The sequence below is a fragment of the Prosopis cineraria genome, unplaced genomic scaffold (genome assembly GCF_029017545.1).
Source record: "Prosopis cineraria cultivar Desert tree isolate PC_DT_omini unplaced genomic scaffold, ASM2901754v1 PC2, whole genome shotgun sequence".
Classification (NCBI taxonomy): Eukaryota; Viridiplantae; Streptophyta; class Magnoliopsida; order Fabales; family Fabaceae; genus Prosopis; species Prosopis cineraria.
The window spans coordinates 39558221-39630309 of NW_026555333.1; the positions used below are offsets into that span (position 1 = coordinate 39558221).

The 72089-nt window shown below is 31.2% G+C and overlaps 3 protein-coding genes and 1 long non-coding RNA gene across 10 annotated transcripts; 2 read left to right on the top strand and 2 right to left on the bottom strand.

Annotated features, from left to right (window-relative positions):
• The first annotated feature begins 9185 nt into the window (after positions 1-9185).
• Positions 9186-10559, top strand: LOC129301573 (cyclin-dependent protein kinase inhibitor SMR13-like). Of its 5 annotated transcripts, none has more exons than XM_054940141.1 (2): positions 9186-9839; positions 9915-10559. In XM_054940141.1, exon 2 carries the CDS (start codon positions 9945-9947, stop codon positions 10359-10361), a length of 417 nt encoding a protein of 138 aa, XP_054796116.1. In that variant the 5' UTR covers positions 9186-9839; positions 9915-9944; the 3' UTR covers positions 10362-10559. The 5 variants fall into 5 exon arrangements, with proteins under 5 accessions (XP_054796116.1, XP_054796129.1, XP_054796110.1 ...); XM_054940154.1 differs by having other exon boundaries at positions 9918-10559; XM_054940135.1 differs by having other exon boundaries at positions 9933-10559.
• A 2794-nt stretch (positions 10560-13353) lies between these two features.
• LOC129301658 (protein RETICULATA-RELATED 4, chloroplastic) lies at positions 13354-19152 on the bottom strand. Its single transcript, XM_054940243.1, has 8 exons — positions 18465-19152; positions 17720-17788; positions 16543-16674; positions 16386-16439; positions 16241-16285; positions 15072-15211; positions 14206-14331; positions 13354-13682 (listed from the first exon to the last, which is right to left on the bottom strand). The coding sequence occupies exons 1-8, from the start codon at positions 19014-19016 to the stop codon at positions 13646-13648; spliced, it is 1155 nt and encodes a 384-aa protein (XP_054796218.1). The 5' UTR covers positions 19017-19152; the 3' UTR covers positions 13354-13645.
• Positions 19153-24175: 5023 nt separating this feature from the next.
• On the bottom strand, positions 24176-26586 carry LOC129303854 (uncharacterized). Of its 3 annotated transcripts, none has more exons than XM_054943399.1 (4): positions 26356-26586; positions 25948-26106; positions 25119-25219; positions 24176-25009 (listed from the first exon to the last, which is right to left on the bottom strand). In XM_054943399.1, exons 2-4 carry the CDS (start codon positions 26043-26045, stop codon positions 24465-24467), a joined length of 744 nt encoding a protein of 247 aa, XP_054799374.1. In that variant the 5' UTR covers positions 26046-26106; positions 26356-26586; the 3' UTR covers positions 24176-24464. The 3 variants fall into 3 exon arrangements, with proteins under 3 accessions (XP_054799374.1, XP_054799373.1, XP_054799375.1); XM_054943398.1 differs by having other exon boundaries at positions 25948-26112; XM_054943400.1 differs by having other exon boundaries at positions 24654-24942; positions 25948-26112.
• Positions 26587-41342: 14756 nt separating this feature from the next.
• On the top strand, positions 41343-42967 carry LOC129301719 (uncharacterized). The gene is made up of 3 exons (XR_008591077.1): positions 41343-41450; positions 41786-41883; positions 42574-42967. It is a non-coding gene; the product is annotated as an uncharacterized LOC129301719 (long non-coding RNA).
• Positions 42968-72089: the final 29122 nt, after the last annotated feature.

The following is a 72089-nucleotide window of genomic DNA, read 5'->3' on the forward strand; positions in this document are numbered from 1 at the left end:
TTAATAATAATATAACAGAATTTGAAGAGCCGTCCGAGCTCGAGTCTTTTTTTACAAAGCTTAACAATACCAAGTTCTCAAGCTTGGTTATTTAAAAAAAATATTTTTAAAACTTAAACCTTTATTTAAACAGGACCTCCAAACCTAGCCCCTTTAGACCCAGCCTTTATACCTGGCCCTAAATTAAACCATATTTACTCCCTCCAATCCCTATTATCTAGAAAAATTATTTGGTTCTTAATATGAAGCATTGAGGATTGTATATTATTATTTTCTTAATTTTATTCCTATTGTAAATTTACCATCTATTGTATATATTCTCTCTCTTCCAATTTTTAATAATGATAAAGTCCAAAAATATTTTATTTTATGATATATTTAATGAATTTACTATCATTTCTTGATTTCAAAAAAATATTTAAGAATGCCTTATAATAAAGATACCCCCTTCTGAATTATAATATAAAGCATCTTTTATAAGCTTTATTTGGTCCAAAATATATGGTATCAAGTAACTTTTATAATTATTTTTTAACTATACCCATACTTCATTTATTACTCTTTTTTAAAATAAAAGAGGCATTAAAATTTCAATTATCATTATCAAAGCATTTATACATAGTATTTAATGAAGGTATAATTAGAAAGATACAATTTTTTTAAGAAATTAAGGTTTTAAGTTTTAATATTAAGAATTGTGAATTAGTTAATCTCCTATGCAATGTATATGTGAATTGTGGCAATTAAAAGGTGCAGAGTAGGATATTTTCAAGCAAGGAATCTTTTGGACAAAAAAATTTAAAAATCTTAGGGAAGTGCTAACATCTTGTAGGAGGATATGGCTAAAAAAATAAGGGAGGTTGTAAAAGTAGTTTTAGGAGAATCAAAAGGTTTTGATTCGAGAGATAAGGAGTTTTTGTGGTGGAATAATAGTGTATAAGACAAAATCAAATATAAGAAGAAATGTTTTAAAGCCATACATTTCTGTAACAATGAGAAAATTTGGAAAAGGTACTGTATAACTAAGAAGGAAACTAAGAGAGCTGTGAATGAAGCTTGTTCTAAAGCTTTTGAGAAATTTTATAAGATCCTTGAGACAAATAAAGGAGAATAAAAAATTTAAAAGATTGCTAAGAGTAGGGAAAGAAAATTAAGAGATCTAGAACAAATAAGGTGTATAAAAAATGAAGAGGGAAGAATTTTAGTTATAGATGATGAAATTAAAAACAGATAGGAGACTTACTTTTTCAAACTTTTCAATAATGGAGAGGGTTCATCTAATAACTTGGAGGATTTAGTAATTCGTGAAGGATAATAAAATTTGTCATTTTATCAGATAATACGTAATAAAGAGGTAAAGGAAGCTCTTAAGAAAATGACAAATGATAGAGCCAACGGACTTAATTGTATACCTATTGAAGTGTGGAAATCTTTAGGTGAAAAAAGGGTAAGATGATTAACTAAGTTATTTAATGTGATTTTATGATCCAAGAAAATGCCTGACAATTGGAGGAGAAGTACATTAATTCTTATTTATAAAAATAAAAGAGATATTCGAAATTGTACTAACTATAGAGGGATTAAATTCATGAGCCACACAATGAAATTGTCGAAGAGAGTAATTGAGCATAGGTTGAAATTGGAGACAAGTATTTTTAAGAATTAATTTGATTTTATGCTAGGTAGATCAACTACAAAGGTGATTTATCTACTACGGAGATTAATAAAAAAGTATCATTGCAAAGATAAAGATTTACAAATAATTTTTATTGATTTGGAAAAAGCTTATGATTGTATATCAAGAGAAGTGCTTTGAAAAACCTTAGAAAAAAAGAAAGTACGGATTGCTTATATTAAAGTTATACAAGATATGTATAAGAGAATAAAATTAGTATAAGAACATCCAGTGGTCAAACAAAAGACTTTCCTATAAAGATTAGACTACATCAGGGATGATCATCTTTGAGTCCTTATCTATTTAACTTGATCCTAAATATTTTGACAGAACATATTTAAGAGGAAATTCCTAAATATATACTTTTCATGGATGATATAGTTCTTATAGCAGAGACAAGAGAAGAGATTAATTGTAAATTTGAATTACGAAGGAGAACATTGGAGTCAAAATGTTTTCGTCTGAGTAGGAGATTAAATTATATTATAAATTTGATAAAAGATTAGTCAACAGTAATTTAGAAGTAAAATTAAGAGATTAAATTACACATCAAGTGAAAAAGTTTAGATATTTGAAAGCCGTTATTCAAAATAATAGAAAAATTAGTGAGGATATTTCACATAAGATGCAATTTGGATGGTTTAATTGGAGAAAAGCTAAAGGAGTTATTTGCGATGATAAGATGCCCAATAAATTTAAAAGAAAGTTTTACTGTACTGCTATTAGACCGATTATGTTATATGGTAGTGAATACTAGGCTCTAATGAGACAGCAAGAACATAAAGTTAGAGTAAGATAAATGACAATGTTAAGATAGATGTGCAGATATACACGTAAAAATAAAATTCGAAATGAGCACGTACGCAAAAAGGTGGAGGTAGCACCTATTGAGAAAATAATAGTAGAAAATTATTTGAAATGGTTTGAGCATGTACAAAGAAGACCGCGGGAGGCGTCAATGAAAAGAGTGGAACATATAACTTTGAACCATATTAAAAGGGGTAGAAAATAGCTTAATAGAACACTCTTAGAAGTTTTTAAACACGATTTTTTAATTAATAATATTTTTAAAAGCAAGATAAATGATAGAGTATAATGACATCTTGTAATTCATGTAGCTAACCTCACCTAATAGGATAAAAGTTTGTTATTGTTGTATAAAGAAACTGTTACTTTGCTACACCCAAACTTAAATGGATGTCTATATGTGTGTCTAGTCTAAGGTGACCTTTACTTTAATTTAATTTAATTTATTGTTTCAGGGCTCTTCAATTCCAATGAAGCGAATCTCTGCATCAAACACGAGGTTATGAGGCTTTAGCCAATTTTGTAATTTAAATGCTCACGCTTTTTTCTAGAATCCGAGGTTGCCCAACCATCGGATATCTAAGTATCCTAAACAACTCAATTTGACTAAAAAAAACAACTAAACATATCCATTCACTCTCAACTTTAATTTAAGTAGTTTTTGTAATGTAGATTAAGAGTAATTTTGCAAAATTACAAAGTTTTTAAAGCTTCACTAAATTTAACTAATATTCTTAGCTTAATCAATGTAAACTGTCTAATAGATCTTTATGATTAGAAGTGGAAGCAGTGAAAAATAAAATAATTACATTCATTTAAATAAGTTATCACAAAAAAAAATTAGACTTTGACAAAATTTGAATTCGAAATATAAGATCAGATAATAATCGCTCAAGTTAACGCATACATATATAGTAGAAATATTCATCATCACTTAATCAGTTGGTTGAGAATTTAATTTTAATTTTTATGTATCTAATAACTTGGTTGAGAAATATTTATCTTTTACTTTTAATTTTTTAAAAAAGATTAGATTGTATTATTGACGAAGTATATTCTTTGTACCTTGCTTAAATTAATAATAAATAGTAGTACTCATTTTGTCTTTTGAGCAAAGGCATTATTTGGCACATTCCCCATATATTATTCTAATCAATCAATTGATTATGCCAAGTAATCCTTTAAAGCTTCCTTTATATCATAAGCAAATGTGGTTATAATGTAAAACACCCAAAAAAAAAAAAAAACACACACACACACACGCATCTCTAACAACATATATGTACACCCCACGCATAGGTATAAATATAGATTAAGTAATATAATAATGAGTAAAGTATGATTCAGATAAAAACTATAAATAATATAAAAAAATTTATAAAATATATTATTTATGATTCATAAAAAATATTTTTATTTTTATTTTTAATTAATTATATTCCATCCATGAGACTTATAGTCATTTATTCTAAAGGTTTAAATAGTAAATTTACCCTAAAATTATAGGCCCAAGACCGTCTACAATCCAAAATTTGTTTTTAATGCAGTGTTCCCTTTTAAATTTGAAAACGGTTCAACATTACTCATATCATTAATAAATATTAATTTTAACTGTTAGTTAATTAAAAATTATAAAAATTGACTTCAAAAATTATAAAAAATGATCAAAAAAATTTCTAGATCATTTTATGTAATTTTGTGAGTCATTGTTTATAGTTTTTTAGATCATTTTCTATAATTTTTAAAGTCTTTTTTTATAATTTTTTAATCAACTAACAATAAAAACTAACTTTTATTAAGAGTAAAGCAACAAAGCACTGTTTTATAAAGGAGAGTGTTATTGCATTAAAAACTAATGTATGGTCCCAGTCCATGACCCATAGTTTAATGTGGAATTTCCCTTTAACCCTAACATATCCCTACAATTATCAATTCTCACTACTCTTGCTAATGGAACAACTCAGACAACAGTATATATTATGAACATGAAAGCAATTACAGCTTAATGTTAATTTTGGAATTAGTTGGACAATCTAGGAATGTTATATTGGATATCAAAAACATTTCTTAACATCTTGCCAACCTCTATTTCCATCAGTTGTATATATAACTGATATAGTTATTAGCTAGTAAGCATATTAATTAATACTCATAATTTTCTTTTGAAAGTAAATATTTTCCTTCATATATAATATCCTACAAACCCGAAATTGGTTAGTTAATGAGACAATCTCATCATGAAAAAAGCATATTAGGTATATATATTTTCCTATTTCCTACAAGCAAATTGATGTGCTGCTTATATTGAAATTTCAATCCCACACAACCCTTTTAAAGGTATTTTCTAATTTCCCAGTTTCTATTTCAATTGAAGCACTCTAATTAACTTCTAATAGAAAAATTCTTGCATGGATTCAATACACCAAATCATTTATTCTTTGTTTCATGAAAATATGTCATATTATATGGTTATAGATATAAATTGAGTCAGCCATTGATAATGATAAAGAGAGAAAAAGAGAAAATACAAGAAATTAATTAAAGAAGCACTCTATTTCAAAAATAAAATAATTAAAAATAATGACACATATAATTTTATTGGATTGAACAGAGCAATTTTATTAAACAGAGTGCGGATGATGTGATGCAATAGGATACCATCAATATTATAGAAAAGAATTATTAGTACCCACTAATTCATAATCAAGATATTTTGTATTTAATGTTTCATGGATTTATCAGGGAAATTTGACGCTTTGAATGTCTTCTGACTTGATTCCTCATATGTAAAACTCTCATAAAACATAAATATATTATGGTTAATAAATTGAGCTGAATAATTCTATATCCATTAGGAAATAATTGTTTTCCAATAATAGCCAAACTGTGTGCATATTTCCCTATACAATTAGTTATTTAATGATGTAGGTAGACCAAATAACACTCAATACGAAAAAAAAAAGTGCCCAAATAACTTGAGTTTAATTATGAAAGCTAATATGCGTATAAACATTAGATCTTGATCATCGATCAAACAAGAATATTCTAGAAAAAATTAATGAAGGATAACATTCAACTCGACAAAAAGAAATGTATGTCTCAATATATTCTGAACATCCCCAAACACGCACACAATAATGAAACATAGAAATTAATTATATTAATATATATAAACATTCTATTCTCCTAGTTTTTCTTTTCTATTCCTTTCATCCAAACGTGTTCAAAAAATACAAAGCTTTCATATATTCGTCGTCGTCGTCATCAAGATCATACCTTCAATTCCTTGAACGATTCTGTGTTCTTTTGAATGGGAAAAGATGGTATATATGGCGTAAAGGAATAGAATCAAAGTATTGAACTTGAATGCTGACCAGTGTGGAAACATTTGCTCTAATATCCAATTGCTTTGTGTTGTGTTTTCTGCTTTAATTCTTTAATCCCTTTCTCTCTTTTGATTCCACTAATTAAAATCCATGGCTTTATTATGTGCTTTCTTTCTCAAAAATTATGTTCACTACATGAAGAACTTGAAGACCCACACATAGTTTTGTTTTGTTTGTCTTCTCTCTAAAGAAAACGATAATCGATCCTTTCTCTTGTGTATGTTATTCTGTTGTTCTCTCATTTAGTAATAAAATTAACTTCAAAGTTGGTCAAGGTGGGGAACTCTCGTGCTTTGATCATATTCTCTGATCAAAGTTGGACTTTGAATGTTCTCATTTTGCAAATTGAAACCCTAGGATTCGCAGAAATGGATAACAGAAGAATCAACAACAAAAAAATGAGGGCAAACAAAAATATCAAACATTTTTTGATTAATCTTTCTGAAGATCTTGATGATTTAAAAGCATGCTTATCATCAATCTAATCGAAATGTATATATAAATTGATGTTAAAACTAGCTAGCTAGATGAACGTGCATTTTGAATTAAATTGTTAATTATTTTTCAACCTCACAAATGTAAAATCTCTGCATAATTATTACTAACTTACACAGACACATAGAGCACTTGTTAAAAATGCTAATTGGATATACACACACACACACACACACACATATTACATGAGTCCTTATTTAAACAAAATATTATGTTATTGATTGCTTTAATTTATATGCTAATCTAGTCAGTTAATTAAATTTTAGTCATTCGTACTTTTTTTTTTTAGAGGGACATGCACTGACCTACTAAAGTTACAGGTTGGATTGAACCTTCAACTTCTAAAGAATATCTGAGTTGTTATGCTACAAGGCTATTGGTATAATCCTGTAAGAGACAGTTATAATTTTTCTTCTTCTTCTTCTTTTAATTGTCCATTATTTGGATTAATAATTCTCCTCCTGAACTTTGACTCAAAATCCTGTTACCTAAATACATATTCAAAAAAATTATTGTATTATTAGTAAAGTAATTAATATTTGATAACATTCTTCTTTTTGACAAAATGTAGTTTTTTATTGCGTATAACTATAATTCTATTGAAGGTAATCTTATTCAAAACACAATCAAGTACTAAACATGGACACTTCTAGCAACAAGGATTTGAATATTGATTCATTATATTATGATAGATTAGTTTTTTCCCCTAGACCCAAGTCTGTTGATGAAATAAAACTTTTCTTCTTCTTCTTTTTCTTTTGTTTTTTTTAACCCCCTAGTAGGGAGAAAACAAATTTTCAGCAATTAATTGTTAATTATCGTCTTATTTAAGAGACATTAAACAATATTTTCAGGTTAATGATAACATACACACACAAAATGTTACAATTCAATAATACAAATTGCACACGTGGATAGGGACTGTGAATATGTATATTCCTAGGGTTCTTTCATCTCAGGAATACCTGTAAAGAGAGGATTTATGTAGCTTATGCTTTGCTTTAGGATTTTAAAGAGAAATAAAGGAATAAAACAGAAGACAAGAAGAATCAATCGTGCATATATTTAGAATTAAAGTATAACTCAAAAGACTGTGCCAACTTTTCTCTAAAAACTTTTCCCTGTGATATAATGCAACGCAAAAGCAAAGTTTGATGGACGTCACATAGCTGTCAACAAAAGTATTGATAAGCTTGGCACTTTAGACTAGAGCAGCATTAAATTTAGAGCTCAACTTTTGCTTGTTGACTAAATCATTCCAGAATCTTTCTAATAATATATACATCACACACACAGGTATATATATATAAACCCTACCTACATTCTATTGCCTCCCCTTTAGGAAGATATTAACTTTAAATGAAAGTGTTCATATTAATCTCAGTAATCTGCTATATATATATATATATATATTCACTCCTCTTCCATAACGCTTTTTGTTTTTTTCCCCTCCCACCTTCAACTATCAAATTTGAGGTTGAAGGTGAAATATTGTGCATAAAAATGGGACTGAACGAAACAAGTGTACTTGACAGATATCAATGTAGAAAAACACGAGAAAAAAACAAGAGGCGAATTTGAGTGTAAACTATGTTATGTTCATTTATTAAGAATAGAAGAGTGTGTGTGTGTGTATATATATAAAGGGGGAAGTATCCTAATAAACATGGGATTATTTTAGAATAATTACAATGAATGAAATAATAAACACGAGAATTCAGTCAACACTTATGCTAGAAAATTCTCTCAAGTAATACAAATCATATCATTTCATATAATTATAATTAACATGAACCAACTGCTAAAAAAATCTAATTAATTCCACTTTCTTAAAGGCTTGAATTTTCTTTCATTCAATTATGTATTGTCATCTAAATATGAAATATAATATATATATTTCTTGAGCTAAATTGGAAGCTACTCCCTCCTATTAAATACTCCCTCTAGTCTTATTTATAAGACATTTTCTAAAATTAATTTTTAATCCAAAATATAAGACACTTTGTAATAATTAAATCACTTTTTTTAATATTATCCCTTCTTGATTAGCATGAAGGTATTTAATATAGTTGTATTATTATTTAAAGTTAAGAGTAAAAATGAAAATATATCTCACTTTTTAATGATATTAAGAAAAAAAACTAACTTTTCTTAAGATGTATAAAATGATTGAAAGTATCATATAATAAGAACTTGAGAAGTGTGTGTGTGTGTATATGTAGTTACTCCATTCTTTATTAATTAATTACTTGCGGTTACCGTAGTTCCTTCATAGTAACGGATATAACTGCTTTAGATGTTGAAAGTTGGCATTTGGAAACGTCAGTCCAATGATGAGAACACAAGCTATAGGATATATCAAGTGATATCTTTTTTCTGCTTTTATGATTGAGGGTAAAAGAACAATGCACGAACTCACATGAATCAAAAGATCAAAGGCGTGCACCCATTAGCGTAGAAATAAGTGCCACCACCTGCTTTTCCTAATTTAACTGTATATATATGTTTTCATTTCAGTCTGATGTATATATTTGTATTTCTAAAGCAGATGCAAGTGGGATTCTCCTTCCCTACTTGTCACCATTTAATTTTATTTATATTTACTTGCTTTCTACGATATGTATTGGAGTGTCACCATTTATTTTTAAAAGACGACTTTAGTAACAGCAACCTGAAAAAGCACACGATCTCTTTGTCTGTTTCCTGACTTCCCCCCTCTTTATTTCTTTCTTATTTTTTTATTGGTTGCTATATATAAGTTTGAATTTTCTTTGAGTTATATGTGTGTTTCAAGGGTTTAAGATAGGTTTTAGTTCCACAAAACTGATCGATCTCTTCTTCATGAAGATTCTGTATTCATTTGTCTGCCTTGAATGGTTCTTCCTAATTAAAGCTTTGTGGTAGGGTTTATTTTAACTTGTGTCTTCTCTTATCAGTATCAGATGAATCTTTAGAATCCTAAGTCTGATTGATCTCCTTTTTCCCAGAAATCTTGCTTTCTGAATTATTCTCTCAAATTTTGGCTCCCACTGATAATGAATTGAAATCTTTTTCTTCTCTAAAGACAACTTCAGCACCACTGCGCCAAAAGAAAATCACTGTTTTGAAAATTCCTTATGGTGGATAGCTGAATCAAATAGGATTCTTTACACTCAAAGAGTCATGCATTTAAAAAGAGAGTGATAAAGAGGAACAAGTTCAAATATTAACTCTTTTCCCCCTCTTTACTCGTTGTCTTCTGTGTATATCCCTATCTCTTTTTAACGGCATTATTTGCAATCTACTGCAAAGAATCCAAATCCAAGCTAAACCATTACTCAAAAAAGCCCACTTTTAATTAACCTTAATTTTCATCAACAAGGGTGAAGTCTAATAGAAGGAGCTAATCCCTCACGTACAACTTGCCGAACTAAGAGAACAAGATTAACTCTGAAGACACCTGGATTTCATCTGTATTGGTTCTGAAAGATTTGTAAGTACGTACCTACAAGTTTTCTCTATATTTTCAGTTCTTTTATATATTGTTGTTTCCAAGTAATATTAAAATCCAGAAGAACCCTTTTGCTTAGTATCTGTTGAAAATGGCCCCTTCTGGAAGCTCATCAGCGACATGTTCAAGGGTGAAAACAAGGAGGAAACTAAAGCCCAGAAGATTCAATTCAGTGAAGAAAAAGAAGCAAAATCCACAAAAAAACAATACCAGAAGTAGTGATGTAGAAATGATGATGTCATCTTCTCCTGCTAGCCTCTGCTCCAACGATCAGTATTGCTCACAGACATTAGAAGAGCTTGATATTTCATCAGATCATGATGACGATGGCTGTTCTACCCCAAAAGCTCAGAGATTTCGTCTACCGCAAGTTTCATCATGTCCTCCTCCACCTAAGAAGCCAAAATCACTTTCCATTTGCTCCAATCTTCGATCATCAATCCCATTCTTTGCTTCTCCTGAGCTTGAGCTGTTCTTCCTTGGTGCACTTCGAGATATTTCAGTTTAATTTCTTTTAGTAGTTATACATATACATACATATATATATACACATGGACTTGTGTGTTTGTACCATCATTGAGTTCTTAAATTGTGTTCTTGGCTGTTTTGTTGTGGAAAGTTACACAAAGGGGGAAACAGTAATAATCCTTGCATGCCCACAATTTTAAGACCATGATATAGCTTCAGAAGATGTTGCAGATTTCAAGTTCTTTTTTTTTTTTTAGTGTACGACCTTCTTTTAATCTTTTTAACTCTAGAAATTGAGAGGTTGAATATGTTTTGAGAATTTTAGATTTTGGTGTGTGGATGATCACAGGGAACAAAGCTTTAATTTGGTTCCTCTTTCTGCTGATCATACTTAATTCATATCTGCTGGCTTAAGAACTAGTACAGGCTAGGATGAGCGTTCAATTTCATTTAGTTATGGATCCTTCGTTAGTTTCGACATTAATTAGAGCTTAAAAGATAAATAATGTTCCTCTATTTACAAAATGCACAATATACAACATTGTAATATTTTTTCAACGACAATATTATATATCCTGCAACTTTGTCTGAACATATCTGCATGTCTGGTAGCAAAATTAAACATATTTCCTCCGTTTCTAATCATAAGGCAAAAATTAACCAAATTCGATGATTCTTAAATAACAATAGTTAATATCCTTAAACTTTAAAAAAAATTGACTTTCCAATTTTTCCCTTCTTAATGACCACAATAAAGTGTGTCTAGGAATTACACCGTTACACAATTAAGGAGTGGTAATATTGGAAAAAAATAACTACCACATCTTTGCCCTATATTTAAGATCAAATAGGACTTCAAAACTTTGCCTTGGAATTAGGGTTGGAGGGAGTGCGTGTTAAAGAGGCTGATGTTTAAGAGTATATCATATTGGGTATAACTAGTAATTAATTGGGGCTTTATCATTTGCTTTTGTGGCTGTGCTGGGACCTTGAGAGTTTTTGCTTGCATTTGCATATTTAATATTGCATATGCCTGTTAATTAATTAATAAGCTCAATCATGGCAATATATTTGTGAATGGTGTGTCTTAATGTGCCTCTTGTCCTCGTATGTTAGAATTGGTGTGTGTGGAGGTTGGTGGAGGATATGTAATCCAATTTCTGCAATTATATTGTTTGCTTCTGTTGTAACAATCCCTTTCTTCTAATTAACAAATGCCAACTTCATTCACTTGGGCGTAGATCCTCACTGTATGGCTCCTTGTAAATCGCACTAATAATGGTTCTAATTTGTATAACTTTTGGTTCTTAAACTTGCTCTCAATTATAAATTCAATTCATGAACTTTGATTCAAAATAATTTAATCCTTTGACTCAAAACTTAATTTTTTAAAGTTCCTTGACTTAATCGATACAACTTAATCGTTATAATTTCTTAATTCAATAAACTAAAAAAATTGAGTAGTACTAAGTCAAAATTAAAAAACTAAATAAGTGAGAAAAGGTTTGGAGATTAAAAGTTATATTATCCTTCTGTCAAATTTTTTAGGAAAACATTATTGTTAAGTTTAATTTAAATAATTTTAAAATTTATAGTAATATTATTAGAAAATTAATCGTAATTTTAATTATTTTTAAAATAATTATAATTTTCAAGATGTTTTAACCTCATGTTTATTTTTTTAATGAGACGGTGTGTCTACATTTCAATCCTCATTAGCATCCTCTTACATCCTTGTTTGGTTAAAACAGAATGGAGGGAATAAATTCTCCGTCCCCTCCCTCCCTATCCTTTTATAAATATCTCACTTTCATTTTATTAAAATCTCAACCCTTCCCTTGGATTGAACCAAACGTTGTGTTAATGAAATCATAGCTGGAAGAATGTCAATCATAACATCTCAAGCCGCAGGTCTCACTTTATAACAGTTGGGCCACTTAGTGTACTATGTTGCCACTTTTAAATGTCTACCAAGTTCAGTATATATTTTATACATTTTCTTACAAACAATTTAGGGAAAAAAAAAATAAAAAGTTATAAAGGAAGCTATTGATCATAGCTTCATTGTAAGATGTAGAGAAGATGCACAAAAAGATCCGCTGTAGCACATAATGGAAAGACAACTGTTGTTGTCCCCTTATCTTTTATCATCGTACACGGACTAGCAGAGGCATTTTTGGGTGACAATGCGTATTTTGTCGGTAAGTTTCACTTATACTATCAGGACTCCACATGAGAAGATGCTTGTGTTTTACATCATTGCATTGCAGAGCTGGAAAATGGACGGACCTAACCCATATAAACCTGGTTCTACATCAGCAATTATCACCTCAACTGAATACTGATTGCTCTAGTGAAACATATTACCCAGATGAGCATAACATTGGTTTTTTTTTTTTTTTTGGAGATTCATGGGAGCTTTTTTCTTGTTTTTTTTTTTTTCAAGAGATCAAATGTATACACCCATGCTCACTTAACCCTTGTCTATAGAGAAAGATGCACACTGCACTAGGACATTATTCCAGTCCTACAACACACTTGGTTTGTTCTTTATAAAACCTTTTAAAAGGATGTGAGGTGTATTGAACAGGAGAGACTCGGCTTAATCACCATTGCCCATTCAAGTTCGGGCTTTTCCGGTGTTAGTCCGGACACAACCTCTTTCGATTTATCACAATCATTTTCCCTTCACTTCCATAGTCATAACCATTGGCATCAGTATGTGTGATGAATGGTTATGATTAAAGAAGTGGGAAGAAAATGATTTAAAAAATAGAGGTTACGAGACTTGATCCCGCCATATTTTTTGTATTTTAATACGTTTGAGTCAATAAAAAACAAAGATGAAAGGAAGAAAGGAAGATAAATATTTAGGAAAATTTAAAATCTTTCCCTTCAAAGCGTTAGAAAATACAAGGACTTTGGAAGGAGTAGGTTTCTTTTGCTAAAGACAAAAGCTTGGCTTCCTCAGCTCTTTCAATTTGCAACAACCATATGATAAGAGTTTTCAAAATTATGTCCGCGAGCTTCAATTGATCAATGAGATAATCTAATAATAAAAAATGAGAATCAGCAACAAGCATATCAATATATTGAGGGAGGATGACAGAAAACCGAAGCCTTATCAATCCTATTCCTACTAGAAAACCTCCCAATCAAATACCTTTTTCCCTTTTAAAAAAATTATAAATAAAAAATCCTCTGGCCTACTCTTGTAATATGATGTTCTGTAATAAAAAGCGAATGCGAATCCAGAAAAACGTGTAATCAACAAAGAGAAAGATAGCAGCCTAAATGAATTCTTGTGCTCTTGAGCTGTCAAGCCTACTGAACTCCAATCCAACGAGCATAATCCACCCACCTGCAACACAGTCGCAAAACATGAGCTGCAAATAAAGCTTTTTTATTTTCATGCTTTTCCATAAAAGAAAGATACTTCTCTAGTTTTATTTATGGGATAGAGAGAATATTTGTTTGGTCCTATTTATATTTTACAAGGCACCTCCTTGTGTTTATCTTTGCCCTTTTGCCCCTTTTAAATAGGGGAAAGGTTATGAAATGTTGGAGTTCTTTTTATTGCTCGCAAGTATCTTTCTATTGAAGGCAATCCTTATTCGAGGCACAGTCGAGTACTAAATGCAAACACCTCTCTCAACAAGGATTAATGTTAGAGTATTTTATTTTTAAAGTATATTTAATAAAGATAAAGTTGGAAACTTGTTGAATTTTTAGACAGAGTTTAAGGATTTCATTAATTCTAGTTAAACATGCTAGAAGTGACTTATAAATAAGACACAAAAGAATAACTTCTATAATTTCCCCCAAACATATCAGCAAAAGGAAATCCAGCAAGAAGAAAAAATTAGAGGGAAGACATTTCTTACAGTAATGAACCAAGGTATGTATTGCCGGTCCGCACAGCAAAGCAAACTGCACTAAGTATAAGCTTATGCTGGTGTAGCAAAGGCTCCAAAAGCCGCTGTTCAATAATCCCAGCAAGAACTTGATACCTAAGATTACACAATCAAACTATTAGGCATATATTCTAGAAAACAGAGAATATATATGTGTATATATATCTTGTCACTGGTGTGATGAACAAGTTCATTTCAGAAAACCTGAGTTTTCTCCTGCGAGAAATGCATTAAGAGCTTGCTACGATTGCATATATAATTCTTACAAATGCCAATGGATGGCTATATCTTTTTTTGGGAACAATGACAGAATCAAGGTTAAAGAGACACTATACCTACAGGCCCCCAACCAGCACCAAGGTAACACAGATCATACAAAATTCAAAAAGTTCTGAAAGCGAATAAGAACTTTAAAATTGAACTATTAAATTAAAACTTTTGAAAATAACATGGCTTTTCTATGGAAGCAATTTATCACGGTACATCAAGTTAAGGCAGCAGTAAGTGATTCTTGAGTAAAAGTGTAAAACTAACAATGACTATGCTGACAGAATTATTACCGACCAAAGTTTATGTAGTCAACATATAAACATGATTTAATTTCTTACACATTATTTTCCATATTTTGTTTAAACTTTTGCATATTATTTTCCCAATGCAATACCCATCGCATGTCTCAGTAACTAATAATTTACAATGAAATAGATTTTCCAAATATTACATCAATTATTAGACAGCATCACATTTCATCAGTGGAAAACCACTAATGCAAAAGCATTTTAGAAGCATCAACAGACTTCAGACCATAATCACCAATAAATTCACCATTTTTTTACCTGAGGTTGCTGGAAACTGCCATATAGACACCATAGGCTGCACTGGTGGATAAAATTGGAACATTTTCAATTTCTCCAGCAGAAGACTTGTCAACAGCCTTCTTAGCATTAATCAAGGCATTTGTCACAGCTGTCCCAACCTGAATGAAAACCAAAGGTAACGTGTCAGTGTCCATACCCAATTAATTTCACTTCAACTCAAAACATTTTAAGTGAAAAGACGAGAAAAGAGTATTTGATAAAGCAAGAAGCTAAAAAAAATACCATATGAATCCTTAACAATCTCTTATTCCTTTCCCTATATCACTCTAAAGAACAAATAGATGAAAGGTTTAAAGAACATTTGCAAATTATTCATGATAAATATATATTATGCATGCCAAATCAGTCCTCCCACTCAAGGAGAATGAACAGATTTATTTTTTATGTTTTTTTTGGGCGCCTCCGGGTGGTTGTCTGGAAGGGAGATGCATATAATAAATTATGCAAAGCAAGGAAGAAAGGATTATGTTCATTTTATCCACATCCATGTTGACCTGCCTGTACATAATTTCCCTCTCACATTAGTCAACTGATGGAAGATTCTGTTGGCCATATTTTTGCAAAGGAGATTAATAAATCAACTAGTCGTCCTCCTCTCAAAATTTAAGTTGTTGAATGAATTATATCAATCGTGTTTATAATTTTGTTGCTTACAACTACTTTCAACAGATAGGAAGTGGAAGGGTCCGTCTAATGAAGGAAGACTCAAGCCATATTAATAATGGGAATGAAAGCAAAGAACTCCCAGCAGTCTAGATGCATAGCAAAGTCATCGACAGCAAGATACATAGAGCATTACTAAAATGTATAAACTAATGGCTAGCCATTTAGAATAAAATATCACTAGCAATAACAATGAAAAACCCAGCTTTTTTTTTTTGGCCCTTTTTCAAGCTTGAGTTCATACAATACTAGTTCTGGCTAGAACCACACAAAGGTAAATGCAAAGGCCAGATCAATCAACCCAATTTCCTAATTGAGTTAGCTCAGCTTTTCTGATGAATAATAAATCAAGAAATGCCCGTGTAAATCATAGGGCATAACATGATCACGCAATGCCCAAACTCTAAATGTCTAATCATTTCAATCAAGAAAGAGCCAAATCTCCCAGAAAGATAAGAACTGACCAGTGAGGAAGCAGTTCCCACAGCAAAAAGCTTTGTTCCATTACGCTGTGCCATGAAAAACAATCATATAGAAAAATAAGTACTAGAAATATATAAAAGGATGAAAAAAAAAATTGCAAGACAGAGATTACCAAATGGTACATACCAGAATCGCACCAACCCTCTGTATTAAGGAATATGGTGTTCCAGAGAGAGACACCTGCAGGGAAAATAAATGTTATAGACAACCATTCACTCAAAATTTGGCAAAAACAAAACTGTTTATTAAATCTAAGCTATCAATCGATGTGAAATATAAACACCTGAAATGCATTATCAGGGCAGTTGTGGAAAAACTTTGCAATGGGTCCTGCACTGATTGAAAGTGGTGGTCTAAGAGATACAGTAGGCGCAGGTAGATAGACCAGCATGAAATCAGCAAGAATGGCCATGACCTGATGTTAAGATGTAAGAGGTAAGTTGTGTATGCAATTAAAATTAATAGATATTTCGCAGCATGTGATATTCTCAGTGAAATGTAGAATGCAAGGTATAAAATGTAGACACACACGAATTAGAGTTCAGAGTATAAGACTCAATAAAGAATAAAAACAAATAAATAAATAAAACACGCACACATCACATGTTAAATTCAGATGTTACAGTATAAAGTCATCTTCAAGCAAAGAACAGCTTTTCAACCAAAGAAAGAAATTTTTTCAGAAAATGAAAACAAAGGCAGAAACGCATTCTTTTTCTATATGTTACCAAGCAATCACGAAAGATAATGCACCACTTTATACATTGTCAGAGGTCACTTTGCCCATTGAGAGGAAACCTACTTAAACTGCTTACTTCTTCCACCAATTCAATTCATTAAGAACCATGCCTAGAGGTTTGCTGCATTTCAGAGCATATAATAACATATAGAAAGAACCACAAAATTGCAACTAAATTTCTGAATTGAGTCAAAGAATAAGCCACAACTTCACAAGTCTCACAAAACATGCCATTCTTTTAGTTGTAATATTTTGTTTCATCTATCTGTACTAGTTATGTAGTACTTAAAAAACTGTTGTCTATTTTACTGCCTATCTGTAGCATTGTACATTTACAATCAGATATATTGATCTTACATTGATTCTCAACATTGAACAAATGAGAAAATATTGAAAATTCATAGTGAAAGGAATGAATAATTTATTTTCTCTGCAGTTGTCTAAATAGAAATCAAGCAAGACAGCATAGTGCTGAGGCATAGGTGAAGTGTCAATAAAATCCCCTTCAACTATAATACATATAAATTTAAAGAAAAAGGATTTAAGCCAATAAACAAAAAGAGGAGCAAAAATATTGGAGCGTTAGAAGCAGTTTATAACCAAGTAGAGCCGTTGATCATGTTGTTGCCCTGAGTGAAATACTCATAGATGTGCTGTAACTGAAAAGATAGCAGAACAGCATGCAGACTAAAGAGCAATAACACAATGAGAATGGTCATACCACATCAGCAAAAACAATTTCCAGCTCATCAAAAAATTTCTCTCTGCGCCGCTCATACTCAGCAGCAGTCTGGGAAATAGAACCAAAGAAAAAAGATAAGTACGAGGGCACTGTCAATTAGCACATGCTTAAAGAGACAGGGGGAATATACCTCGTCAAGTTGTTATAATTGTTTCATAAGATAATTTCTATGGACTGAGATCTTCAATATATCCTAGTTCATAAGGCGCCTAACTCACAGAGTTCTAGTTTCAACCATCAAGTCTTTTTAAAGTCAAATGAGTTATTGAGAATATCTTAGTCATTAATTAATTTCTCTGGGAACATATGGACAAGTAAGGAATAGTAAATCAACGCATACAGATAAACGTTCATGGTCTTGTTTTATCCAAAAGGTTGTCATCATTTGTAAATCGTAATCCATGTTTCATCCTTGAAAAGGGATGTTGTAAATAAAAAGCTTAAACTTCAAGGCTGAGGATTAGTTTGGAACCATACATAAATTTTCTCATCCAAAACAACCAAGAGATCATCCACGTCTAAAATGAATCAGCTTTGATTATTCCAAAAAAAAGCTAGCGTACATAACAAGCCTGAAAGAATCTCTGCATATTACTTGACAGAATCGCCAAAAACGACAAAACCACATGTCTTAGCGACAGAAAATCTAAAACTACTTGACATATGTCTCATATTCTTCCATCTAAGTCCTTATACGATTTAATCAAACGCAGAAAACACAAACCTTGGTGAACATGCCAACGCCGCACTCCATAAAGACTTTAAACAAGAACAGATCATCCGCCAAAAGACGCTCTTTGAAGCCACCAAACTGAAGCAGCCACCTGAAAAAAGGAGACTTCTCGAGCTCCAGAAACCGAGACACGACCGAAGCAGGAATCTTCCCATCCTTGATCGCCGTCGCCAAGTCCGTAGGCAAACTCTCCAGCGACCTCCCTACCTCCGCCAACACCAAAATAGCCTCATTCTTCTCGTTATCATCGCCAGCATTGCCTCCATCATCTCCGCCACCGCCACCTCCAGAGAGTCCACCTCCGCCGATCCCGCCGCCGCCGGTGGTAACAGTGACAGTGGAGGCAGAGGAGGAGTAGAGAACAAAAGCAAGGTTCTTGCGATGGCAAGAGAGAGGGGAGGAAGGAACAAGGGACGAAGAAGGAAGAGAGAGGCGGAGGTTAAGAAAGGAAGAGGAAGGCAATGAAGAAGAAGAAGAAAAGGTATTAAGGTTAGAAGTGGAAGAAGAAGAGAAGGAAGGAGAGAAGCAGAAGGCGATGGACATTGTAGCCTCTTTCCTTCCTCTTCCTCGCTTCTCTCTCTGTGTCTGCGGGAATCTCTCTCTCTCTCTCTCTCTCCCTCCCCCTCTCTCTCTATGTCTGAAGCTCTTTGAGGGGTTGGTATTAAATGGGAAGAAATTGCAGGTGCTGGGCCGTTGGAACTTATAAGAGGGCGTTACTTCTGAGGAATGAGCTCACGAAAGAGGTTTTAGGGGTTTCTGTGTGACATAATCTGCAAAGCCACCCTCGTCATACACGCGCGTGCTCTCACGCCCGCAGAATTTTCTTATTTTCAGTGGATTCTTCTTTTTCAAAAAGGAAATATACACTTATTAAGTCAACTTTTGAAAACAATTTCAAAAGAGAATATAATGTTAGGTGGAATCTTCATATATGTTTATGTACATAAACGACATTTTCTTTTACTTTGAGATTGATTCAATGATTAAAAAAAATCAAGAGATAAATGGAGACAAATTCCTATTATTTAATGTTGCTTTATTATTATATTTTATAAATATAATAAACTTACTAGATTTTATGTTAATCATATAATATACTTTAGGTTATATGTGCCAACCATTTATTGTTAAATATCTTGTGTGATGTAATTTCCTTTCGTTCTTTTTCCCCAATTTACCTTACAAATGGCAGGAATTATAAATTATGAAATGAGAAGGAAGGTAAGAAAAATTGGAAAGAAAATCTCAAATCTTCATAAAAGGAAATAATCATGATAAAAATATGTTAAAGTGTACATTTGATCTTTTAATTTTATATGAGACTTCAATTTATTCTCTTAATTTTATAAAGTATGTTTTCAAATATCTAACACTAAACATCATTAAGTTTGTTTGATTATTTTTTGGCCAATCATTGTTATTTTAAAAAATTAAATTTAATATATTAACATTTAATAATATTTTTTCAATATTTAGAAGTTTAATGCAGGACTTTGTTGTTGACAAAGCTAAAAGTATTAAGATTAAAAAATCAAATGATATTTTATAAAATTAAGGGATCAAAATAAAACATTGTTTAAAATTAAAAAACTAAAAGTGCACTTTAACCATAAAAATATTATTCTTATTTCAACAAAGGTAAATATGAATTACTCAATGATGATGAATATGATACATTCTCTCTAGTCCTATACTTAAGGTGTTTTTTAAAAGAAAAAGTTAATTCAATTTATAAGGATTAGTATTAAAATAGGGTAAAAGAGTAAATTAAATTTTAAATTATTTCGTCTAGGATCTTAAACTCATTTTTTGTTTGACATTTTCCTTCAACTTTTGAAAACAATATAATCTAGCTTTTATTGTAGTAAAAGTTAATTTTAATCATTAATTGATTAAAAAAATGATATAAAAGAACCTCAAAATTATGAAAAATGACCAATAAAATTTTTATAATCTTTTTTTGTATTTTTTTAATCCTTGTTTATAATTTTTTGTCATTTACTATAATTTTTTTGCCTTTATATATAATTTTTGAGATCATTTTATATCATTTTCTGATCAATTAATAATTAAAATTAATTTTTGTTAACTATAAGAGTCATATTACAATGTTTTCAAAAGTTAAAGTTACACAAAAAATAAATTTTAAGTTTCAGATGCTCCTGACCTTATAATTTAAGAGTTAATTTGCTCTTCTATCCATTAAAATATTATATTATTATTCCTTTTTATTTTTAAAATTTTAATAATAATATCGTGACTTGAGTCAAAATGAACAACATGGATATTATGCATATAATTAAAATACCTTAATATTTTTTTAATAAATAAATTCATATAATAAAATTTTTTAAATTTACTTGAAAAAGTTTGAAACATCTTGTAATAAAAAAAATATGAGTAATAAATAATATTATTTTCATCTCAAATTATAAAATACTTCAACAAAAATAATATTTTATTAATCATGCGTTTTCAACATTACTCTTTCTATATATTTTTTCTTTTTAATAATAAATAAATATTATTTTTAAAATTTTATATTTTTTATTTTAAAAAAAAATAAATTTTTAAAATATATTTAATAAATTTATTAATATATGTAATTTAATTTAAAAATATCTTATACCTTAAAACCAAAATACTAATTTAAGAACTCGAAACAATGGAGAGTGGGACACTTGACGTGGTAAGACGCGTGAGAAGGCGGCCACGGTCAAAAGGGTTGGTAAGGAAGAAACAGAGGAATTGCAATGGACAGGTCGACGGGGTTGTGGGCTCCGTTCAAATTTGGCACTACGCCCAATTAGCTGAATCTACGATCTCAATAGTCAATAACAAAAATTCGAAGAAGAATCTTTTTATTCACCAATCGCACCCCAAGTTCTACTAATTTATCTTTTCATCTCCTTTTAAATAATTTGTTTCATGAGGGGGAAAAAACCCTTTCTACGAAAGATTATGTTAATGTTTGTAATTTATTATCCATAATATGGGAAAAAAAATCTTGACCTGACTTCAAAAGGTTTTTTAAAACAATTATGTAATACTATAAGTTGACTTGCATTTGCCAATGGATCCTATAAGTTGTTTTAAACTAATTTATACATAAGTTAATGAAGTTAGTTAGAATTAGTTGTTAATCTTAAAATTATCCAATCTTTCTAAAAAATATTTTTAATCAAATGTAATAAATTTCAATCCAAATTTACTTATCTCCCTCAATTTCTCTCCACCATAAGAACTCACTAATTTCAATACCAACAAAGCATGCTTTTTTTTAAAAAAAAATAATTATTTCATAAATTTTGCAAAATGATTTATAAATAAAACCAAGAAAATATTATGAAAACTAACTTATATATATAAATGATAGGAGTAAAATAATAAAATTTATTAAAAATACATGATTTATTAGCCATGAATGCTATGCTATGTGTAATTTTGTTAATCTTTCAATTTTCTTTCATACATTTAATTAGACTCTACAATTATTTTTTTAAAAAAATTTCAGCAAAAATTTAAATATAAAAAAGGTACAACCATATAATTTATTTTTAAATTATTATATATCATTTACCAAATGTGAATGATCTCTAGCTCATCATATATCATTGGCAATGGGGATATTAGGGAATAAAAAAGACAAGTAGGGTGCCAAAATGGTAATATAAGAAAATAATAGGGGCATGGACAAAAACATGTATTTGTGGTGGTGGAAGCCAGCAACACACAGACAATCATGTGTTGGAAATTGTCTGGATATGCTATAATGTATATATTGCCGGTTTATTTATCCTCCGGATTCTTGGGAAGTCCTATTCAAATACAAATTTTATAAATAAAAATAAATAGCAAGTAAATCAACCAAATTAGCAACTTCTGTTCTGAGGTTTCGGCTGGTCCTCCAACGTACATTTCTTGTACTATTATTGCAAGCGACGTTTAGCTAACTGGGAAGAGTGAGAACAAGTCTTGAGTTAGAGATTGATCACAACTTACAAGGGCACAAAGAAATTGTTACTTTTTTATATGTACGTTGCAATCAATTCAATATTTTGTTGCCTGATGAAGACAGGAGCAATAGAGGTCCAAATCCAAGGCCGTCTGTACTTCAAAATGTCAATTTAGCCTTTGCTTTGTTGCAAAAGGATATTACTTGCTTTCTCTCGCACTTGACTAGTATGTATGTAACTTTTGTTTAATAGTAATACAATGGAAAACTCATATATAAGTCCCATGGAATTGATTTATTTATAAATAAATCTTACAAAATTTAAAAATCACAATTAAATCTCTTGAGACCTAATTGTAATTTAAAATTTTGATAAAAAAATGATAATATTTCTATTAAATATATATATATATATATTACATCATTCAAATGATTTACAACTACATCATTAGTAATTATAACTATAAATTTAACTTTTTACAACTCTAACTTCACATATTTAAAGTTTTAGTTGTAAATTATTGATGAAGTAGTTATAAATAATCAATGTTAAACTTTGTTAATAACGTATGATTGTTTAACCATTTGACACGTGAAGATACGGTCGTAAAAAGTAAAAATTATAGTTATAAATTATTAATAAAATAGTTATAAATTAATTATTTGATTAATATAATGTGTGTTTAATAAGAGTATTATTGTCTTTGTAACTTAATTTTAAATGACACTCAAGTTTTAAGGGATATGATTGTGATTTCCAAATTTTGTAAAATTTATTTGTGAATATGTCTACTCTACAGGATCTATATGTAATTTTTTCTAATATAATTTGCTTTGTTACCAAAAACAAAAAAAATCTGAGTTGGAGACATACACTTATTCTGGAAAAAAAAATAGAATTGATTGAAATACTGAAAATGAGGGGTTGTTGATTTTTGTTTTTGTTAAACTCTATCACCCCTATTTTAGGAAACATGGAGTATTATCACTGCCTACTTAGATTAATTTGAACCCCCATTATGTAAAACTATTGTTACTAATATTTTAAGAATAGCTTAGACATTTTTATTTAATGCGGCTGCATATTATAAGACTTGAACTCTCCTCACCAATTGAACTAAATGGGCCTCAATGGGGTTGCTTGATTTTGTTATTTTTTTTATTCTTTAAAGCTATGGTGTAAACAACATTTTAAAAAAAATTTTAAAATAAAAAAATATATTTGATTATGTTAATTTAAAAATAATTTTAAAATTAAGAAATCAACCAACGGTGATAATTATAAGTGGTTAATATTTGTAGCCTATGCTACGATAGTGACTAGTTATAATTGATAGTAATTTTTAATTACTATATATAATGTGCTTCAAAAACCAAAAAAAAAAAAGGAAACAAAATTTACTTTTTTCGGCCAAGAACAAAAATAACTTTAAGATGTTTTTAATTTGAATTTTTAACAATAAAAAATGAGAAAAGATTTAGCAATATTTATTCAAATAAGTTTTTTTATTTTTATTTTAAAACAAAAATTAGTTTTTTTTAAAAAAAAAGTAAACACTCGTAGTATGGATTTTTATTACGCCATCCATTTTAAAATATTTGTCCACGAACAAATTAGTAAAATGCAATTAATATTTAAAAATAATATATACTTTATCAAATTCAAAGATAAAACAGGAAAAGTGTCATTAAATAGTGCTTTCGAAATCTAAAAAGATAAATAATATGAAACAATTTTAGACAAATATGAAGAAACACAATGAGTACTATTTTGCCCATGCAAAACCCATTGTTTATTTGTTATGCTATGCATCAAATATAACAAAATTTATATCCCATCTATTGGATAGAATCCAAAGTAAACTATACTATTAATGGCTTATAAATTGTCATTCTTCACTCGTGTGTAATGAATTTTGAGGAAAATTATGCCACCATGCAGCAGAGAATTTCCTCGCATTCATATATACCTAGATACATATGTTCACGGCCCAAGATTGTTAGTTTAAACAGAGTCATCAAGATCTTGAAAAGTCTCAGTGCTTCTTGTGTCTTTGAATTCCTCTCCTCTTAGATTTCAAACCTTTATTCACAAACTTAAATGTACGAACCACCTTCAGGTCATGAACTGTGTTGCTATGATGATTGCCATGTCTAACAACAGCATTACTACATCCACCATGCAGATTCTCACCTATGTGATTCCTCTCCTCTTGTTTACGGCTAACATCGGCACTGATTCTAAGTCGGGCACGACGGTTTCTTGGTTTTAAGGAGCTCCTCAAGTGGGAGGTTTTGTAGTTTCTTCTCCGACGAGAAAATGATCTGTTCACTTCTTTTGATCCACGGTCATAATATGAAGGGTTTACTTCCTCGTAATCTTGTTCACTTGTATTGCAATACCTTTCCCCTTTGGTGAATCTTTTTCTTTTGAAATTACATAACTTGACACACAAGAAAGTGCAAATTCGCTCCCACAGGTGGAACCAACAAGACAGGCATGCCCATATAGATCTGCAAATCGTCACCCCAACGCATGCACATTTGGCCAGATTATATAATAGGTAAATGAATAATGCAACTGCAAAATGGGAACAAAAACACAAAAAATGGAAAAATATATATAGTTATATATAGACATATTGTTGTCCCTGTTCAAATCACTAGACAGTGATCAGAAGAAAACTCACCAATGTAAACCAGAACGAATATCAAGGCCAGCTTCAGCACATTGGCGATACAAAAATGTTCGATATAACACATGAGATCCCATGTGGGTCCGCAAGTTGAACTGAAAAATATGTCCCGACAGCATTATATGAAAGAGGAACTTGAGCAGTGAACAAAAATAACTAGTGAAAATTAATCATTTGCTTGCTATACTTTTGACTCGATTATAATTTAATTCCTAAACTTTAACTCAATCCCATTCAATTCCTATTTTGATTTACTTGTAATTTAATCCTTAAATTTTAACTCAGAATATCTCAGTCTTTATAATTTTAATTAACTATTTAAAACATTAGTCCTTAGATCTTAATAATAACTTCATTCTCTATTTCCAAAACATGGGGACTAACATCTTAAATTAAATAAAACTATAAGAATTAAATTGTAAGAGTTGAAATTTAGAAGTTAAATTTTACGAGTCAAAGCTATAGAAATTAAATTACATTAAGTCAAAGTTTAAAGATAAAATTTTATCTGAGTTGAAATTATAGGAACCAAATGATTAGCTTTTCTAAATAACTATTATTAAAAAGATTTATAAGTAAAATTGGTGTATCCAATTTAAGTGAAGTGAAGGAAACCAATCACAGAAGATCATGTTCAAACCGAGTTATATATTTGTTCATAACTGGCTCAGGCTACTCTATTCATTCAAATTGCAGAATCATGTTCATGCGTGTGTCTAGGACTCTTAGAGTATTTGATAGTTAGTTTTCTGTAGTTCTATAATGTGATAAAATGATTTTTCCCCCTTTTTTGGCCCATAGATAAAATGAAAATTGCTTTTACCTGCAAGACTTTCCAGAAAGGAAGTCAATTGGAGAGCCAAAGATTTTGCCAATAACGTTTCCGATGCCTGAAGCAAAGGATTCAATAACGTTGCCCATCGATTCAGACGAAGAATTTCAAGAATCACAGAGTTGTGTGGTTCAAGAACTGATTTGCTTCCTGTTCCTGAAACTTTAAAGAATTAAAAGAGTAATAAAACTAAAGCCTTACAATTCAATGCAATATTGCTGTAGTTGAATGAAAAACCATACATGAAGCAAAACCCGGAAAGAACCGAACAGAGTATGCGAATAGACTACAAATTAATGTGGAAAACACACATTTTCAACCCAAATCCTTCGGTTAAACTCAAGAATTTAAACGAGATTTAGAGCATCCAAACATAAAAAACTAAAATCAACACCAGACCTTCACATATACACTTTGAAATTGTCGATCTTTCTCACACCAGAACCTTCAATTTTTGACGCGTTTGCATCCAGAGGATGACGGCGATGAGAGGCTACGGTGGCAGCAAACAGTTGGACGACGGAGTACGATGGACAGCGACGCAGGCACCGACGAGGGGCACGGCATGAGAGGGATTGAGTGTGAAGCATAGGACGTTCACGATTTGGAGACTGGCTTGGATTCAACCGCTCCGTATAGTTCTCCATAAGCCTTTTTATTTTTTATTTTTCAGAAATTCACGGTGCGCATAGTTCACGGTGTGAGTCATGTTAAGGGATCAAAATGACCAAAAAAGGCCAGCCCACCTCAAGCATCAAGCCTGGTTTAGCCCAGAAACAAAAACAAAAACAAGGAAAACGGTGTTCAAGCCTACAGATCTATTTAAGTACTCAAGCCTCGTTCATGACTTTATTCATGGTCATGTGAACAAACTGGGCATTGGATCAGCCATGTTTGTGGTCGTCTGTGGACTTTATTGACATGTATGGAAGATGTGTCACACTTTTTTTTTTTTTTTTAATGAATGTGACCAAATGTAAGTATAGGTTTATGCAATGCTTTTCTTGCAGGGTCGTCGCGCGTAATGCTCATGTTGCTCCCAGAATATCGGGAAAGACATGAAAGCTTTGAGTTTGAACATATTAAGGCATTAATTCAAGGATTAATAATTAAAATTGTATTTGAATCATGATTAAATTGATCATAAATGAAGCATTTTAGTACACTAATCAAAATATTGGTTTAATAATTTATTGGTTCAATCAGGTGGCATCGACTAGATTTTCATATTATGTAATAAAGGACACAAATGGAAAGTTTTGTTGGATTGAGTTGAGACACAAAGTTCATACGCTTCTCTCTCTCTGGGGACAAATCTCACGTGCACAAAAGAAACTTGAAAAAGTTAGATAAATAGGGATGTTCGTCCTTGTGTGGATTGATTGGTTTAACATGCTCATGATTTGAGAGTTTGTGTTTTCCTGTTGAAACCTCCTTCACACTTTTGGCCGTTAGGGTTTTTTCTCACCTTTTATCTTCTCCATGGAAGTTTAGAAAAGGGAGAATGATAATAAAGTTTTAAAAAATAAATTAATGATAGTTACCCTTACAATATTTTTTTAAAAAAAAAGAGTTATAAATATTGATCTGAAAATTGTAAAGAAAAATCCCAATTGCAAATTAAAATTATATATATTTAAATGTCTTTTTTGTAATTAAAACTTCTGAATTTATAATCACTTAAATTGATATTTGTAACTTATTTTTTTAAATTTTTTTTAGGAACCTAACTGTGATTAATTAATTTTCTCTTCTGGGATTTCATTTTTATTTTCTTAAAAAAATTTCTTAAAAAAAAATTCTCCTCCTTTGTATTAAAAAAAATGAAAAAAAAGGTTGGAAAAATTATCTCGATACTAAAATTATGTGCCAGATGTTGAGGAGCTAGATAAGGCACAAATATTGTGTGAGCAACCTCTTCAAGTGATTGATAAGAACATGAGGATTTGAAAATGCGTACTGCCAGTTATAAAATTCATATCTAGCTTTGAACAAAGAGAAATTTATGTGAGAAACACAAATCGTTTTCATCATTTTAAACATTACTTGTGTTTGCTCTTGTGGAGGATATTGGTGTAAATATGGCAAAAGGCATCCCCAAGACGTGAGACCATTGCTCGTAATAATGATCTCACATAATTAGGAGTTTATCATATTAGTTTAAACGAGTGATTGTAATATTCTCAAATATTTTTAAGATATCGGGTGATGGAATAAGCAAAAAGAATTTGAATTCCTCTTGAGGAGGAGTCAATTCCATGACAAGTGCCATTAGTTCCTTCAGCAGATTGAAAAAAAAAAAAAAAACACAAGTACAGGAATGAAGATGATGTGTGCAAACATTAAGTTAAGAGCTAATGAGTAAAATAAACCCCGAACTCTTGCTAGAAAAGCACCCTGAACTCTAACCTTTTAAAATGTGCAAAATAAATTCTAAACTTTTAAATTTATAGCAAAATGAATTCTGACCATTAATTTTTTTAACGTCCTTACTATTCATGTGGTACTGTTCACCGTAAGCCCCAGTTAATGCTGATGTATCATTGTTAATTAGTGCCACAAACCCTAAACTATTGTTAATAGCATTCTGGACCCTGAACTTTAAAATTTTGAACAAATTATGCCCATCGTTTATATATAAAATGTTGACTATTATGTAAATCAAATTATCCTCAGCATGGTTCGCTACAATGAATGCATCATTGGTCGTGGCGAATAATTCATAATTTTGTAAAATAATATTTTTTGTCCTTTTTACAATGTTTTTCAAACGATTAATATCTTATGCTTTCGTATACTTTATAACTTTGATTTAGTTTTATTTTAAATAATGTTTGTTTATTTAATGGTGAAAATTTGGTATCCCATTTAAAAAAAAGTTTAAGTATCATAAAATTTTATAGATGATAAATACTAAAGTTGATGATTTCATCAACAAATTAAAACTCAAATTAATCAGTTAATTAAAATTCTCTAATATTTAAACTTATTTTCAAATAGGATCTCAAGTTTTCACCATTAAATAAATAAACATTAATCAAAATAATATTAAATTAGAGTTATAGAGTATATGAAAGTATGAGATACTAATCGCTTGGAAAATATTGTAAAAAAGAGCAAAAAATATCATTTTACAAAATTATAGGTCATTGTCATGGCCAACAATGCATTCACCTACGGCGAACCATGTTGGGGCCAATTTAGTCTACATAATAGTCAATGTTCTATACATAAACAATGGGCATAATTTGTTTAAAATTTTAAAGTTCAAGGTCCAGAATATTACTAATATAATAATTTAGGGTTTGTGGCGCTAATTAACAATGACACATCAGTATTAACAGGAGCCCACGGTGAATAGTATCACGTGAACAATAATGGCGTTGAAAAAATTAACAATTAGGATTTATTTTGTCACAAATTTAAAATTTTACGATTTATTTTACATATTTTAAAAGTTTAGAGCAATTTTCAGGGAAGAATTTAGAGTTTATTTTGCTCTTTAAACCTTAAGTTAATTAATGCGCAATAACAATAGTATACCATATTCAAAACTAGTGGCAAAGGCAGGACCTAAAGTTAAGGGGTGCAAGACAACTCAATTTAAAAATTAATAATTTAAAAAATAATACAACAATTTTAAAAATAATTTCATTAGACAAAAATATAATAACATAAAAAAATTATGCATATTTTTATACAAGAAAAAATATATTGAGGATTTGTTTGGCCAAAAATATATTAAAAATTTGATACAGAGTTTAAGTTTGAGAGAAAAAAAACTTTTAACCAGCAAGATGACTTAATTTGATGTGGTTGATTTTATTATTCAAAATTCTAAAATTAGGATGTAAGATTGTAAGGTTTACACATCCCCGTATGTAATTTTCTCCATATATGAGGGAGCGCATTTAGCTCCTGACGTGCCCGTGGCTCCGCCACTATTCAGAACAAGGATTTGCCTATCATCGTTTAATTACTTTATGAAGTGTTAAATTCATTCTTTTTTTTTAGTGCTTCGTCTTGTTTAATTTGTCTACAATATAGACAAAAATCAAAATATGTGGTATGTTTTATACTTGGATTATCACTATTCAATAATAATTGTATTTTTAATTATTTCAGTTGGTTTTTATTCACAAAATTGTATTTTCATTTTTTTAGTATCATTCTGATCTCTCTCTTTCTCTATCTTACTCAATTAAAATTTAAATATTTTATTAGTTTCGCTTAAGGTGCCCCATAATCTTCATTAACTTGATAACAATCTTCATTGATAACAAGGAAGTTAACAACAAATGTAATGGAAGGGGATCTATGTTTATCGTTTTTATTGCTTTGTGTGAAGCCTTGGTTTATTTATTTTGAAAAATATTAAAAATGAGTAATGATCATAAGTTGGACCAAACAATGTTAATTCCAGTGTTATGAGAACAGGATCGAATCAATTCAATTGATTGAACTGGACCTAAGTTTAGCTGATTATAGCTAAAAATTGTGGAGTTAAAGAACCAATCATGAATTGATTGAATCAATTTTGAACTGCTCAAAATCGGCTGAACTATTAGCAAATTGGTTGATCAAATCTTGTTATTTTTTTAATTTTTAATTTTTAATTATTTAAAATTTTAATTCATATTTATAAATTGTCCTTATTGTAAGACATCTTCTGTAAGTATTTTTTTTTGTCATTAGTATAAGGCATATTATGGAGTAGTAGTTATATTTTTTTCAATATTATCATTATTTAAATTTATTAACTATGAAAGAGAATGTGGTGCAACTTAAAAAAAATATTTAAATAGGGGTAAAAGTAGGAATTTATTTTATTTTCAAACAAAATTATAACTTAACTATATTTTCTTGGTTCTGATAAGGTAGTTGGGGGTACCATATGACAAGGACTAGAGGGAGTACAATTTATACATATTTATGCCTCATAAATATTGATAAATGGAAAAAAATGAACAAATATTTAAGAAATTTGTATAAAATATGCATGTGTGTTATTTAGTTATAAATTATGAAATAAGTATATATATTTTAGATTGAAAAATTACCTTTTCTATTTTATATTATTTTGATTAAAATTTAAAAATTCATTTTTATTATTATATATATTTATTTTATAAAACCATGGTTAAACCATGAATTAAGCCACGGTCCAGCCATTAAATTGTGAACTAATTTAATGACCAGTTTGATTTTTTGTTAACATTAATTTTGTTAAGGTTCAATACCCTTATGCTTTTATTTAAATTAAAGCATTGCATGGTTCATCAATTGTCAAATATACACCTCATTGTTATCTGTCAATTATATTATTTTATTATTCAAGCAGAACTAATGGCCTTTATGTATCAAACTTAAATTTAAATTAAAGCTTTGCATCACGGTTGATCGTTGTCAAATTTACAAGTCATTGATCTATGTCAATTATATTATTGTATAATTCAAACACAGCTAGTGGCTTTTCTGTGTCAAACTTTAATTTAAATTAAAGCTTTACATAGTTGACAATTGTAAAATATACATGTCATTATTATATGTCAATCATTTGAGATCCTAAGGGCTGAGAGAAGAGAAAACATTTATGAAGGAGTATTTGCAAGCACATGCAACTTTAATTAACATGTTGTTTGTTAACATTTGTCATTGCCTATTAGGAGGCACAAATACTTATTGTTGTCAATCTTGTTACTTCAAAAATATGGTATCTTGATCATCTTAATAGAGAATCAAGCAACAGAAAAGATGTGGTATGGCTTTTTAATAAGTAAGTTGGTTGAATTTTCACTTGTTATTTTTTATAATTTTAATTTCCATATACTATTTTTCACATCTATTTTTTACTTCATTCTTAGAGTTGTGATTGTATATCGCACTACGACCAATAAGACCATTCCCCAACTTGAGGGCATTTGACTCTCTATACATATGGATCACGGTAAAGATATTCATTTAATTGACTAAGTTTTTAATTAAAAAACTGCCAATTGTTATATCATTTCATTGATATTTGGTTTTTTTTTATAGTATTCACTCTAGCCATATCAGAGCAATAATTATGATTATTGCTTGATGAGATTTATGAAGGATATCATTACCCATGCTGTACAACAATCCTTGACAAGGTACATATTAAACTTAATTACATTAAATTAAAAATTATTACTAACTTAAGTTAACTTATAACTTGAATTTGTTGCGGCTTTTTGCATACATTACTTTGAAGACGTCTCCTGTATCAAGTATGAAGATGCAAATATAGAAGAAGTCTTTGAAAAGGTGGCCATGGTGGTGTTCAATATTTGGATAGCATCGGTGATTAGACCCACCTAGTTTAGGTATATATTTACACATCCATTTTTTGGTCAATTTTTATATTTTGGGCCACTTAGCTCAGGAATTTAGTTTGCAAATTAGCTAAGATATTTCTATATTTTTTAGGGTTTAGGATTTAAGGTATAGTAATTTTATTATATTTGGACAGTAATTTTAATAAAATATAGTGATTTATTTCTGGTGTCAATGTTGTTGATATTCTAGTTGCTATATTCTATGTAAATTTATAGGAGATTGCTTTTCAAAATATCATAAATACTTAATAGTCATTTCAAAATAACTGTCAAGATTGGATTTACTTAATAGTTATTTTATAATAACCATCAAATATAGTCAAATACTTGATGGTTATTATAATAATCATCAAGCATTTATGATAAATTTTCACCAGGTTTAGGCCTGATTTTTTTACCATTACTATTTGATGATTATTTCACAGTAACCATCAAATAATGCAAAAAACTAACCATCAAGGAAGGCCTTTTCTGTGGTAGTAGACGTGTGTTTAACATAAGTTAATGCTAACCATAGTAAACCATGTTCACAACAAGGTTTTGCTTATCGTCTTTGAACTACTTTGTGAAGCATTAAATTCATTCCATTTTTAGTGCTTTGTCTTGTTTGGCTAGAATATAAACAAAAATCAAAATATCCGGTATGTATTATGCTTGAATTGTCATTATTCAATAATAATTGTATTTTTAATTATTTTTTGATCTAGGATCTCCGAATACAATAGATGGTCTTTATTCACAAAATTGTATTTTCATTTTTCAGTTTCATTCTTCTCTCTCTATATTAATAATTAAATGTTTTCATTAGTTTTGCATAAGGTGCCCCATAATCATTAATTTGATAACAATCTTTGTTGATAAGTAGTAATTTAACAGCAAATGCAATGGTAGGGGGTCTGCGGTTAAAAAAAAGAAAAAGAGGGAAATTAAATATCAATTAGGTTTTAATTTGTTTTTAATTGTTGTAACTTATTTTTATAGTTTTGCATCTTTTTTGTTTGTTCTATCCAAAGCCTTAGTCCCTCTATTTTGAAAAATATTAAGAAGAAGCATGAGTTGGATTTTTTTTTTTGGGACCAACAGCATGAGTTGGATTAAACAATGTATATTTTGCTGAGATCCAATAATATCCTTGTACTTCTGTGATGCCCTTCCCCTACTCAATCGCTTGTAGTCATTTTAAAGAAGTTTGTTTCTTTTCATTTTCCTTAATCATAAGAATTTATAATATCAGCAAGTAATTAGTATGTTTTTTTTCTTAATCATCTAATGTGTTTAACGATATTGAGTCCATATCATCTAAATTAACACCGCTTGAGTCATCTCATGGTCCTTCTAAGTATTTTTTTTTTTAAACAAGCCATTGCATTTCGGATTGAGCAGATAAAAGGATAGGAAACCATGGAAATAAATTATAGGTCATAAAAACAAAACAAAGATTGAAGTATAGGGATGTGAAATGTATTTTTCCAAAAATAATATATATACACCAAGGAGGCTAATTTCAAATTTTAACATGTGAAAAAAGTAATTTTTAAAAAATAATTTTTTAATGATATATGTAACTATTTTTTATTTTGACGAGGCAGGTAAAATTGACTTAATTTAAAAACTGAAATTGCAAATTACTTGTATGATGTTGTACGATACTTTAAAACTGTCCCCAAATTCTGTAATCTTTATCCGTTATGGTCTATAGCTAGTCTTTAGATAACTCGTGATTCCTCTAATGTATTAATTATTTAAACAAAAATTGACTCCTTCTCTATCAAGCTTTATATAAGAGCTTTGCATGGATTGTTAAGTATAGACGTGATTTTTTTATATTAATTATATTATTTTATTGTTCAAACATAGTTAATAGCCTTTTTGTATCAAATTTAAATTTAAAGTTAAAGCTTTGCACGGTTGATAATTGTCAAATATACGCGTCATTGTTCTATGCCTATATTATTTTATTATTCAAGCACAGCTAATGGCTTTTTTGTATTAAACTTTAATTTAAATTAAAGCTTTGTATGTTTGACAATTTTTAAATATATATGTTTGGACTAAATATGAAACGTCACTCAAATATGTCACAGGGTTAATTGAGCTGAGTAATTGAAACGTTAGGCCCAATATAAATGAAAAGGGTCGGCCCCGAGACTCAATAAAGGCCATGTCGAAATCCTGTCAGCTACAAGTATTAGACCGTTAGCTCGAAAGATATGATCTTAAGTAATGTTGAAATCTATGGACCTCACGCACAAGTATCTTGATGGAATGGATTGATTACCAAAATAAAGAGCATGGAATAAAGACCGTGTCATGAGTTTCGCGAGATCCTTGATTCTTCGACAAAATGTGCTAGGTTTTAAGGAAGAGGCTATCGCTACTCTAACACTATAAATAGAAGAAGAAGACACAAAAAAAATAGTTAACACTCAATCAAAGACTTGTAATTTTATATTTGTTAGCCCTTTTTAGTTTTCAGTTTTAGGTTTGTAATCTTTTTACGTTTCAATAAAAATTGAACATTTGTTCCACCAAAGCCTTGTATTTTTTTACATTTGAGTAAACTATGGTAAGGGAGCTCGAGACTCTTTTTGTTATCAATTGAAACTCAGCGTCTCTGGCACACCTGGTATTTGTTGTTTACCATGAATAATTTTTGGCACGCTCAGTGGGACTTGTGTAACAAAGATGGCAAGGACACGAAAAGACAAAAGGACTGATGAAACAGGTGCTGATTCTCACGAACCAGAAGGGACCTCTGCACACGCAGGGTCAGAACACTTATCGCCTAGTGCTGAAGCAGTTGAACATCGTGAGCACATAGTGCTGATGACGACAGGTAGCAGCAGCATAAGCCCTGGCTCAAAGTCAAAAAATGGATAACCAACCCATTGATCATATCCAATGGACCTGTGGTAGAAGTGCTGCAAGAAATTTAAGACTGGATGGATAAGCAGCTGGAAGAGAACTAAAGGTTCTTTGCACAATCCTTGGAAACGTCAGAACGCAGGGAGAAAGAACGACAGCAGATCATGATGCAGGCTCTGCATGACAGCATGAAGAACATAATCGCGTCATTAAGAGGCACTCCTCTGGAAGTAGGCTTAAGTTTAGGGCCGCTTGGAGGGCAGCAAGTAGGAATTAATGTAGGTGCTGGCCATCAGGGCCGCCCACTTGTAAGAGACATCCTTGACCCCCAAATATTTACTCATACTCATCCTTTAAGTAATCCTTTGTATTATTTACAAGAACTCGGCACGAGTGGTGGGGGGCATGGCAATGATCCCAGAGCGTCAAATTGAACCTCAAACCCAACTGGTGAACATGGAGGCCTTAAGGGATGCTATCTAGGATATATATAGACCAAGGCTGAAGCCAATCGGCTACTCCATCTTCTCAAAACCATATTTAAAGTACATAGACAAGGACAACCCATATCCTTGGGGATATAGGATCCTTAAATTCATGTTGTTCTCAGGAGACAGAACACAGTCAACATTGGAGCACATTGGGAGGTTCACAATCCAGTGTGGCGAGATTGCTAACTATGAGAACTTCGCTAACTTAAAGCTAAGATTGTTTCCAAATACTCTTATGGGCCTCGAATTCACATCGTATATGTCACTACACTGTAACTCAATCATCAATTGGATGGACATGGAGCAGAAGTTTCATATCTAGTTTTGTAAGGCCAAGCTAGAGGTCAGCATAGCAGAACTCTACAAGCTCACACAACGAGCTAGAGAGACAGCGGACCAATACTTGGTAAAGTTCAAACGTCTGAGGAGCAGGTGCCACGTACCGCTTCCAGAAACTGAATTTATCAAGCTGGCACAAGTAGGATTGGATATAGAATTCCAAAAGAAATTTCAGGGGATGAAATTTTGAGATTTCTACTATGAACACTATATTTTGTTCAGGCATTTTTTTAAATTTAATAAAAATAATAATAAATAACCAAAAAAATATATAAAAAATACAAAAATAAAATTTAATCCTTTTTAGGATTATATTTTCAAAAAAAATTAATAGGGTTTAATTTTATTTTATCCTAGATAATCTTTTGTTGATTAAGATTTTGTTTTTCTTTTAATTCATTAAAATAACCAAAAATATATATAAAAATACAAAAAAAAAATTTAATCCTTTTTAGGGTTATATTTTCAAAACAATAATAATAATAATAATAATAATTTAAAAAAAAATTAAAAAATCTTGTTTAAATATTTTAAAATCTCTCTCAAATTATCTTATTCATTCAAAAAATATTGGGAGTCAACTTTTGAGAGTTAACTTTTCTCTTCTTAAATTTTATTTTTTATTTTAAAAAAAATATATGTGTGTTAATCTATTCAAAAAAATTAGAAGTAAAAATATATAGCTATAATAGGCTGGATGAAATGCTGATCCATTAGCGTTTTATTATAGCCTTAGAGGCTATTTGCGGAAACACGAGCAGAGAAGTCATGAAACGTAGAAAGGAAAAAACAAAGAGCAAAGAGCATACGCATGTATAGAAATATAGCCACACAGCCACACAAAACACTTTTGACCAGAGACGCAGGAGCTTTATAGAGCAGAAACGTTGGTCACGCACGTAAGAAGGAAGAAAGACAGAGTAGAAAACACAGAGGGTAGGAAAAAAAGAGAACACGCATACATAGACTCACACAGGCAAAGAGAAGAGACGGATACAGAGAAGCAAACATGAGCTTTGACCCTTATCTCCTCTAGGCTGCACAGAAAGGAAGGAGAGAAAACACATGCACGTACAAGCTTATGCCCAGGGATAGTTGAATCAGGTTGTAAAGACCCATTTCCTTCTACTGAGGCACATACTCTGACTTTAAGCGCCTCACCTAGTTGACCCAAGCGCGAGGAGACCGAGGCTAGTTCCTGAGCTTTCTAAAGGACAACTGGGGGAAGGGTGAAGTCGTCCGGGCTAAGACCAAGTCACGAATGGAGGTTAGTGGCCATAGATTTGGCTGAGTATAGGCTGTGACTTCGGACAAGTTGGGAGAGATAGTTAGGTATCCGACATCACTTTTATTGGAGATTTGAAAGCTCTAACGAGAAGTACTGGGGAAAAACAAAGCACAGTTAGCATACTTCTCCAATAAAATAAAAGGGCTAAAACATGAGAAGCGAGAAACTTACCAAAAAGCCACTGATTCATGGAATGAAGAATCCTCCTATAAAGAAAATGAACAACTATTAGAATGAGGAACCAATCTAAGGGGAAAAAAAGGTTTTCAGACCACTATATATGTACCGTCACAAACTTGTCGAGTAAGGTAACGAGATTTTGGATAATCACTAGAGAATCAAGCAAACTCCTAGCAGAGGTGGAAGATGGAGCGGTAATAGAAGAAGCGACAAAAGTGGAGGAAGCTATTTGAGAGCTAAGGTAAGAAGGATGTAGAAGAGTGAATGCTTGAACTTTAAGAAACGACAGAAAGGGTAAGAGAAGTGACCAGAAAAAAAGAAATGAGTTTATATTAGCAAAGGGCGCTCAAAAACGAAGCGACGTTTCAGTTTTTTCGAACATGCTATATGGCTTACGTTATTAGCCATTGGCATGCGGGGGGCATTGTTTGGGCTAAATATGAAACGTCACTCAAATAGGTCACAAGACTAGTTGGGCTGAGTAATTGAAGCGTCAGGCCCAATATAAACGAAAAGGCTCGATCCCGAGGCTCAATAAAAGCCACAATAAATAAATATGCTAAAATCCCATCAGCTGCAAATATTAGACTGTTGGCTCGAAAGATACGATCTTAAGTAATGCCAAAATCTACAGACCTCACGCCTAAGTATCTCGGTGGAACAAGCTGGTTACCAAAATAGAGAGCATGAAATAAAGACTATGCCATGAGTTTTGTGAGATCCCTAATTCTTCGACAAAACATGCTAAGTTTCATAGAAGAGGCTACTGTTACTCTAACACTATAAATAGAAGAAGAAGATACAGAAGAAACTAGTCAACACTTAATCAAAGACTCGCAATTTTACATTTGTTAGCCCTTTTTAGTTTTTAATTTTAGGTCTGTAATTTTTTCACATTTCAATAAAAATCAAACACTTGTTCTACCAAAGTCTTGTATCTTTTTACATTCGAGTAAACTGTGGTAAGGGAGCTTGGGATCCTTTTTATTATCAATTGAGACTTAGCGTCTCTGGCACACCTGGTATTTACTGTTCACCATGAACAATACACATAATTGTTCTATGTCAATTATATTATTTTATTATTCAAGCATAACTAATGGCTTTTTTGTATTAAACTTTAATTTAAATTAATTCTTGTATGGTTGACAATTGTCAAATATACACATCATTGTTCTATGTTAATTATATTATTTTATCATATTCAAGTACAGTTTATAGCTTCTCTCTAGCAAATTTTAATTTAAATTAGAGCATTGCACAGTTAACAATTGTCCATTATATATGTCATTGCTCTATGTTAATTATACTATTTCATTATTCAAACACAACTAATGGCATTTGTGTATCAAATTTTAATTTAAACTAAAGCTTTGCATGGTTTGAGAATTGTCAAATACACATGTCATTATTCTCTGCCAACTATGTTAATTTATTATTATTTTTCCAACATATTATTTTATTATTCAAGCACCTCTAATGGTCTTTCTATCTCAAACTTTTATTTAAATTAAAGCTTTTTCATGCTTGACAGTTGTCAAATAGACACATAAATTGTTCTATGTCAATTATTTATTTTATTATTCAAGCATAGCTAATGTCCTTTTTGTATCAAACTTTAATTTAAATTAAAGCTTTGCATGGTTGACGATTGTCAAATATACACATCATTATTCTATGTTAATTATATTATTGTATTATTCAAGCACAGCTAATGGCCTTTTTGTATCGAACTTTAATTTAAATTAAAGCTTTGCATAGTTGATAATTGTCAAATATACACATGATTATTATGTGATAATTATATTATTTTATTATTCAAGTACAGCTAATTGATTTTCTATATCAAATTTTAATTGACTAGAGCATTGCAAGGTTGATCATTGGTAAATATACACGTAATGTAATAATTCTATATAAATTATATTATTCACTATTAAAAAAAAAGAAATTTAGCTAGGGACATGCCATTTTTCTCACTAAATTACGTTTTAGTGAAGGATTTTGTCCCTCGCTGAATTCATAACTTAAAAAGGGCTCGCTAATTATCAAGGAATTTAACAAGGGCTACATCCCTTGCTAATCACTCGCTAGTACTATTTTTAATTATTTTAGAAAGGGATTAATCCCTCATTAAATATGCTTATATTTAAAAATAGGGATGACACATCACCCACCATGTGTGTGTCAACTTGTGACATGTCACCACCAACAAACTTGTGCATCATCAATCGCCATGTCATCTATCATCTCATGCCCGATTACTCACCACATGTGCAACAACTTATGACATGTCATTATTCACTTTGCACCATGTCACTTGCTCTATACCATGTTACATGTTCATTATATTTATGCAAAATTCAAGATTTAAACCCTTAACCTCTTACCTTTCGAATCTTATGCTCTTCTTCTTTGTCAGTTGAACTGAAAGTCGCCTATTGTTATGATATGAGAAATTAAATATATATTATTTAACTACATAAATATATTAAATAATATATTATAAAAACACGCACACACTCCTTAAATTTTATTTTTAATTATTAATATGTTAAAAGTATTTATATTTTATTAAATTATCTTGTATATTATATTTTTAATAAAATATTATTTTATAATGAAAATCAACTTAAAATAAAGAAAATATTAAATGTTAAATAATTTTATTATGAATATATTAGTTAATTTTTAAATTTAAATTTTATTTTTAAATGAAAATAATTAAATATATAATTAGAAGTCATTGCTAAAAGTTTAATTTTTTTACAGTAATTAACTAGGGATAGAATCCTTCAATAATTATCTTATTTTTGAGAGAGACTGGCAGTCTTTCTCTATTTTTCTTGCTAATTTTCTTATTTTAGATAAGGATTGATAGTCCCTCACTATTTTTTTCACAAATTCTCTTATTTTAGAGAGGAATTAATAGTTCCTAGCTATTATCCTTACTAATTTTAAGTCGAGCTATAAAATTAATATCCCTCACTAATTTGGTATTTTAGAGAGAAATAAATGATCTCTCACTAAATTTTTTCACTAATTTACATTTTTTTAGTAATGATTATATTATTCAAGCACAGCTAATGGCCTTTCTGTATCAAACTTTAATTTAAAGTAAAGCCTTGCATAGTTGACAATTGTCAAATATACACGTCATTATTATATGTCAATTATATTATTTTATTATTCAATACAAGCAATGGCTTTTATGTATCAAATTTTAATTTATTAGAGCATTGCATGGTTGACTGTCAAATATACACATAACATAATTGTCATTCAAAAACAGCTAATGTCTTTTTGTATCAAACTTTAATTTAAATTAAATCTTTTCATGGTTGACCGTTGTCAAATATTCACGTAACATAATTGTTCTATGTCAATTGAATTATTTTATCATTCAAGCACAGCTAATTGCCTTTCTGTATCAAACTTAATTTAAATTAAATCTTTTCGTGGTTGACCGTTGTCATATATACGCATAACGTAATTGTTCTATGTTAATCATATTATTTTATTATTCAAGCACAGCTAATAACTTTTCTGTATCAAATTTTAATTTAAATTAGAGCTTTCCATGTTTGACGCCTCTTGAATAACATTTGATTTGAATATTATATATTTATTATATTATTTTAATAAAATTTACTATATGTTTCAGACAAATTTTCCTTTAGAGTCTTGCATGGCTGACAACTATAATATTATCTGTAACATTGTTCCTTGTGCAATATATTTATTAAAAAAATTATAATTGCAATAAATAATGTTAATTTAATTAGTGTGGCTCAACAACCCCCTTCACCACGATCCTATAAATGTCAAGCAATCTCAGTGATTCTCCATGTAAATCAAATATATCCAATGCTAAAATTTCTTCTCAAGCTTCTCCTATTCTTCTCCAATTCTCCTCTTGTAGTTCTGAAGCAATGGATGATGGTTAAATCTTCTGCAGATGAATACTCAAATGTAAGTTTTTTTTTTTTTTGGCATGTGATATTTGATATCTGGTTTTATATTATTAAGTAAAATTTGAATATTATCAGCCTCCAGTTAACTCTCTTAAAGATGTATTTATGTTTATATATGATCATAAATTTCTGGCGAAGTTCATTTTCTTCTTGTCAACATGCCAAACATATAGAAAATTTTGAGTTGAGATTCTTATTGTATAAGACTCTTGTATGTGCAATTCATTCATTTATAAATATAAATCATTCTGATATTTAAATTGAACTCAGGATATTATTTTTCCATCAATGAGCAATTAATGGTGGCTAATTATCAGAAAATTAAATGTGCAGGATCGTGGACTGGACAGTCAAATTTCAAAGTTGATGGGTCATATTGGTTTTGCTCACATTCTAAACATTAAAAGTATCTATTTGAGAAGAGAAAGCTGGTAAGTATAATCAAATATAAGTGAAATACTTCCTCTTTTAAATTATTTTTTTCTTCAAAAAATCATTTCCCTGTGAGATGCCTATTATAATAACACTCTGTAATCCTTATGTAAAGCCATCTCGTGTAAGTGTTTGGTTAGTGTTTTTCCCATTTAGTTTCAAACCATGTTTGTATTACTTCGTAAAAGAGAATGGGTATTGCATTTTGGGGAATGGCATTCAAGTTCTAAAAAAAATAGGATTAAAAACCAGATCTACTTGACTGGTTAAACCAATAAATTGTTTGAATCTGTGCACAAATTGGTTTGATGAAATGTTTTCTTCATAAATAGTCTGATCACAGTTTGACTACTTTTTTGACCATCAATTTTTGAACTATTGTTTTAATCAGTTCAATTAATGACTCATCCGATTTCTAGTACTTGCAAAAAAAATGGATTAATAACTGTTAAGCCTATGAAAAAAATTCTAAAAAATCATGCATTATAAATATTGATTTAGATAGTCTTGCAAACAAAAATCCCAATTGCAAATTTAGAGGTACATTTGAAACTTAAACGACTTATATATTAATTTGCACCTTGTTTGAACTCAAATTTGCATATCATTTTAGAGATAATTTTGTCGCAAACTTAATTATCATTAATTCAATTTTTTCAACTCAATTATCATTCTTTTATTTTTCTCAGATGGTTGAAGATGCTCCACCCAGTTGGAACCTTCAGCAGCGTCATATCTGCTTTCGTTCTCCATTACTGGCGATCAACGCCATCATCAACCTCTCTGATATGTTGTGAAAGCCAATGTTCTCAAGTTGATGCCCTCTACCGTCCCCCTTGTTGTGATTCTATGGTCTCTCATCACCTCATGTTGTTGTATGTCGCCACCAAAGGTTGTCATATTGTATGAAATGTATGTATGATAGTATTTATCTGCGAACAACAAGTTATCACGTATGACAGAAATGTTGAATCTCAATTGATAATAAAAGAATCTCGAACTTCCTTACCACAGTTTACCTGAATGTAAAATATACGCAAGACTTGATAGAACAAATGTTTTGATTATTATTGAAATGTAAAATAGTTATAAATCTAAACTGAAGATAAAGCTAAACGATAAATTTAAGAATTATGAGTGTAGAATGTGAGTCTTTTTGAGTGTTGATTGTTGTCTTCTTTTGCACTTTGGTACTCTATTTATAGTGATAGTGTGATGGCAGCCTCTTCCTTAGAATCTAGAATATTCTTCTAAAGAATCATGAATACTGTGAGACTCATGGCATGGTCTTTACTTGCTATCTTCCATTTTTGGTAACTAGCTTATCTTACTAAGATATTTGGGCACGATGATGTTCCCGCGAGATTCGAGATCATTTGAGATCATGTCTTTATGCACCAACGGTCCACAGAATGGGTTTGTAACTGGCGGAATTTCAACATACTCATCCTATTGTGGCTTTTCATTGAGCTCAGTACTATCCCCTTTGTTTAGATTGTTGATTGGGCTCGACTCTTTAATCACTTAATCCAATTGGCTTTATAACCTATCAAATGCTTTGGTGAGTAAAATTTCATATTTATTCTAAACAAATAGTCTCACGTCGAGTGAAGATTAGAAAATTACTCCCCTCTAGTCCAAAATATATAAGTCTTTTATTTTAGCAAATCTTAGTCTAAAATATAAGTAACTTAATAGTTATAGAATTTTTTTTCTCATTTAATTTTACCTATGGTATTTATTAACATGGATTAATTCTTGTATGAATGGATGATATTTTTCTCACTCATCGCTGGTAATTGGAGATGGACAAGATTTATGTATTTAGCATTATATACTTAATATACTTATATTAAATCATACCATGTGAATCGATTTTTATGTATTAATTTAATTAATAACAAGAATTTATTTTATAAAAAATAGTTTATAAAAGATCCACATGTTTTGATTTAATTGAATACTAGCATATTAAGTATATAAGGCAAATATATATAAGTTTTTCCCATTAAGGATTATGGGTAAGAAGAAAAAAACAATATATATCTTCATTAAAATATGAATTTCACTTATATACAAATTACTGTTAAAAGTTGTTTACATTTTAATTAAAAAAATTAATCACAACTATATTAATGTGTGGTGATCTTTCCAAAAATGCAAATGACAAGTGTTATTTTATAATTAATATATATATTTTCATGCGAATATGAATTTTATTTATATATAAATTATTGCTAAGAGCTGTTTATATTTTGAATCAGAGAAAATAATCAAAACTATATAAATGTCCGTGTCTTTCCAAAATGCAAGTGACAAGCATTAGTTTATAATTAATATAAGACTTTAATATTATTGAACTCGTCATCCTCATGTGCTAAAACTGGCCACACTCGTTGCTTTATGGGGCTTAGTTCATTAAAGCTCGGGTTCTATAGCTTTTTTTTCCTTGATTTTTTTTTTTAAGTCCGATTGGTTCTTGTTAATGAATTTTAGAGTCAAGTTTGGAAGTTTTTTTTTTCATTTTTTTAAATTTCTTAAAATTGAATATGACATTATAATACTACATATAGATTATCTAAAGCACAAATGATAATGTTTTAAAATGAAAATAAGTAATATAAATGCTAATTTCAAAATACAAACATATATTCTTAAGTTAAAATTCAATAAAAAAATTTAAAATATCTCAATTTTTCAGGTTTAAAATAAATACAGACTGAAGCAAGTAACATGGGTCTGAGCTAATTTTTCTTTCATGGCTCATAAGCTCTTTTATACAAAATTACATTAATGTTTAAAGCTTGAGCTAGCCTAAAAAAATGAGTTTAAACAGATAGCCCGACCAACCTAACTTGTATTCTCCGGGCTTAATTAGAGCTTTGCATGGTTGATACTTCTTGGATAACTTTTGATTAGTCTATATTTATTATATTATTTAATCGAAATTTATCCAATTTATCTATCAAATTTTATTAGGAGTTATGCATTATTAACATACCTCTCAAATGATGTAAGATGTTGTTTCTTTTGCATTATATTTATTCAAACAGGAGTTATAATTACAATCAACAAAGTTTTTGCTTTATTTAATTGCTTGACAAAAAAATTGCGTTAATGTTTATATATTTTATAAAATAAAATCAACTATATTAAGGGTAAAATAATAATGCATAAAGCCCAATTAATCTAGATGAATGTCTGTAATTGGACTTGACATCCCACACATAACACAGAAACACACACAAAAGGAAAAAACCTTGACATGACAAAAACACACATGACACGTAGCCTAACAAAGAACATATAACTCATATAGGAACTATTAAATCGTATTTTTTTAAACTTTTCTTTTGATTCCTATTCAAGCAAATAGGGATAAATGTTAGGCAATTTCATTAATGATTCTTCATGTAAATCATATATAGACACACACAAACTAGAATTTCATCTCGAGCTTCTATTCTTTTCCAATTCTCAGTCTTGTATATCTAAATTAATGGATAAAGCTTATGTAGGTAAATACTTTAACTTAAGTTTTTTTTAATATAATATTTTCTATTCAGTTCTATATTATATAAGAAAACCAATATCAACTTGAACAATACTCTTGGATTAAACAACCCACAGGGGTAAACTGTAAATTTTTTTTTTCTGCTCACAAATATCATCTTATAGTAATTTTGTTTGTAGAATTATCGGAAATTAAATGTAAATATCTCTCTTAATAAAAATTTGAACTTTAATTTATTATGTTGTGAAAGATTAGTTTTTTTTTATTAAATTCAACCCTGTTGGTTAACAGTACAAGTTTTTTTTGGGTCAAAGGATAAACCACAGATTAAGTGGCAAAGCCACATTGTGACTTCGGATCTCAAGCTGGGCTAACAACTACACACACACAGCCCAAATAAACAAGAATCAAGAACAAGAATTAAACACCCAAGAAAACACCAGATACCACGTGATCAAACACTATGTGCAACCCAATAACATTTAACGAATGGGCTCGGCTGGCCCATTGTACCCTAATTCTCAACATATTAAATCAAATTCAAATATTATTAATCAATAAGTATTGAATCTAGTGAAAAGGGTTAATTTTTCATAATGTAGTGAACTAATGTTTGAATTTTTGTTGGGAAAGGTGCCTGACCTTGTCTTGAATATAATTATATCTAATAAAAAAAATCAGATCCTCTTAGTGTTCACATAAATTAGCAAAATACTCCCAATACACAATCATATGGCTTTTAAAAATGAAAATAAATTGTTTGTTTATAAATAATAAAAAAAGCATTTTAGAAGATCTTGCAGGAATAGAAATAGGCTAGCACAGGCTAACTTTTAATTACATAAGCTAAGTTCATTCACATAAATAGACCTAACCATAAGTAAATAAGTCAAATTTATTTATTTAAATTTAATTTTTAATTAAACAGGTCAAAAACGAGTCATTCAATCAAGCCTGTTTAAGTAAATAAGTTAAATTTATTTATTTAAAGCCTGGCCTGTAGACCTATCTGTTTATATTTGTATCTTATATTTATATAAGTATATATATATATATATAATATTATAATTAAATTAAAATAAACTTTATTAAAATATTAAAATAATTAAATAGGCCTGTAGAGATGTATAGGATAATCCTTTTAAATTTTGGCCAACCTGTTTAACAAAAAAGTCTAATTTTTAAGTTTACAATTAAGTTTATTTATATGAATGAACTTAGCTTATGTAATTAAAAGTTAGCCTGTTCTGACTTTTTCCTGTTCCTGCAAGATCTTTTAAAATGCTTTTTTTTATTATTTAAAAACAAACAATTTATTTGCATTTTTAAAAGCCTGCATATGATTGTGTGTTGGAAGTGTTTTGCTAATCTGGACGGTCAGGATGCGGACGTTGAGAGACGCTGAGGGACACGGACGCTGAGAGGATCCGGTTCCTAAAAATACATATGAGTAATTAAAAAAACAAAAATTCAAACGTTATTACTCTGCCCAAGATGTACTTATCTTCATCTAATCTTAACTCTAGTAAAGTTTTTTTTTTTTCCCTTGTCAACATACCAGAAAAGGAAAAATCAGATATGGAGTAAAATCCATGCTTCCTATTTTTAATTATTTTTCCCTCAAAAATCATTTACATGTGAGATACGCACATGTGCTTTTATGAAAAAGAATCAGGAAATAAAAAATGAAATGAAATAAATGATGTGGCGTGTAACATGAAAATAAATGGGTTACGATACATTTTTGCTCTTAAATTATTTTTTGAAAAATATTTAGTATTTTAAACTATTTATTATAACAATTTCTCATATAAAATAATTAAAATATAACATATTTTTTCCTGATCTTAAATATATCAATGTTGATCATTAAAAATATTGACTAAAATTTAAGTTTGACTGAAAATACTACTTGTTATGCTAAATGTAACTAAGTGGACAAATATTTTAGGATATTGGATGCTTTTCGAAAAATAGTTTAAGAGTAACAATACACCTTAACCCAAAATAAATTAATATTATTAGTTTTTTTTGTCATACATGTATCTTTTTATTAAAAGTAATCATATTCAAGCTATGTTGAGCGTAGTAGACACCAAAAGAACATTTTGTTTTATTTTTCTAATGTTTGTCTGAATGAAAATAATATATAATGATTAAAATAAAACAATGGTTATAATTCGGGCGATGTATAAAGGTAATAAAATAACTGTTTTTTATTATTATTGATGGTAAAAACGTGTTAAAAATAGTTCCATTTTTAAAAAATAAAATAGAAGTTTCTAAGGATTGAAAAAACCTATTTCTATTTTTTAGTTGAAATATTTTTACATTATCAAAAACATAAAAAAATAGAAAAACACACTCGTAATTTTTCTTTGGTTGCAATAGTAGACAGGTACCTTTATTTGCATCAGGATATTTCAATGTTGGTATGAATGCATCCACTGCCTCAGAAATATCACAATGACGCTTTGCCACTCCATGATGACGTGCCCAAGCTCCACATGGTAACAGTGATTTCTTTAGCAATATAATATATATCCTACCGATGGATTGGGGCTGGCATTAGAGGCTAATTTTTCATAAGATGATTAATCCAAAAAAAAAAGATGATTAGAGGATGCAAAAAAAAAAGAAAAAAGGAAAAAAAATTTGTCCACGAAGCGTGTGACTTTAATTTATAAGGACAACAATTTCTACTTGGTGGACTGGTTAGGGCCATGGCCTTTGTTCTTTTAAGTTTTAAATTGAAAAAAAAAAGTAATATAATTTTTGGTTTCTATATTTTTTTAACTTGTTTTTGGAATTAATTTTTATATTTTCCCCTCTTAGTCTTAATCCCTTAAATTTCATCCATCTATAGTTAGTTCTTACATTTTAAATATGATTATATAGACTTAAAAATGGCTAACGTGCACATAAATTTGATTTGTTACTTCTCATATTAATTTGTTAACATTATGATGAGTTATGTAAAAATAAGTAGAAGGTAAAAGAAAAAAAACAACAAGCAATACATTAAATCAGATTTTTTAAATGCATGACCGGCGAAATTTTAGAAGGAAAAAGATGCAACGACAAGAGCAAAAAAATAGTAACCATTTTACTCATGTAATATCTGTTGGTGGGGTTGGCTTTCTGCAGAACAAAAAAAAAATGAAAAAAAATTATGCACATCATATTTGAGGCATGGGTTACACTTTCTTTTAGATTTAATTTACTCCTATCTATTCCAATCTTTGGGTGCAAATTGGGTTGATGGTGAATTTCTTTTAAGATACAATAAAGACCCTTAAGTATGGTTTGCATTACTAAGACTCAAGCTAAAAAAACAATGGTTTTTATAAAGTGATAATTTGACTTTATCTCTCATGCATTTAAAGAATAAAGACAATAAATTTCAATAGTTGAATATCAATATTGGATGTCTAAATGAGTGATTGTTTGCACTACATTTTAAGTAATGAAACTCTCCTTAAAAATTATAATTAATATTGATTCATAACCTTTATATTAGTTTATGAATAACCACTACTAAAAGAAAGGTTTATATATCGCTATTAATTAAACGGTTATATGTAACACTATTTCATAAATATAGGTGGGGTTTCAGAAAAAAACCATTTTACATATAAATAAATAAATAACCATTTAGTAATTGTTGTACTTTCAAGAATTTTGACGTCGACAGATTACTAAACGGTTCTATGGAGGGAATCATTTAGTGTTCTATTAGTTTACCAAACGTTTAGCTTTAGAGAACCGCTTTATATACAATAATAAGCGGTTCTATTAAAGTTACTATATAATATTGTATTTTAAAAACTTTTCCTCTTCCCTCAAAAACAGTTAGCTTCTGTCTTCAACAATGTTAATCTAGAGCTCACTTGCCTTCCTCTGCCATTGAAACGCCTAAACCCTCCATTTCTGTAGATGTCATCCTTTGCTCGTCTTGGGTCTCTCGTCTGCGTTGTCCTTTGCTCTCTGTGGGTCTCCTGGTTCGTGGTTTTGATCGCTGTTGTGGATCCATTGCCTCTTCCTTCATTGCTTGCCGGTGTTCTTATCGTCCCCCCATTGTTGCTCCACCACTCTGTTTCTTCCCCAACCCTCCTCATTTGGTCGCGGGTTAGTTAGCTCGGCAAAGGTAAGTTAAAAAAAAAAAAATTCAAATTTTTTGTTCTTAAATTGAAACTCGATTGATGATAGCTTTTATTTGATATTAAGCTTGGAACTGGACTTGTTTTCTCATACATTATGGACATTGTGTTACATACTTGCTTATTCTTTTGGTTCTAGTTAGCATTTTGTTCTTTAATTGCTTTATGTGAATGTTGTTTTTAAATTTTTGTTAGTTTAATGTTGAATTTGTGAAAACAAGGCGGGGAATTAAGCTTAGGAAATCCTCAATTTTATGCCCTTGTGCAACCAAATTTTTTCCAAATTTTAATTTTGCATTTATATAGAATATCTTTGAGCTTTGTTGAAGTTCTTTGAAGTAGTTTAACATTTTATTTAATTAAATTAATATAAAATGACTAAATTAGCATAAATAGAGGGCAAAGGACCCAGGGAACACCACTTTTAAGCCGTTATATTACCAAAATTGTCTAAATATTTTAAATAATCTGCAACATTAACGATGCTAAGCCAATTGTTAAGCTTGAAGGAAGCATGCAGTACTCTGACTCAAGAAATATTCCTTTTATAATAAAGTTTGTGTTGTATTTTTTTTTTTTATAGGATTCAAACTTTAATTCATCAAGTAAGAGATTACCCCATTCTTCTACTTTTGAATAAGAGGTGTAAAATTGAAATTGAACTATTGGATGAATAGGAATGTTAAACTTACTTTTAAATGCAACCTTTGCAGCAAAAAAAAAAACCTTTTTTATTAATAATAATAAAAAACTTGCTAAATATAAACAAAATAATTAGTGCAAAATTAATCTCGCCCCAACAAATTAAACTTAAATAATTTTCCCATCGATTCCATCATCATGTGTTGAGACTTTGGTTCCTTATAGTGCCCGTAAAAGTAGAATTAATTTTCAAATACAAATATACAAGTCAATTTTTATATTCAAATTAATATGTGTGTGAGAGAGAGAGAGAGAGAGAGAGAGAGAGTGCTAAAGATGTTGAACATAATGGCTTGTAACATTATATTTAGTTTAAATTTTGATGATGACAAATATAGATGAGTTAACTATTCTTATGCCTAATTGTTTTTATATATATAGAGTAGTTAACTATGATTATAGAACAAATACTTTAAAGTGTTTTTACTAATGTTGTTCCACATTATATAAGATTTGAAAAAAATAATGTGTGTACCAAAGTTATTTTATACTATTATATTTTTCCTTATCTTAAATTAATTCCATATCCAAGAGTGTTCATAGTATTATCTTTCATAACTTGGATATATGCATATGACACTTAGACTAACTATTTTATTCATAATATATTATTTAAGGTTGTCTAAAGTAAATATGAGAGTAAGCATGAAGAGGAACAATGTTGACGTTATTACTTGCATGCTACACTCATTATTGAATAACATAAAGATAAATAGAAGGATGATCCAAGAAGAGTTTAAGAAGAATGAAGACATTCATACAAACTTGAATGCACCTTGGAAGCCTTGGACTTGATAGGTATGATACTATTAGGCTAAAAGTCTTTATATTAAATTCATTGATTTAGATATGAAGTATTGGCTTTAGATATTTTAAATCAAAATATGCAGTTTAGCTATTAAGAGAAAGTGTGATATATAATTTTCTATAATCATGATTTTCATCTTTCATCACATATGTCTAACAAAGTTTGAAATGTTTTGTTTATTAATTCCATAAAGTTTTTAATATTGTTCTATTTACTCAAAATAGAGTTAAGTTAAAAAATTCACGAACACTTGAAATCTAAGCCTTGAAAAGGAAATTGTGCAAAAAATTAGTTTTGATCTATAGTCATGTTTCATATTATATCTCTTACTACAAAAATTATTTTAATGTGAAATATATTTCATTTGAAAATAGACTCCAATAGCTTTTCAATGATAATTTATTTATTTAAAATAGAGTTATATTGAGAAAGATAGGAACTTTAGAATTTGAGTATTAAGATATTGATTTTGCACAGCTTTTAGTCTTGACCTTCATACACTATTTTAATCACATCTCAAAATATACATAGAATTTGAGTATGAAACTTATTTCATTAAAAACTAGACTTCAAGACCTTTCCAAAGATATATAATTTGTCAAATTTATAGTTATACTGAGTGAGTTAGGTTATCATAAATTTATGAGCAATGAAGCTACAAAGTTACATGTGAGAGTAGTAATCAACCACGCATGATTTAGCACCAGTGCTTAATGTCGCATAAGAGCACTTCTTGACCACGCGTGAAATAGCACCCAAAAGTCTATTTTCACACTGAATAGCCTCTGTATGCTTAATTACATGTGAAACTACCTATATACTTGTGAGAAATGACCTCCAGAAGCTTTATTTTCATTAAATAAGTTCTATAAGCCAAATCACGTGTGAGGCACTTCTAAAACTATGGTGATATGTCATTTTTGCTTTGGAAAACTCCAAAACACACATGATTTAGTACTGGTTGCTCACTGTGTAACGTCTCTAAATGGTCACTTGATGTCTCTAACATATTTCACTCCATAAGCTATAAATTTAACACTCCAAACTGATCTTGACATGAGATTAACCTCAAAAATCATCAAGTTATGAAGTTTATAATCATATTACTTTTGTTATATGAAAATCATTGTTCTTGAGCTAAGATCATCTATATCTTTATCTTTTGAGTATTGGAGCTTTATTATACTCATCATTACTCTTAGAGAGAGTTTCAAGTGAGTGATTCATATACACAAAACCTTTGTAAAGGTGAGGGAGAGATTTTTCTTGGAATTAATAAAGGTTGTTTTCTTAGAAAAAGAAGCTCACTAGCAAAGTGAGTTGTTGTAAAGGCTTATAAGTGCTTAAATTAAACTAATGGATGTACTAAGGTAGCAAGCACCTACTCAAGCTTGTGTTTTAGTGAAAAAATCTCAAGTAGTTGCTTGGAGACTAGATGTAGGCTCAAGAGGAGGAGCTAAACCAGGATAAATCATTGTTTGCAATTTCTCTTCCCTTAACTCTTTATATTTCCAGCAACCTTAGGCAATGCTATATTTTTATGTATAAAATTAAATTTGATATATCTACTTGCTCTTATTCAAACTTTCACTTGAAAATTATTTTTACATATATTGAGCTTGTGAAGAATAACTTTGACATTCTTACACACAAAGTTTAGAACTTAAATTTGCCTAGACCTTCATTTGAACAAAGTTTTGTTGAAAAGTTTTAAAAGAATTAAAATTTTCTCAAACACCCAATTCATTCCCTTTTTAGGTGTATTGCCATATCCAACAAAAGAATGTATCTATTTCTTTAGAATTGATTAATACCAAAACTTTATTATAAGAGGAATATAACGAAAAAGCAAAATGATATAGCGACTTGAATTCAATACAATGTGAAGATAGTGGGACTCACCTCTCACCTTCAATTTAAAATGAAAGGAAGAATCAATTGGCTTAGCATCGTTGTAAATTATTTAAAATATTCAAATAATCTTTCAAATAATCTTTATTTACACAGACAACTTATGACTCACTAAATGCTTACATTTCTTTAATATCTTTCTTAAATAAAGGCATTATAGATAAGAAGTGGATATCTACCAATCATTTTTCTAAAGAATATTAGGATAAGGTGAAAGATTTCGTTAGGTTTGTAGTAAATACTGCAAAAGACCTGGGTGAATTTTTTTCCCTTGTTTAAGTTGTCACAATGTGAAGCTAGTTTCTCCTAAAATATGTGAACTCTACTTGTTTAACTATGGAATTGATTAGAGTTATAAATATTGAGTAAAGCTTGGAGAGACACCAAAAGATGTGAATAATAGTTGTAACCTCCCTGAGGTTAAATTGTATTTTACTTCAAATCATGATAATTCAGGGTCTAACCCTTAAAGGATTTCTAACTTGTAAAGTTTATAAAAGGAATTTCTCAAATTTTTTTCAAAAGAATCCCAATCTCGACAATTTAAAACTCAAACATGATTTAATAAGTCCAAATCAAAGTTTCAAAAGTAAAGCAGAAGCTTAAAAATCAATTGGAACCCAAAATAATGGGTATTAAAACTCAAAAATAGATTTTGTGTTGAAAGTGTCACATGCGCCGCAGCTTACGACATGTGCACCGTGGCATGTCTTCTCCGTGCCATGCGCTGTGGCGCATTGCACGAAATTTGACAGCATCAGTGTTATCATTTGATAGCACGGGGAGCGAATTCATTTTCTATAAAAAGTTAGATATCAAAACCCATTTTAACCACTTTTTTACAAAATCTCTAAAATGGGATGTTCCAACTCAACCACATGTGCCGGTAGGTTACACTAACCATCCGACCACACTCAATAGACTCTTGTGGACTTGCACAATACACCACACACAATCAAAAACACTTATTTTACAAAATCACCATTCAACCCCAATTTTCACAAAACATAGAGGGGGAGGAAAAGTTGCACAAAATCAACAATCATTCTAAATTTCTCAAAATACATATATTTCTACTTGCACAAGTATTTTGGCCCTATTCATAGGTTCACAACTAAAGCTCACAAACTCAAGGCACAAAATACACTAGTTATACACAAAATCATACAAGTAGTGCATAAAGCATGTCCAATAATCCTAGTTGACAATTACATTGACAAATACACATGAAAATAACAAAAAGAGGCATATAGAGGATTACTCCACAAATCTTAAGCCTCTGTATGTTTTTCTCAACTCAGATCCAATGAGCTAGGTCTTGAAAATATTGAGAATTGAGGGGTGAGTACAACTACTCAGTAACCAAGTTTCATTTAACCCATACAGTTGCATATCAATTGTAAATAGATGCAATCAAGCAAATAAGCTTGGATAACACATAACACTCGGCCACAGTTCACAAAACTAACAACCATGTGACCGAGCTTGCCATAAAACACTTTATTATGTTATTTAGCAAAAGCATAACATAGGGTCATAAAAATAACAACCATGCGCCCTTAATACATGTCGGACCACAAAACTAACAACTATGTGGCTGGACTTATATGCATGATCATATGCTAATCTTATATCCTCCTGTTACCTTTGACACAAAACCGGTGGCTATCACATGGCTATGTCCTTCACGGACAAACCTAGCCTTTCACTTATGAAGAGCTACCGAGCCAGGGTTAACTTACTCACTTATATAATCTGGTTCCCCAAATACTAACAACCATGGGATGTCGTACCCCTAATCTAGCCTCCTCATGAATTGGTGGAGACTAGTTAAGTTTGAGTCCCTTATAGAACAAGTGGGACAGCCTCAAAAAAGCCATAAGATAAGGGCTATCTCCTGATTCTAATGGTTTGTGCCAAGGCTAGTTTCTAATTCTAACGGTCACTGCCAATACCACGTGGATTTCAACTAATCTACTCCTTTCCTTAGGCGAACTCTTGCCAATGATCATGCTATGCACATTTCTCACATATTATACATTTTAATAATAAATTCATGGCAAATAATCTCACATATTATATACCACAAATCTCTACTTTTATAACAACATGCCACAAGTAAACTTTTAAATCACAAGTAAGTGGCATAATCAACATTTTCTTTTCTAAAATCATTTCACAAGTCAAACATTACCAACATACATCATACATTTAAATCATTCATCATATTTCACAAAACACAATTAATATTCAACTACAAAAGTTAGGTTTCCCCCCAGTTACCTCAAACCTTTGAGAGGTCAAAGGTTTACCCCTTACTATACCAACTTCCTAAAGCTTCAACAAGCTCGAATGGTGTAAAAAATGAACCTCTCTATATTCATACCATAAGAATTTCATCATTGTCTAACTCTTGAAGCTTTATCAACATATAACTCCACACACTTTATCCTTATCAACTGATAATCATTACCCATTCATACCCAATAGGCTTATTAGGTTCTATTAATGCACCTTATCATTAACAACACTTCAAACCATCATTAATGCACATAAACCTCTCCCAACTACCATATTTATGTTCATTTTTGAATATTAAATGTTCCTATAGATCAACCACTTCTAAAATCATTAATGTGGTGTTTCAATACATTAAAAAACTCCCATTAAACTTATTTTAACTAATGGAATCAGACCCATAATATTTTGGACCGAAAATCCATCTCCTAACTCAAAGCCTACCATAAATCATCATATATGAGAGAGAGAAAGGAAGAAGAAGTTACCATAAACTTACCTTGAGTGTTTGAGAGCTTCAATCTATCAACAATAAAACCCAATGCCGTGCCTTAGTAGAGCCAAAGTCGAGCTCTTCATTTTTTTTCTTCTTTTTCTCTTTTGTTTTCACGCAGCACATGAATTGATTTATCAAAAATTTTGGTCGTGCACCATAGTGCATGGCACAAAAGAGCCCGTTGCATTTAAATTTATCTTCATGTGTCGTAGCACTAACCACTCACCATAATATGTAGCATAGAGAACAATGCTTCACTTTTCTTCCTCTTTCCTTGCCCAGGTGACCCGTCATCGATCCAAACTTACTTCTAGGGCTGAAATCACAACCATTATACCAAGTTAAGCCCTTCTGGCCACACACCTCATTAACTCACTAATTACCCTCATCAGGTTAATAAACTAGGGTTAAATTTTTCTGGATGTTACAACTCTCCCCTTCTTTTAAGAATTTTGTCCCCAAAATTTAGTAAATCATGTAAATCTTATCTCACTGAAAAAGATAGGGATACTGTTGCCTCATTTTCTCCTTCGTTTCCTAAGTGGCATCACCGGGAGTCATTCTCTTCCATATCACTTTCTCTAAATGGATAGTTTTATTTCTTAACTGCTTATCTTTCACATCAGCTATCCTTTCCAACTCAGTTTGATAGGTCAAATTCTCCCGTAACTCCATTTCTTTTAGTTCAATAATGTGGGACAGATTGGGTTGGTACTTCTTAAGTTGTGAGACATGAAACACGTCATGTACACCTGATATATGTGGGGGTAATGCAATTCGATACGCCAACGACCCAATTCTCTTTAAGATCTCAAATGGATCAATATATCTGAGAGTCAATTTCTTAGCTCAAATAGACCTCCCAATACTAGTTATAGACGATACCTTTAAAAATACATAATCTCCAACTATAAACTCTAGCGGTCTCCTTCTCTTATCCGCATAACTCTTCTGCCGACTTTGGGCAGTCAACAACTTCTGTCGAATTATCTCTATCTTCTTTATGGTCTGATCCACCAAATTTAGATATAAAATACTCCTCTCGCTTAACTTAGTCTAGCAAAGAGGTAATCCACACTTTCGACCATACAAAGCTTCATAAGGAGCCATTTGAATACTTACATGAAAGCTTTTGTTATAGGTAAATTCTGTGAGTGGTAAGTATTTATCCCAACTTTCACTAAACTTAATAGCACTCGCTCGTAACATATCCTCTAGAGTTTGAATTGTTCTCTCAGTCTGACCATTAGTCTGGGGGTGATAGGCTGTACAAAACTTCAACTTAGTACCCACAGCCTAGTGTAAAGCTCTCCAAAAGTTTGATGTGAACCTCAGATCGCGATTTGACACAATCTCTTTTAGTACCCCATGCAATCATACTATCTCTTAAACATAAACCTCAACAAATCTCTCTAAGGTATAATTTGCTTTAATGGCTAGGAAATAAGCTGACTTAGTTAGTCTGTCCACAATTACCCATATAGCATCATAATTAGCCTGAGTACATGGCAATCCTATTATGAAGTCCATGGATACACTATCCTATTTCCACATTGGGATTTCCAAAGGTTGTAACAACCCAGGTGGCTTCTGATGTTCTATCTTGACTTTCTGACATATCAAACACCTAGAAATGAACTCACTCATATCTCACTTCATTTTGTGCCACCACCACCACTTCTTCATATCTTGGTACATCTTAGTGGCACCAGGGTAGATTGTTAGCTTACTCCTATGAGCTTCTGACAAAATAATCTCTCTAATTTCCTTATCATCAGGAACACACATACGGTCATGATACAACATGAATCCATTATCATTGAAACTAAAGGCCGTCATTCGGTTCTCCTTAATGTCCTCCCTGATTTCTAATAAGTACTCGTCTTCTAATTGTGCCTTTCTTAGCTCTTTCCAGAACTCACTTGTAATTACCATGACATTTAAGTTGTATGACATGAAATTAGGAACATTCTTGTGCTCATTAGAGAAATCCTCTAGCATCTTGTGTTCTTCCATCATCAAGAATGCTATGTGTACTGTCTTCCAGCTCAATGCATCAACTACTAAATTAGCCTTGCCAGGATGGTACTTCAATTCAAAATTATAATCCTTTAAGAACTCCATCCATCTTTGCTGCCTCATATTTAACTCTTTTTGATCAACTAGATACTTGAGGCTTTCATGGTTATTGTATACCTCGAACTGCACACCATAAAGGTAATGTCTTTATATTTTAATTGCAAACACCACTACTGCAATCTCAAGATCATGGGTAGGATAGTTCTCCTTGTGTGGTCTTAATTTTCTCAAAGCATATGCCACAACTCTATCATCTTGTATTAGGACACATCCAAAACCTTTAAGTAAAGCATCCGCATACACCACAAATGGTCATTTTAGATCTGGAATAATCAACACAAGTGTAATCGTCAATCTTTGCTTTAGCTCTTAAAAAACCTCTTCACACTTGTTGGTCCATATAAAAGGCTGATCTTTCTCAGTTAATTTGGTCAAAGCAGATGCAATCTGGGAAAATCCCTGAATAAACCTTCTATAATATCCTGCTAGACCCAAGAAACTTTAGATCTCTATCATAGAAGCTAGTCTTTCCCATTGTAGAATCGTATCCACCTTTTAAGGATCAACAGTAATACCATTTGCCGACACTACATGGCCTAAAAACTTCACCTCACGTAACCAGAACTCACATATGCTTAACTTCACATAAAGCTTCTTCTCTTTCAGAATTTACAACACAATCCGCAGATGCTTAGCATATTCTTCCTCATCAACTAAATATATTAAGATATCATCGATGAAGACCACTACGAACTTGTCCAAGTAGGGCCTAAAGATTCAGTTCATGTAATCCATAAAGATTACGGGTGTATTTGTCAATCCGAAGGGCATAACAAGAAACTCATAGTGCCCGTATCTTATTCTGAACGTAGTCTTTAGCATATCATCCATTTTCACTCTCAACTGGTGATAGCCAGATCTTAAATCAATCTTAGAGAATATCACTGCTCCAGCCAACTAATCTAACAAGTCATCAATTTGGGGTAACGGATACTTATTCTTAATTGTCACCTTGTTCAACTGCCGGTAGTCCATACACAATCTCATGCTACCGTCTTTCTTCCTGACAAACAGAACAGGTGAACCCCAAGGTGAAATACTAGGTCTAATCAACCCTTTCTCCAATAACTCCTCTAGCTGTTTCTTAAGCTCATTCAATTCTATTGGAGCCATTTGATACGGAGCCTTGGAGATTGGCTCGATACCAGGTACTAAGTCGATTGAGAACTCAATATCTCTCTCTGGTAGCAATCCTGACACTTCATCAGCAAATACCTCAGGAAACTCATTGACAACTCTAATCTTGTCTAATGCACCATCATACACTCTGTGTATTGAACAGAACACCATAAAGGCTTTACATCCCTCTTTCACTGATTTCTCTACTTATACCGCTGATAGGAACTTAGGAGTCTCCGAAGTAGTAATAGGTACAGGCGGTGTAGTCTCATCATTAGCTAAAGCTGCCGTGTACACTGGTAATGAAACTGTCTTTCTATTACAGTCTAGCATCACTCCATTAGTAGACAACCAATCCATGCCAATTATCACGTCAATTCCTGACATGGGCAAACAAGTTAAGTTAATACTTATGACTATTTCACCAAATTTCAACTCTACTTTCAAACAAACCCGATTGGCTTTCACAGAAATACTAGCCGGTGTAGACACATTCACTATGGAAGGATTTCAACAACATCCCCACTTAGTCTTTTTGCACATTCATCAGAAATAAATGAGTGAGTGGCACCAGAATCAAATAAAGCATAAATTTATTAATTACTTAAAGAAATCATACCTCAAATAAGCTTCAGGGAAGCTTTAGCCTCTTCCCTTATCATAGCAAACATATGATCAGGAATAGTAGACCTCTGATCGGTGTGAGGAGCGTTCTCAAGGTAATACCAAGTGATGTGCCTAACTTTGTGGTACTTGAAATATGTCTAGCACTTCCCAGTATGATGTCTCCTACACATGCTGCATTGTGGGTTCTAATTGGTCCAGCTACCGTAGGAGCAAAATCTTGTCTCAAAGCTTAGCTCTACCTACCCATACTCCTGGGGCATTACTCCTTATCTAGGAACCTCTAGAATGTGAACCCCTTTGGAAGCTTCTCTTTTTACTACCATTGTTGCTCAATCTAGATGGTCCAGAGCTATATCCAGCTCTCTTGCCAACACCTCTAGTAGGACCCATATATGTAGAGAAACGGCCCCTACCATCTCTCCTCTAGCTGTTCTCAGCCTCACAACCATGTCTGGCCATTGCTCTCAACTTACTGCACATGTCACTGTATGAGACAATGTCGAAAGATGCCAACTGCTGTCTGTAATAAGGCCACATCTTCTTAAGTGACTTCTCAGCCTTCCAGTACTCATCATCATGGTTCCTTAAATAAGTTGAGTATTTAGACAACTCGTTGAACTTAGTTATACATTCTTCTTCATTCATATTTCCTTGCTGTAGTTGGTGGAATTCAGCATCTTTCTCAACTCTAAAGGAGGCAAGAAAATATTAGGAGAAGAAACTCCTCTTGAACTCACTCTATGTCAATTGAGACCCATCCACTAGTTTTACACTCTCCCACCATTGCTTGGCAGCATCCTCAAGCAGGAAAGTAGAAAGTAATACCTGCTGCTCAGATGTGCAGATCATAACGAAAAAGATAGTCTCCAACTGATCTATCCTCTTCTCAACCGCTTTATTCTCCATGAAACCTTTAAATGATGGAGGATTCAACCTTATAAACTTCTTCAAGGCAAAATCAATAGAGCTCTCTTTCTCTATTCCTCTAGGCCTCACTAGTTTAGGCCTCCTTGGTCCACTCTCTTCATAATAATCCTCCTCTTATTGATCAATTACTCCCCTTTCTAGTCTTACTCCACCATGATCGCCTACTCTTTCTATGGTCTTGCTCAACTCTTTCAGTCTTTTCTTCAAAATCTCATCATGCTCATCTATTCTCTGTTCAATTCTTTCTATCATAATTCTTAGCTCGAGCAATATATTCTCATTGCTCATTGTAGGTCTTAGTTGCTCTCTAGCTTGACCCGAGCCTTGTCCCATCTCAACATGCTCACTAGGGATGATGTTCTCCTTTTGTACCAAGACTTCCCATACTTATCTTGATATATTCAACGTGCCGGTAGTATTTCTTATTTACACCATTCTCCCCTCCTAAGGATGGATGTTATTCCACAAAAGGAAAATAGTTAACACTAGTTCAAGGGGAAAAGAACATGTGTATAATGTTAATTGCCAACTTTCTATATGCAAATGCACCATTCACAAGCAAACACACACCTAATTCACCAATCCACAGTCCAGTTTTTAAGACCAGAGAAACTGATACCAAGCTGTAACCTCCCTAAGGTTAAATCATATTTTACTCCAAATCATGATAATCCAGGGTTTAACCCTCAAAGGATTACCAACTTGTAAAGTTTATAAAAGGAATTTCTCAAAATTCTTTTAAAGGAATCCCAATCTCGACAATTTAAAACTTAAACATGATTTAATAGGTCTAAATCAGAGTTTTAAAAGTAAAGCAGAAGCTTGGAAATCAATTGAGGCTAAAATAATGAGTATTAAAACTTAAAAACAGATTTTACGTAAAAAGTGTCATGTGCGCTGTGGCTTACGGCATGTGTGCTACGGGTTGTCTTCTCTGTGCTATGGGCCACGGCATGAGGCACTGTGCGTAGCGGCACATTGCACAAAATTTGACAGCATCAGTGCTATCATTTGACAGCATGAGGAGCAAACTTCTGACGCATCCTAAATCTCCGTCCAATGTTTGATTGAGGTAATTTTGATGTCTACATGGAGCTTTCTCCTAGCTCTAGCTAATGACACCGGTTTCATACTCAAACTCATTTTCTATAAAAAGTTAGATACCAAAACTCATTTTGACCACTTTTTTACAAAATCTCTCAAATGTGGTGTTCCAACTCAACCACATGTGCCAATAACTTACACCAACCATCCAACCACAGTCAATGGACTCTTGCGGACTAGCGCAACGCACCACACACAATAAAAAACACTTATTTTATAAAATCACTATTCAACCCCGATTATCACAAAACATAGAGGGGGAAGAAAAGTTGCACAAAATCAACAATCATTCCAAATTTCTCAAAATACATATGTTTCAACTTGCACAAGTATTTTGGCGCTATCCATGGGTTCACAACCAAAGCTCACTAACCCAGGGCATAAAATACATTAGTCATACATAAAATCATGTAAGTAGTTCATAAAGCATGTCCAATAATCCTAATTGGCAATTACATTAACAAATACACATGAAAATAACATAAAGAGGCATATAGAGGATTACTCCACAAATCCTAAGCCTTTGTATGTTTTTCCCGACTCAGATCCGATGAGCTAGGTCCTGAAAATATTGAGAATTGAGGGGTGAGTACAACCACTTAGTAACCAAGTTTGATTTAACCCATACAATTGCATATCAATTGTAAATAGATGCAATCAAACAAATAAGCATAGATAACATATAACACTCGGCCACGATTCACAAAACTAACAACTATGTGACTGGGCTTACCACAAAATACTTTATCATGTTATTTAGCAAAAGCATAACACAGGGTTACAAAAATAACAACCATGCGCCCTCAATATATGCAGGACCACAAAACTAACAACCATGTAGCTAGACTTATATGCATGATCATATGCTAACTTTATATCCTCTTATTACCTCTGACACGAAACCGGTGGCTATCACATGGCTATGTCCTTTACAGACTAACCCAGCCTTTCACTTGTGAAGAGCTACCAGGCCAGAGTTAACTGACTCACTTATGTAATTTGGTTTCCCCCAATACTAACAACCATGGGCTGTCGTACCCTTAATCTAGCCTTCTCATGAACTGGTGGAGACTAGTTAGGCTTGAGCCCCTCATAGAACAAGTAGGACACCTGAAACAATCATGGGACAAGAGCTATCTCCTGATTCCAACGACCGATGCCAAGGTTAGTTTCAAATTCCAACGGTCACTACCAATACCACGTGAATTTCAACCAATCTACTCCTTTCCCTAGGCGAACTCCTACTAATGATCATGCTATGCACATTTCTCACATATTATGCATTTCAATAATAAATTCATAGCAAACAATCTCACATATTATATACCATAAATCTCCACTTTTATAACAATATGCCATAAGTAAACTTTTAAATCACAAGTAATTGGCATAATCAACATTTTCTTTCTTAAAATCATTTCACAAGTCAAACATTGCCAACATGCATCATACATTTAAATCATTCATCATATTTCACAAAACATAGTTAATATTCGACCATAAAAGTTAAGTTTCCTCTCAGTTACCTCAAAACTTTGAAAGGTCAAAGGTTTACCCCTTACTATACCAACTTTCTAAAGCTTTAACAAGCTCGAATGGTGTCAAAAACGAACCTCTCTACATTCATACCACAAGAATCTAATCATTGTCTAACTCTTGAAGCTTTATCAACATATAACTCCACACACTTTATTCTTATCAACTTATAATCACTGCCTATTCATGCCCAATAGGCTCATTAGGTTCTATTAATGCACCTTATCATTCACAACACCTTAAACCATCATTAATGCACATAAACCTCTCCCAACTACCATATTTATGTTAATTTTCAGATATTAAATGCTCCCATGGACCAACCACTTCTAAAATCATTAATGTGGTGTTTCAATACATTAAAAAACTCCCATTAAACTTATTTTAACCAATGGAATCGAACCCATACTCCTTTGGACCAAAAATCCATCTCTCAACTCAAACCCTACCATAAATCATCATAAATGAGAGAGAAAGGAAGAAAAAGTCACCATAAACTTACCTTAGGTGTTTAAGAGTTTCAATCTATCAACAATAAAACCTAATGCCGTGTCCTAGTAGAGCTAAAGTCGAGCTCTTCGTTTTCTTCTTCTTTTTCTCTTCTGTTTTCACGCAGCACATGAATTGATTTATCATAAATTTTGGCCGTGCATCGTGGCCCACGTTGCCCTCCATCGCGGCACATGGTATAGAAGAGCTCATTGCATTTAAATTTGTCTTCATGCACTGCGGCGCTAACTATGTGCCATGGCTTGTGGCACAGAGAACAATGCTTCACTTTTCTTCCTCTTTCCTTGCCCAGGTGGCCCGTCATCAATTTGGACCCAGTTCTAGGGCTAAAATCACAACAATTATGCCAAGTTAAGCGCTTTTAGCCACACATCTTGTTAACTCACTAATTACCCTCATCAAGTTAATAAACTAGGGTTAAATTTTTCTGGATGTTACATTAGTAGCTGAGGACACAAGGAAAGTTGCCCATCATCACCTCAACATAAATGTACATGAGACTGACTGTCTCAAATAGTTGGCCAATGTAATTAAAGGGGAAGTCAAGAATTTATTAGAGAAGTTAGAAACGTTAAAAACTAATGCATAGACACCTTTTTATGATAGTTGTACTGAGTTCACTTTATTGTATGTTGTGTTGGAATTGTACAAGTTGAAAGTTACAAGCAAGTGTAGCGATATAGGCTTCTCAAACTTTCTCTCTCTAATTAGACAAATGCCATTGAAGAATAACAAGCTTTTGGGCTAACTATGTGATGCAAAAAAGGTATACATACAATTAGCTTAAGCTATAAAAAGATATGTGTTTACCTAAACGATTGCATCTTATTCATGAATGAATATGAAGAGCTAATCCATCGTCTTAAGTGTGAGGCATCATGCTATAAGCAAAATGGGAAGAGTCTAGAGAAGGCAATGTGGTATTTTCTTATTATTCCAAGATTTAGGCACTTGTATAACATATGTCAAGAGGAAAAGAATTTAACATTGAATGCAGATTGAAGGATTAAAGATGACAAGATTTGGCATCTAGCTGGTTCTTTTGAATGGACAAGGTTCGACTAGAAGTACTCTAACTTCAAAAAGAATATAAGAACCCATACCTTATATTATCTATTAATGGCATGAACCCGCATGAGATAAAGAATAGTACCTAAAGTAGTTGGCCTGTGATGATGGTGATTTATAACCTTCCTTCTTGGCTTTGAATGAAGCAAAAATATGTGATGTCATCCTCACTAATCTAGAGGCTTAAGCAACTTGGGAATGGCAAAGACATTTACTTAAAACCAATGATTGAAGACTTGAAGCTATTGTAGGAGATGGGTGTGTGGAGGTATATGGTGGCTATACAAAAGAGATATTCAATTTGAAAGCCTTACTTTTTAATAAAATTAATGAAGTTCTAGCACATGGTAATCTGTCAATGCATGGTATTAAATTAAAAGACAATTTGGATGCTTTATTTGTGAAGAAGGCACATGTTTGGTGAGGTTATAGCATGGTATAAAGAATGTGTACCTTAGGTATCATAGATGTTTGGGTGACAAGCACCAGTATCATTGTTAGAAAAAATCTTTTGATAAAAAATCAAAAAAAGGTAGGCCACTAAAGCAATTGATTGGTGGGGAATTGCTTTTCTCTTTTTGTTTAAGGCGAGACCAACATTAATTGTATGGCATATGACAGCCATGTGGTTGTACTAAGATGTATATACAATGTTGCTAGGCAAATTAGGCTTCACAATGAACTTATCCCTAAAGGGACAACAAAGTTATATTTGAAGATCATTGAAGACCCTAATTATGATTTACCTTACCCCACTAAAAACATAAGGACAGTAGTAGATGTAGTTGGAAGATTTGTAGCATGCTTGGTTCATCACCTTCGTATTTCAACATCGTCTCTAAAGGCATACTGCACTGATGTCAATAAGCAATTCTTACAACTAATATGGGGTAGCAATTGCTTTGATACAATGACATCATGGATAGTTGTCAAAGTATATGTATTTATTATTAATTATATTAGTAACATAACTATAGGTTATGTCATATCATTAACTGATTAGCAACAACAACCAGCAATGACAACAGTGAGGAAATAGATGATATAGTCATATATTTAAAGTTGACATAGATGATATTGGTATACTTAGCCAAATTTTGGATTTTGGAGTCTTATTTTTGCCACTAATTGGTTTAACTTAAGCAATTTCAAATTGTAAATAGTTTTTGTGTAGGAATTCATAATATATATTTCATTTATATGATAATTGTTGGCTTCCAAAATTCTTTGGGTGTTGGAATTTGCTTTTGTAATGTTTAACAATTGCTTTTGTTTGCTAGAAATGCTGCTTGTTATTTTAAAAAATTTGGTCATGAAAAACTGTTTACTGTTATGACCAAAACAATAATGTAGAAATATAAAATGGTTGTCTCGTTTCAACCGTTTTATATTTACATATGTTAAACAGTTATGCCATCACAATCATTTATTATTGGGACAATATTAAATGATTCTAAGTAGAAAATCATTTAATAAATTGATTTTCAATTACATCCTTTCAAACCTCAAACTCATATTAAATGGTTTGTAGATAAAAGCCATTTAATAAAGCAAGAATATTAAATGGTTAATAACTATTGAATCAAGACACTAGGAACACTCAGTGCCACCTTATTCAACAATTCATCGCTATTTAATATTAGCAAAATAACTGTTTTATAAACCTATTTTTATAATTGTGAACCTTATGTTAGTTCATGAACATCTCTATGTTAGTTCATAAACTTACATAGTTTGATAATTAATATTAACTAATGGTTATTTATAATAACTTTTCATGAAAATAAACGTCCTTTCAATATATAGAATTTTTTGGAAATATATTTCCTTACATCAAGTGATACCTTTTAGTTTTATAATCCTCTAAAAGTGCCGTTAAAATTTAGGGAGACATGATTTTGATGACTATAACTCTCTATATAATCATTCATAAAAATTCCTTAATTTATACATCGCTCTTTAATTTATAAGGACATGACTTTTCAAAAAGATATTTTTTTTATTTTGAAAATATTTTAACAATCCTTCACCATTTTGAAAAAAATTACAAACTCTTATTGTAACATTTCATAATTTAACTCAAGATTAATTAACAAATCAAGGGCAAATGAGTAATTTTAAAAAAATATTTAAACATAAATAATTTTAATAAGATGATTATTATTTGAATCTCATTTAGACAAAATTTTATGTTATGATTTTTTTTGAAAATAAAAATAATAATAATATGAAAAGAAAAGAAGAAAAGAGATGTTAAAAGAAAGAAAGAAAAGGGGCGGGGGGAACGATTTACCGCGCGCGCGCGCGAGTACGTAAATATTACTATTAAAAAAAAAAGAAAATAAGGAGGGAAATGGATTGCAAATCTGCGCGCGTGAGTGCGAGTTGTGCAATTAAAAAGAAAAAAAAAAAAAAAGAAAGGATAAGAGAAAGAGAATGTGGGCCCCAACAATGTGGCAATTAAATTGCCAATTTTAACACACCAGCTCTGTTTTCTTTTTCCCTTTCCGAGCGACACGAATGGAGAGCGAGAGGAGCGAGAGGGAGGGTTCAACAACGAGAGAGGAGCTAGATGGAAGAGAGAGCTCCATAATAAAATATTTTAAATAAAATTTTAAATATTTTAAAACTATGTAAGTGTTTTAAATATTTTTTTAATTATTTTTACTTTTTAATTTTTGATTTTAAAATTTTGAAAAATTTAAGGTTTGAAAGAAAGATGAATTTTTGATGAATAAATATGATTATTAATATTGTTGATATCATACTAAATATTCTAGAGTATTATTTTATTGATGGAATTTGAATTTGAGGCTTATGAGTTAAACTCCAAACCTTTATGGATAGACTTTTGGTTAAATCTAAAAATATAAATTGATTTGTTGATGTTTAGATGATTATTTAGGATGAGAAATATATTATTATAACTATAGAATGATGATTCTAGGCTTGAGACTAAGTTTGCAATTTTTGAGTATTTTTAGGAGTAAATTTATAAAATAAAAAGGAAAATTTTGTTATTAGAAAATTGTTTGAAGGATGATTTTAGCCAAATTTCAATAAAATTATTGTGAAGGAAGCTATTGAATCAAGTTGATAGTTTCAAATATATAAAATTGAATTTTAGAATTAAATAGGCTAAGACTAAGGTTTTTTTTTTAAAAAAAAACACACACACACTCTCTCTCTCTCTCTCTCTCTCTCTGGTGTTGGAATATAATTGAAAATTATATTAATAATATTATTGATACATTGAGATATGATTAATAGTAGATTAGTTTTTATTTGGCACCATTCAAGCTTTAGAAAGCTTTGGAAGTTTTGATTTGAGGGGTAACCTTTGTTTTCTTAAAAATTGAGGTAACTGCAGGAAATCTATTTTATATATTTGTGTATATTGTTTATATTTGTGAAAAAAATGAACATATATCACCAAATCTTGAAATTGTTGTTTGTAATGCATATGAGGCTTTGTTGAGATCTTATGATTTGTGACAAAATTAATTGTGACATATGTAAGGAATTTGAATGTGATGACCTTATATGGAGAAAAAAAATGAATATGAAGGCTTGTTTTGTAATATGAAATATTAATATTAATTTTAAGCTTTCATAGGATAACATGACATGACTTGAGTAATGAAGTTGATAGTTGATGATGATGTATATACTCTTGATTATAAATTATGAATTATACATGGTGATGAATTGTGTATGAGCATGTTTAGTTCTCATATGATGCTAATGTGATTTATGTGGTAATATAAAAATTAATGCATGAGGCATAATTGAGATATGATGATTCTTAATACTTGTTGAGCATGAAAATTGGGGAACATTTAGGTTAATGCATTTTCTCATGAACATGATTATATAGTGGGGGTTCAACTTAGTGAAGGAGCTAGTAGTTGTGTAAAATCCATATGTTACTTGGCTATTAATTGTTAATCCTAAGGGTTATAGCTGCTACTTACTTGTAGGGTACTGTAGCATTGTTCCTATTAAAAGACTTAACCTTACTAGCCTACTTGGAGTTTTGAGTAGAGTTAGTCTTGGGTATGACACCCATAGTGTGTGATTTAGAACAAATCGTGTTCATAAGTAAGTAAAGTAACCCTGACTTAGTATCCCCTCACGATATGATTAAGACCTTAAGTAGTCTCACTACATGGATGATCCCTTTCAATTGTTGGCCCATAGATTTCATGTTAGAGAAAATAAAGGAAATATAAGGAAGAGATTGATAATGTATTTCATTATTATTATGCCATTTGAGTAATTGATGGCTATATTTGATACTATAATTGTAATTGTGGAAATGAGAACATGTGGTAAATATGTGAAAAATGTACATGTAGGCATTTATGCCAATTTTGTAAGAACATTCAGTACTTGTGGGCTATTGTACTAATTTTGTACTTGACTTTATTATTGAAATTATTCACATGAGTTAGATATTAATGTGATAAACATGATCTTGATATGATTGTTTACATGGTTATCTTGATGAAATTTTTAGCCACTTGCATTCATAATTAATTATCATGCATTTGTATAACTTAGGCGTATCTTAGTTATTGAGTGGTTGTACTCACCCCTTTATTTTAACATATTATAGGAGCTAGCTCATCTGAAAAGAATAGAGGAAAGGAGCATTAGGCCAAGTGATAATAATCACTTTTGTAGGCCTTCCTTCTTTTTTATTTTGATATGTGTATTTAGTGTATGATATTGCCAACTTGGACAATATATTCTTGATCCACTTGCATTATGAGTTTTGTGCTGGGTGGAAGTGTATTCTGGGCCCTTGGGGACGTGGTTTGGTACTTATGTTTATATTAGTGGGTCAAAATATTTGTGCAAGTGGAAATAGTTATTATATGCATGATTTAAGAACTTGAATATTGTTATAGTCTCTCCTTGTATTTTTTATGTCAAAGGGTGAGAAATTGATATTAACTATATACGAATGAAAAGAAAAATTCATGCATGTGATGAGCTATTAATGAATTGATGTAACATTTGGGAAAATTAATCTTGGTTTATTAACCTAATGAGGGTAATTAGTGAGTTAATAATATGTGTGGCCAGAGGGGTCTAATTGGTGTAATTGTGATGATTTCAGTCCTAAAAGTGGGTTCGAATTGATGGCGGGCCACTCGGGCAAGGAAAGAGGAAGAAAAAATGAAGACTTGCTCTTTGTGCCATATGTCGCAGTGCATGGTCAGTCCGCCGTGGCCCATAGAGGTAGATTTGAATCCAACGGACTCCTCTGTGCCATGTGCCGTGGGGGAGGGCAGCGTGAGCTGCAGCGCACAGGCAAAATTTTTGATAAATCAATTCACATTTTGTGTGAAAAGTAAAAGAGAAGAAAGAGAAGAAAATGAAGAGCTCTACTTTTGCTCTGCTAAGGCACGCTGTGGGATCATATTAAGGCTAGATTGAAGTTCCTAAACATCCAAGGTAAGTTTATCATGACTTCTTTCTTTCTCTCTCTCATTTATAATGGTTTATGGGAGGGTTTGAGTTAGAGAGTCCATTTTCAGTCTATAAGATTATGGGTCCGATCCCATTAGTTAAAATGAGTATAATGGGAGTGGTTTGTGATAGGTAAACCCTACATTGATAGTTTTATCAAGAGTTTGTTGAGTAGAGCATTTAATACCTAAAAATCCAAATAAATTGGTAGTTGGGAGAGGTTCATGTCTATTAATAGTGGTTTGAAGTGTTATTAATGATAATATGCATTAATGGAACCTAAAGAGCCCTTTGGGTATAAATGGATAGTGATTTATAGGTTGATGGAATAGAATGTGTGGAGATATGTGTTGATAAATTCTCAAAGATGGGATCATGATGATATTCTTAATTTTAGGTGTAGTGTGGTTTCATTTGGCACTATTCAAGCTTGTAGAAGCTTTGGAAGTTGGCATTATGAGGGGTAAACCTTTGATCTCTCAAAAGTTTGAGGCAATTGGGGAAAACCTAACTTTTATAGTTAAATGTTAATTGTACTTATAAAATGCGATTGATGATTTAAATAAATGATGCATGTCAGCAATGTGTTTAGTTGTGAAATGATTTTGAAAAGAAAAAGCATTTAGTATGCCACCCACTTGTGATTTATAAATTTACTTGTGGCATGTTGTAAAAGTGAAGAATTGTAATATGTGATATGTTGAATGTGTGGAGTGATTGAATATGAGTATGTGAGATTAATCTTCATGAATTAATTCTTGAAATGCATAATATTTGACAAATGTGCATAGCATGACCATTAGCAGGAGTTCGTCAAGAGAGAGGAGTAGATTGGTTTAAATACACATGGTACTGGCAGTGACCATTGGAATTGGGAACTTGCCTTGGCACCGACCATTGGAATTAGGAGGTAGCTTTTATCCCATAGTTGATCCGGGATTGTTCCACTTGTTTTACGAGGGACTCAAATATAACTTGCCTCTACCAGTTTATGAGGAGGCTAGATTGGGGGTACGATACCCTATGGTTGTTAGTATTAGAGAAATCGGATTACATAAGAGAGTGAGTTTACCCTGGCTCGATAGCTCTTCACAAGTAAAAGGCTAGGTTAGTTCGTGAAGGACGTAGCCACGTGATAGCCACTAGTTTCATGTTGGAGGTAATAGGAGGGTACGAGGTTAGCATATGATCATGCATATAAGTCCAGCCACATGGTTGTTAGTTTTGTGGTCCAGCATGTGTTGAGGGAGCATGGTTGTTATTATTGCAACCTCATGTTGTGTTTTGTGAAATAACATGATATTGTGAGTTGTGGGCCTGTTCACATGGTTGCTAGTTTTGTGAACCATGGCCAAGTGTTCATATGTGCTATATGTGTATTTTTCTATTTGCATATGTCTATTTACAATTGATATGCAACTATATAGGTTAGGTGAAACTTGATTACTAAATGATTCTACTCACCCCTCAATTCTCAATATTTTCAAGACCTAGCTTATTGGATTCGAGTTGGGGAAAACACACGGAGGCCTAAGATTATGGAGTAATCCTTTATATATGCCTCCCTTTTGTTGATTCTTGTGTATATGTTATTGTAGTTGCCAACTAGGAACATTTGATGTTATTTTGGCACTACTTGTATTATTTTATGTACAACTTGTGTATTTTGCCCCCTGGGTTAGTAAGCTTCGGTTGTAAACCTATGGATAGGGCCAAAATACTTGTGCAAGTAGAAATATATGTATTTTAAAATAATTGAAATGAAATTGATGATTTTGTGCAACATTTCCTCCCCCTTTTGTGTTTTG

Excerpts from the sequence above, each read along its gene's own strand:
- LOC129303854 (XM_054943399.1), bottom strand. The coding sequence starts at position 26,045 with ATGGGCAACGTTATTGAATCCTTTGCTTCAGGCATCGGAAACGTTATT. Across the intron at positions 25,220-25,947 it reads CTTTCTGGAAAGTCTTGCAG|TTCAACTTGCGGACCCACAT; the intron begins GTAAAAGCAATT and ends CATATTTTTCAG. Across the intron at positions 25,010-25,118 it reads ATTCGTTCTGGTTTACATTG|TTGCATTATTCATTTACCTA; the intron begins GTGAGTTTTCTT and ends CCCATTTTGCAG.
- LOC129301658 (XM_054940243.1), bottom strand. The coding sequence starts at position 19,016 with ATGTCCATCGCCTTCTGCTTCTCTCCTTCCTTCTCTTCTTCTTCCACT. Across the intron at positions 17,789-18,464 it reads GCGTTGGCATGTTCACCAAG|ACTGCTGCTGAGTATGAGCG; the intron begins GTTTGTGTTTTC and ends TCTATTTCCCAG. Across the intron at positions 16,675-17,719 it reads AAATTGTTTTTGCTGATGTG|GTCATGGCCATTCTTGCTGA; the intron begins GTATGACCATTC and ends TCTTAACATCAG.
- LOC129301573 (XM_054940141.1), top strand. The coding sequence starts at position 9,945 with ATGGCCCCTTCTGGAAGCTCATCAGCGACATGTTCAAGGGTGAAAACA.